This window comes from Parambassis ranga, chromosome 14, assembly GCF_900634625.1.
Source record: "Parambassis ranga chromosome 14, fParRan2.1, whole genome shotgun sequence".
In the NCBI taxonomy this organism is placed as follows: Eukaryota; Metazoa; Chordata; class Actinopteri; family Ambassidae; genus Parambassis; species Parambassis ranga.
In genome coordinates, this window is record NC_041034.1 from 14,000,255 (window position 1) to 14,056,893 (window position 56,639).

The 56,639-nt window shown below is 40.2% G+C and overlaps 5 protein-coding genes across 11 annotated transcripts; 1 reads left to right on the forward strand and 4 right to left on the reverse strand.

Moving 5' to 3' along the window:
- Window positions 1-1,709: 1,709 nt before the first annotated feature.
- Window positions 1,710-14,908, reverse strand: LOC114445817 (moesin-like). 2 transcript variants are annotated; one of them, XM_028421056.1, is made up of 13 exons: window positions 14,582-14,908; window positions 8,347-8,430; window positions 8,100-8,195; window positions 7,705-7,979; window positions 7,544-7,627; window positions 6,835-6,981; window positions 6,646-6,742; window positions 6,398-6,561; window positions 6,054-6,184; window positions 5,802-5,962; window positions 5,601-5,693; window positions 4,128-4,358; window positions 1,710-4,043 (listed from the first exon to the last, which is right to left on the reverse strand). In XM_028421056.1, exons 1-13 carry the CDS (start codon window positions 14,591-14,593, stop codon window positions 3,879-3,881), a joined length of 1,740 nt encoding a protein of 579 aa, XP_028276857.1. In that variant the 5' UTR covers window positions 14,594-14,908; the 3' UTR covers window positions 1,710-3,878. The 2 variants fall into 2 exon arrangements, with proteins under 2 accessions (XP_028276857.1, XP_028276858.1); XM_028421057.1 differs by lacking the exons at window positions 7,705-7,979; window positions 8,100-8,195; window positions 14,582-14,908 and having other exon boundaries at window positions 8,347-8,405.
- A 2,335-nt stretch (window positions 14,909-17,243) lies between these two features.
- zc3h12b (zinc finger CCCH-type containing 12B) lies at window positions 17,244-29,077 on the reverse strand. 2 transcript variants are annotated; one of them, XM_028421249.1, is made up of 6 exons: window positions 28,997-29,077; window positions 24,623-25,410; window positions 24,376-24,515; window positions 24,073-24,307; window positions 23,775-23,881; window positions 17,244-23,688 (listed from the first exon to the last, which is right to left on the reverse strand). In XM_028421249.1, the coding sequence occupies exons 2-6, from the start codon at window positions 25,252-25,254 to the stop codon at window positions 22,265-22,267; spliced, it is 2,538 nt and encodes an 845-aa protein (XP_028277050.1). In that variant the 5' UTR covers window positions 25,255-25,410; window positions 28,997-29,077; the 3' UTR covers window positions 17,244-22,264. The 2 variants fall into 2 exon arrangements, with proteins under 2 accessions (XP_028277050.1, XP_028277051.1); XM_028421250.1 differs by lacking the exon at window positions 28,997-29,077 and adding an exon at window positions 27,375-27,466.
- An 876-nt stretch (window positions 29,078-29,953) lies between these two features.
- On the reverse strand, window positions 29,954-35,063 carry LOC114446689 (APC membrane recruitment protein 1-like). Its single transcript, XM_028422411.1, has 2 exons — window positions 34,582-35,063; window positions 29,954-33,934 (listed from the first exon to the last, which is right to left on the reverse strand). The coding sequence occupies exon 2, from the start codon at window positions 33,822-33,824 to the stop codon at window positions 30,759-30,761; it is 3,066 nt and encodes a 1,021-aa protein (XP_028278212.1). The 5' UTR covers window positions 33,825-33,934; window positions 34,582-35,063; the 3' UTR covers window positions 29,954-30,758.
- A 392-nt stretch (window positions 35,064-35,455) lies between these two features.
- On the reverse strand, window positions 35,456-45,449 carry gab3 (GRB2 associated binding protein 3). 3 transcript variants are annotated; one of them, XM_028421177.1, is made up of 11 exons: window positions 45,251-45,449; window positions 42,979-43,205; window positions 40,506-40,806; window positions 38,398-38,554; window positions 37,856-38,298; window positions 37,689-37,738; window positions 37,106-37,352; window positions 36,884-36,974; window positions 36,483-36,567; window positions 36,151-36,261; window positions 35,456-35,908 (listed from the first exon to the last, which is right to left on the reverse strand). In XM_028421177.1, the coding sequence occupies exons 2-11, from the start codon at window positions 43,141-43,143 to the stop codon at window positions 35,789-35,791; spliced, it is 1,770 nt and encodes a 589-aa protein (XP_028276978.1). In that variant the 5' UTR covers window positions 43,144-43,205; window positions 45,251-45,449; the 3' UTR covers window positions 35,456-35,788. The 3 variants fall into 3 exon arrangements, with proteins under 3 accessions (XP_028276978.1, XP_028276977.1, XP_028276979.1); XM_028421176.1 differs by having other exon boundaries at window positions 45,242-45,449; XM_028421178.1 differs by lacking the exon at window positions 45,251-45,449 and having other exon boundaries at window positions 35,456-35,905; window positions 42,979-45,185.
- Window positions 45,254-56,201, forward strand: aifm1 (apoptosis inducing factor mitochondrion associated 1). Of its 3 annotated transcripts, none has more exons than XM_028421173.1 (22): window positions 45,254-45,379; window positions 48,361-48,492; window positions 49,415-49,545; window positions 49,793-49,913; window positions 50,013-50,036; window positions 50,241-50,402; window positions 51,335-51,406; window positions 51,545-51,616; window positions 51,701-51,802; window positions 52,155-52,276; window positions 52,391-52,521; window positions 52,839-52,929; window positions 53,076-53,160; window positions 53,239-53,315; window positions 53,433-53,541; window positions 53,630-53,737; window positions 53,852-53,940; window positions 54,040-54,180; window positions 54,399-54,541; window positions 55,313-55,437; window positions 55,516-55,703; window positions 55,794-56,201. In XM_028421173.1, exons 2-22 carry the CDS (start codon window positions 48,405-48,407, stop codon window positions 55,863-55,865), a joined length of 2,253 nt encoding a protein of 750 aa, XP_028276974.1. In that variant the 5' UTR covers window positions 45,254-45,379; window positions 48,361-48,404; the 3' UTR covers window positions 55,866-56,201. The 3 variants fall into 3 exon arrangements, with proteins under 3 accessions (XP_028276974.1, XP_028276975.1, XP_028276976.1); XM_028421174.1 differs by having other exon boundaries at window positions 45,286-45,306; XM_028421175.1 differs by lacking the exons at window positions 45,254-45,379; window positions 51,335-51,406; window positions 51,545-51,616; window positions 51,701-51,802 and having other exon boundaries at window positions 48,161-48,492.
- Window positions 56,202-56,639: the final 438 nt, after the last annotated feature.

The window sequence follows — 56,639 nt, forward strand, 5'->3', positions numbered from 1 at the left end:
GCTTCCTTAATAACACCAAGTGACTGAACATGAAATGTACTGTATGCCAACGGCTGCACCACAGAAGGGAGCGTTGTTCTCGAGGAGAATCACGAGGGTCAGCGAGGGAGGGAGCAGGAAAGAGAAAGCCTGGCTGGGATGGAAGTAGACAGCGCAATCACACCCCAGGAGCAAACTGACCTTAACTTAGCAACTCATACTTTAGTATGTGATGATACCAAAATAGGTTCACAAGCCCCAAAACTGACAGACATCTTCAGACATATATAACAACCTGTGCAGGTCTTTAGTGATGGAGGTTACCTCAGTCCCAAAGAGGTCCCCAAGGACGCGGTGTCAGGGCCAGACAGGGATGCTCCTGCTTACACTTGAAGGAGTGAGCTGCTGAATACGATCTGGGAGAGGTTTGCTTCTATGCTGTGATCCAATATAAAATTCCCATTAAACTTCCTGATGAGTAGCAAATTTGCAAAAAATGAAATGAACAGTGGAACACCTCAACTCACTCATGTGTGTCACCAAGACGACGACCTCTTCTAACTCTGCTACACTGAAGCAGCTACTGGAGAAAATCAAACAGGTTAAGAAAGAAGATTAGTGGTTGCTATGACAGCGATTATCACTACATGGCTGCTGCTGTGGACCACTGTCTCTCTCTCTCTCACACACTCTCTCTCTCTGCTGGGAAATCCAGTGATTTAATCACACACAAAGTTTTAGTTTTGATTAAGCTTTATGGTGCGTTGTGTTTGAGTTAGGCTCCACGATGTGGGAATTAAGGCCGCTCACAGTAATCCTGAGTCATTCTGTGTAAAATGCTGAAATATAGTCTGTGAGATATGCTCACACTGGAAAACTTGTTGCAGCTTATCTCAAAGTGGCAGTTCAGACTGAGAACCATTTCAACACCCTTTTTAGGCCACTGATACCACAAATATAGGGGAAGTCAAAGATGAAAAAAAACAACACGCCCTTTGGTGTACTGTTGTTCAATTTCCTATGTTAAAAAAGTAACAGAAAATTCGTACAGCTATCTTGTTTGGAGGAATACGTATATATTTTCTATAAGAAATAATTGATTATTCAGGTACTCTGAGGAGGAGCTGTTGTTACTGCAGAAATGTAAAGAATTATACCGTATTTACTTGGTTTAATGACAACATGTTGCACTCAGGGAGCATATGGCTTGGAAATGTGCACTTTCTTTAAAAAAAATGGAAGAGGCAGGTGCCTTCTACCTCCAGTTTAAACTGAAAATCAAAGAGTTTTCTATTTGCTCACCTGCCAGTCTAAGCCAGGGCTCCAAGTGGGATTTTTTAAAAAATGTATATGACAAGATGTGACATTTCTGAGCAGGAAAAGTCAACTCTCAGTACTCTCTGTTTGCAGAAAAAATCATCCTCAACATGAAGTGAGGGGTCTGAGTGGCTGTCAAAGACATTTGATATCACGTTTTATTGTTTATTAGTGATTATTGTGACTTTTTAAATGAAATGAAATGAAAAAAATGAATCCTTTTCAAATTTTTGCCACATCATGCCACTGAGGCGGACATGACTGAGCAATGACACCGCAACTAACAATGCGCCACCTTGTGAATGCTTATGAGACATACAGTTAATTAAACTGTTTCTATCTGAAATGTGGGTTTTGATCAAATATAAGTATTTGATGTAAAAATAGAAGAAAAGAAAGCACAGACAAAGCACTTGAAATCTATCTTTTATTTATTGGTGAAAGGAAGACTTGAAGCAGCGAGATCCAATGAGTAAATTGGGCAAGGCACTGTCTGTCTTTTTACAGTATTAAATCTATTTCAGTCCTTTGTCACACATCAGCTTGGACAGCCAATACATGATGCTTCTGGTAGAACACACGGTGCAGCATTAACAAAAAAAAAAAGTTACTGTCCAAGGTCTGTAAAAGTATCTGTAACAGCAACATTTCTATATTTCTTTGCACATATAAGCGCAGCAATGGGCAAAAAAATGGATATGAAAATGCACCTCATTCAATAAAAGATATCAACATAAAATAGTCAGAAATATTTATCTCTAAAATACATTTCTATACTTGCAAAAAAGTGTAAATAAATGTTCAAACACTAATTTCTAACAGGCTAATTCCTCAAACTGAAATGTGGAACAATGGCACAATGAAGCACTTCACTTTCCTTTTCAAAAAAAATTTTTTTGGCCAACTTTTCCAAATTTCCACTCATGTTATAATACACCAACTTTTGGCAACACAATACACCATGAACAGAACGTTCTGTAGCGTGTGGTTTTTCATTGGTACTGCTACTGTATGACAGGCGTTGCTGGGGTGTTGCTTGTTCAATCAGCTTCCTCTATGTTAAAAATACTGTCTTCAGAATGCTGTTCCATTTTCAACAACAAAAAAAAAGCTTCTCTTTGACACATATTTCATACAAAAATACCCTTGGAGGTGTCTATTTTTCTTCTTTTTTCTTTCTTTCTTTCTTCCTTTTTTTTTACAACTTACATTTTAAATTGATCACATCTGAAAAAATCCCAATTACAAAACACACAAAAGTAATTAAATACATACAGTATATCAAAATGCATGCAATGGAAGAAAGTGCCCATCTGGGACAATATGTTTTGACTCGTCATTTAAAAGTAAACTGTGATTTTTCCAGTGCATTTCTAATGAAATCATTTTATTTTATGCATTTTGCTTTTTTCGTGTGAATTAATTGGCAGATTTTTTTTATTTAACCAACAATAACAGTGTGATTCCCTACTGGTTATATATCATGTCAAATTTGATCCGCACTGATAAGCACTATTAAACATTAAAGGCAGCGATATGAAACTCTCAGCTACAATAAAATTCAACTTCAAATATGCTCATCAATTATTCCATCTGAGTGCACACTCAATCTAGGAAAAAGTTTCTATAGAACGCAACCAAATTAGATTTTGAGACAAAATTTCCACCTCACTTCATTTCCATTTTGAAACAGCGTTGTGCAGACACCAGATATGCAGCAAAATGCAGCTTGATAAACAGGCAGATTGTAGCTATTTTTATAATTTAGATTGTTGCTAAGTAGATTTTGTCTAAAACGCAGGATTTGTCTAACACATTCATTTCCTTGAGCTGTAGCAGCAACTTTTACTCAAACAAGCTTGAAGAAAATGCAGATGAATGAAAATGATCTCATAGTATCACATTGTAAGTGGGCTGTAAATACTGTATGATTTGTAACAGCTGGCAGAACGTGAATACAGTCAACTGAAAAGCAAAAAAATAATAATACTGCTCTATTGATGCGCCACGCTGACCCTTCATATTGTGTATTTCTTCATGTGGACTGAGTGCAAATGGTTTTTTAAAACTACGGGAATGTATCATAGGAGGAAGAGACTGAAAAATCCAGCTGGCTGTGAAGAACTTTTGCAGGTTTACAGCAGCAGTATGACACAGTATTTAAACTGTGCTGAATTTAAAGTTGGATTCTGAGCCTTTTATTTTGAAATCACGATACGAAAATGTGAAAGAAATATGTAAAGAAATGTAAAAAAAAAAAAAGCTTGCACAATGTGTCGATGTGAAACGAGGCACGAGCCCTTTTACTAAAATGCTACATAAACCTCTTGTGAGGCATGTTCTAATAAAATACAGTATGTCCCTTTTCAACCAGTGACTTGCCTAAAATTCAAAGTTAGGAATGATAAGAAATTTTCCAGATCCATATTTGTACATCGCACTGCTTTGTGTGCAGCCACGTCGTGTTGTGAATTGGATTTATTTGGGTACAGAGAAAACAACTTAAATGAGGCAGGACTGCAGTCCAGGCAGATCGGCCCAGCTGTGTGTGTGTGGGCTTTTAGCATTAGTAAGTACAGACATCACATGCATTCAAACTCATCAATGCGCTGTTTGGTGTTCCCTGAACGGATCTGTCTGAGGGTCTTGTACTTGTCTCGTCCTGCTCGCACGTTCTCTGCGTGGATCATGTCGTTCACCGTTTTCTTGCTCTCGTCCCGAGCGTTGGCCAGCTCAGAGCTTAAAGCCTGGAAATACATCATCACGGCATAAATGTAAATGTATATAAGTGGACGACATCAGCACTTCATGAGGTAAGGACGAGGACTTACAAGTAGATGTTTCTGCAGGCGTTCATTCTTCTCTGCCTCGGTCATTCGCTCCTCTTCGCTGCGGTCCATGTAAGCGGCGGCAGCCGTCAGCTCGGCGCTCGCCTCTGCACTGCTCTCGTCATTCTCATCATGCTCGTTCCCTGCTTCGAGGGGTTCCTGGACATGAGCTGCGATGACTTTGTTTTTAAGCTCTTCTTTGGTCTTCTCCAGGTCTTCCTGCACCGTGGTCGCCTGAGGGAATGGAGAATGAGAGTGAGTGAGTGTTGGAAGTAATGGGACATGGGCATGTTTTCTGATGAATGAGATCTAAAATCTTCCCAACTAGATGTCACTAAACCCCTATTACTGGTTCTTTATTGTTTGTTTAAACAGAGAAGAGAAGCTTTCTATTTTATTTTTCTGTACATAAAATAACTTTGACAGTGAGAGAGATGTACTGAAAGCACAGACAAACTTATACAACATGAACAAACACCACCAAGGAAGCTGTATCCATGATTACTCTCCCGTTTTTTCCTGTTTCAGTTCCTCTCCTTCATACTTAAATAAAGGAAACATGCTCAGGAAACACATTATAAATCTGAATGCTTGTTCTATGAGCTGCTAGGAAAAACACCCAGTTATGAGTAAGACTGGAATGTGAACTGAATGTCTGCCAAGAATGCACAACATGGAAAATATCAATTAGCACAGCGGCCTTTTTATGAGCTAGAATATCATAATGGCTCATAAGATTTAAACAGGATTTCCTTTACACAGACTCTGACGTCACCACTGCAGAGTCACAATGCCCAAAATAAGTGAAGGGGCTGGCTAGGCAAAAAGACCAAAAAAGACATGAGGCAAGCTGGGAGCATTTAACCCTCCCCCCTCCCCCAAAATCACACAACAGAAAGATCCCAGGAATGCCTGTTCTGTCTGCGTCAGGAGAGGCATTCCTGGTGTATGTGATCAGGCACTGTGCTGATCACAGATGACAGGAATGCACAATAAAATGCAGAATTTTACATTTCAGTTTTGATTGTTATTTAACAGGTTATTGATGCTCAGGGGTGCAACAAATATTATTTTTTTCTCTAAATTTATGTGCAGGCAATTTCTTGAGTGTTCATAAATTACACTGAAGAGGTTAACATTCTGTTTCAACTTTCAAAAACCTATTTATGAAACATTTTATCGTCATCACATGACAGCAAATCCTTGCTGAAAATGTGTATCTAATATCATAATATTTCATTTTCAAGATCAAACGTTTTCACAGGCAGAACACTAACTGTAGAAACACAGTGTTCTGCCTGAGCTAATCACTTCTCACCACACGGTGGTGCTACAGTACAAGTCTCACTTATTTGGAATAGCAAAAGAAGAGGGAGGACAGTGGGCTGTATACATATTAAACTTTTCTCATGTAAATAGAACATTATATTGACTATCACCGTAGAAGAAAGGTTACAAAAAAAAATCAGATTGTACCTTCTGTTGCCACTGCAGTGCCTCATCTTCCTTCTTCTTCTTGGCATCTTCCAGCAGGGAAATCTTTGAGGTGAGATCAGCCAGCTCTGTGGCCTAAAACAATATTTATCATATCATTGTCTTTCCTTATATTAATAGCAGAAGCTTCACAATACACACCATACTGCAACTGCACACATGTATGAAGTTCTGATAACTGACCAGGTGTTCTTGGTTCTTCATCTGGTTCTGTGACTGCTGCAGAAGCGCCATCTTGGCATCCTCAGCACCCCTCAGCTCTGTCTCCAGACGCTCAGCCTCCTCGTGAGCTCGCTTCCTCTCCAGCTCGAGCTCCAGAGCCCTCTGCGTCTGCTCCTCCAGCTCTGGATACGTTCACACACACAGAAAGAGAAACACAAGGTAAGTATCATATGAGAAGAAAACGCCAAAAGACACTTCTGACAGGTCATCCACCTTGCTGGGCTTTCTTTGTCTGCTCCTCGATCTGCTTTAGTCTCTCCATTAATTCCTCCTTTTCCTTTTCAATCTTTTCCTTCTCCTTCTCTGCAACTTCTCTTTTCCTCTTTTCATTCTCCAGCAGAGCTCTGATGAAAAGCAAAGAGAAGAAAGTGTGTTAGTTTGTACAGTAACCACAACCAGCTTGTGATCACCTTATTTTAGTTTACCTATAAGTGTATCTAGCTGGTCTAAAAAGTTAACCACAAAAGGAAATAGCATTTCTATAATCGTTGACACAGAAACTGAGCCTATGGTATGTTACTGTAATCAAAAATATTCCAGCAGCATGTGACACTTACCTCTCCATCTTTTTGTGATTCTTCTCCTCCCGAGCCTGAGCCTTCATCTGCTGCACTTCAATGGTGTCGGGCTTGCGGCGGCGCATGTACAGCTCGTGGTTGCCCATGCACAGAGCCAGAATACGCTTGTTGATACGCAGCCTTGGAGCATAGAAAACAAAGTCCTGCAATGATAAAATGTTTTTTATTAGAAGTCAACACAGAAGATGCTTTAAGAAAAAAATGTTTAAGGAATGACGATAACATACGGGTGCTTTCTTGTCAATTGGTTTGATGACAAACTTTTTGTCATTGAAGGAAATGTTCCTTATTTCACTCCAAGGAAATCCAATTTTAGGTGTCATTCTGTGGAAGGAAACAAAAACTCCTCATCAGCTTCCCTTCACTGGACAACAGCTGGCAGCAATGCACAACTACACCGTGAGGGAATCACTTACTTGTCATTCTGTTCGTAAATGTTGAGACCCAAAGCGTCCACACCCAACCACAGCTCTGTTCCTTTCTTATTCTTGATGTTGAAGTAGTTGACTCCATACATCTCCAGATCTTGAGCAATTTTCAAATACTCCATCATGGACTCCTCTCTGTGGACAGATAAGAAGCATCTTTAATTAATGCTGATTGAAGAAACATTGTGAGACGTTTGAGGGTGCTTCAACACGACTACAGAGTACACTTATGGTGCCACTTTGGCTTTGGGTGTGTAGACAATAAGGATTACTTGTGCAAAGTAGCAGATGCAAGTTTGCACCAAATTTTGCTATTTTGTTGTAAAATAGAACAAATCGTTGTGGATATTTATTTAGCTCATCTGTAATGATTCAGCATCGCAAAACACACCATTAACTTTTAAATAGCTGGTCATATTCTGCTGACATACTCTTCTGACATTCACACACATAGCTGCTACACACATGAGTGTGCAGAAATATCTGAACTGAGACGCAGCTCAAGTGTGAAACTGCAGACTGCCGCACCTTGATCACCACATAGTAACTCTATGTGGTGATCAAGGTGCAGACTCATATCTCACAGATGTGTGAAATGCAACAACAAAGCTAACAGCAGCCTACACTGAAACTGAGTGTAAAGCTATACATTATGGTTTGAGGGTTTAGACAAGTCAGCATATGTGTCAGTGGTCACCTCATTAAGCCTTTGTGTTCTTCATGCCACACTTGAATCCTCTCCTCCCACTGTTCCTTGTTGAGTTTGTGCTGATCCAGAACTCTGAAAATGTGAGATGTTCAGGTGTCAGAGGTCATTCAGAGCAGCACTGACTGCTAGAGGATAGAAACCAGTGTTACCTCTGAGGGAGCAGGTGTTCACTGTTCAGATAACCTGGTGTGTGGACTTCCTTGTTGTAGTCAGCGTACTTGGCCTGCACAGCGTAGGAAGCCAGCAGGACTGCTGTCTCCGGAGGGCAGTAGATGTCATCATTTAAGATCCCCTCCTTCACCTGCAGGAAGAACAGCCGCTGCGTGGCATCCTGGATTAACTCCTCCGAAACATCCTCAGGGAAGAATTTGGCACGGAACTTAAACAGCAGCGGGCTTTCCTTCCTCACATCCTGGGCTGTCACCTAAAATAAAACGTGACACGGGTGAAAGGTTGAGGTCATACTTCTGTCACCACAGAAGTAGAGTGGAGCCTTGGAGTGGAGCCGTGGAGTCTTGACAAAGAAGATCCAAAAACAGCTCACCTTCTTGTTGAGCTTCAGCCATGTGGAGAAACCCTTTGTATCCTGGTACTGCAGCCCAAAGTACCAAACCTCTCGCAGGCCGATGGTTTTCACCACCTAAAACATAAAACAAACCCATTAATGGAGGGCCTCTAAGCCTTCTCACTCAACTGTTGCTTATAGTTTTAAACAACAATCAAAATCCAACATTATAACAATAATTTGATTTGATTTGATTAGTGTGAATGGTTAAAAACGTCTCCTATACCTGGTCAAAGAGCTGCTTTCCTGTTGTGTTGGGCTGAATGGCGAACTCCAGTTCAGCATCCATTGTGGTCACTCTTACACTAATCTGTGGAACAGAGCAAAAAAAATATTAAAAAGTGATATTTTACACTAAAAAAAGAGCTACTATCCTTGCTACAATCAGGTTGTTACAAAGTCCTGGTTATGTTCTAACAGCTTTCTGAACATTTCGTGCTGCTAAAGAAAAATGTGAGAAATCAACTTTATACAGATGTTAAAAATCGGATTAAAAGCTGTGATCATGTATTAAGATCAGAGTTGGGATACATATAATGGGATACAAAAGTGAAAATAATAAATAATAATTTTATTGTGAAAAAACTGATTCATGTTTTCTGTTTAACTGTGGATGTTCCTTTTTTTCAAATAAGCCTAATTTCACAATAAACTTTTCTTGCACAAAAAAGCTCCTGAAAGCTTAACTCAACACTAAAATGTCATCATATGGAAACAATCTAAATCCTTATGTGTTGTTAGGCGCTGGTACATTAGCTGATTAAACCCCTGAAGAACAAGGTAACTGCAGTCCAATCCTACATGCCCTCATTTCTTTTGACATACACAGGGTCGATGAAAACGAGTCTTTTGGACTCACACTACACGCCAATATGTGCCACTATAGCTCTGACTCAAAGTAGAACTTATCTACAGGAAGTAACCACATCCTCTGGTGGCTGGGCCTTGTGAGGCTCGGCTGCTAAACACTGAGCTCTCATGAGAGTCTTCTACATCCTGTCATGTATCAAGCAACCTGTCAGCTGCTCGACTATCTGCAGTAGCAGAATTTAACAGTGTGTATAGACTGTGAAAAGTAAGTTTACCTCTGTCTCTGGTAACACACTACTCTGTTACTGCTCCACCAGCGAAGCACTTCGTATTGAAATCATCTGGATTCTTTGTGTTAGTGCAGAATCATATGGCAAATGTTAGAACAGATTTATTTAACCTAAAGGTCTCAGACAGAGGCTGTCCAGTCAAAACACAAATGTACTTAGTAAGCTGACTATGCAGGAATCTCTCATTTTCTCTGTCCTCTTTGAGATGACCAAAACAGCAGCATGCATGTCTATTGGGAAATAACTGTGCAGGCAGAGGCCCACGCCTGCCCTGAACAACAATGGTACGCATTATTTCCCAGTTGTGGGGCTGATTAGAGTTGCGTTCTTTCCCATCCATGTCAGCAGGACCCCATTTACTGCTCAGGACACTTGCCCTTCTGTCACTTCCTGTCATTCCCAGCAGTGAAGAGCTGAAGTGAAACCTTCACTCTGGGACAAACTGAACTCTTTAATAGCCATCTACAGCAGTTGTGAACTCCGATGAACATTTTTGTATATGTGCAGATCAGAGTTGAGTTCGTGACCACCCTGCTGGTGTTGAAGCACTTTCATTTCCTGACTCACAATGGTTAATCTTGCATGAAAAAGGGAACTGCGCTTAGACATTTTCTGCCTGGTTTGGGTGTGTCTCTTATGGCCCAAATTCAAAAACTCTTAGCGCACTATTATTAGCACATGTTCGAAAACACCCAGGTCAGACCCACGTGTCATGTTTCCATGACTATTTCAGTTTTTTTAATCAGTTTTTTAATCAAAGTTACAACCCCAAAAATACAAATGTTTACATTGGAAAACATATATAAGAGCAAGTTACCTACAGGCGTATTAGGCTATAATGTGGAAATAATGATCACTGACCATCATAGGAGCACCTTGTTTTAAGTGTTATTACATTTAGCTAGTGGCTATGTCCACAACAAATTATTGCTTATCTTCGCTGTCAGTAATCTTGTTTAATTCTCCAAACTCATACACAGTAACCCCACCCTGCAAAATCTAAATGATCCCTTTTACCCAAAGGTGAACCATAGGAAACACCCTTGGTTACCTCACCAGGAAGAGGAAGCGATACTACTGAGCATTTCAAAATAAAGCTGAGTCCCGTATTTTTAAATTATTTTTGAGATGGATCTTGAAGAGTAATCCCTCTTCTTCAAACCATATGACAGAGAGTGAAACTCACCGGGAGCACTTGAGTCATCATCCATACTTTCCCACAGTGTTATCAATCTTTCCAATCCAAAGAAGATAACGCTAAGTCCCATCACCGTGTGCATGATCAGTTAAAGTTAAAAACCAAACATCACAGAGCTTCTCAAGAAACTCTACCCATAACCTTTAAAAAATCTGATTCATACCAGAGTCATGCCATCCATAACCCTCACAAGGTCAGCAACCTAAGTCAACAACTCCTTAACAATGCCGCCTCTTGGTTACCATGGAGACCACACCACTGACTTGCAGCTTATCTGTAGGATAAGCCGAGGACGTCAGAGGCAACAACTACGATCTTCTGTTTTTCCTAATTCCGACTGGAAAATGTTATTAAAATATGAACACAGGGTGCAAATATGTGGAGACCCTTAGCCTACCTGTCTGAGTTAGGGGTAACAAGAACAAGAAAAACCAATAATAATGCAATAATGCAATAATAAGTTCATTCCAACTTGGTTTAAACATGAATCCTCTTTTCGTGGTACATGTATCATCAAACTGATGACAGGAAGAGAGATATTTCTGTATCTGTTTTCTGTGACCACTGCTTCTTATTTTGGAATCCTATTTTATCATATTTTGTTGATTATTTTAATACATTTTAATGTATTTTTTTAATAGAACAAGCTTATTTAGGTAAGCTCATTACTGATTACAGACTCCGTTATTCATACTGCCTTTGTCTGCCAAGTGTGCTTTAGAGTTGAAAGTGATACGCGCACAAACACGTAGACAAACCGGATAGATTAGGCAGCAACATTCAGGCATGTCTAACAACACATCGTCTATATGTATACAACAGTGTCTAATTCTGTGTTTCTAGCATAATCCAATCCTATAATCAGACCCTCACTACAGCAGTGACCTGTGGTGTAACAAGTTGTATGACTTCAAGCAGATCTAAACCAGACCAGGTCCACAACGTAGTCAAAAAAATAAACTATCTGTGGCGAGGTTGCCATAATAATCAGCAACAGGTCAAACTGATCTGTGTGGAACAACAGTAACGCGTTGGCAGATGGAAAGCAGGACACAGACCTCCGGTCACTGGCACAAACCACCAGCTCTTCTGTTTAGAGTAATTACACAGACTGCTCCTCACAGTAATGCTCTGCTGCTGTTATTGTTTTATAGTCTGATCAGTCAGCCTGAGCTTTAATAGCATGGTGAGCATTTGTTTACTTCTTGCTTCACGTTATGATATTTTAGCATCGACAGCTGTAGATTCTATCCTATCCTGTACAAGTAATGATCTAATTTTAACTAAAAATAAACCATTGCATTAAATATAAACGCTGCTACTGTACCTGAACCTAAATAAGCCTGTAAAAACAGACCGAGAATAAGTACTTACTTTTAGAAACTTTGATTTTCATGCAGCTTCCAAACAGGAAAAAAAGGCAAAAACCTCAGAGCTTTCTGATTATAGTTTGTCCACTACCTCAACATGCTGTTAATCTGCTGTGCTATGTGCACTACAGACCCATTTAATCCCCTGCTTGCATACCTCCAGCTCTTTTCATTTACCCTGTCTCCATAGACACACTTGTTTAAAGTTTGGTTCTCCTGGCAAGAAAACGACATGACTTTCTACACGCCTGGGCAAACATGGTGAGTCAAGCTCAAGTTTTGTGTGATAGTAATAATATAGTATAAAGATAGTATATATACATTTCTTTGTATTTGTGGATGAAAATGTGTAACGATGTAATGAAACAAGCTGTACCACCACTGAAATAATTCTATTGTTCAAATGCAAGAGAGAGTGAGGGGAATTCCTTAATAAATCAAAGAATAATCTGTCAGAATTACAGCTAACAGCACAATTTATATGTAATAATAATAGTTAGCATTATATTTAATACAGCTGCATCAGGATGAAAAGTAACACGCTGAATGCTGCTTGGCACAGGCATACAGTAATGCTGCACTGCTGTAATGCAATCTGAAGTGGAGCATGGCATCTGAAGACCACGCTGGGGGAAGCAGGGAGGAGAACAGCTAGACTGTGATGTGAAAGTCCATATAAGGCTGCAGGCGAGGAAATTACCAGAAAGGAACTGATGTAAGTGCAGAAACCTTGAGTCACAACATGACTTCCTTGGGAAACTGAAGCACTGCCAGAAGGAGTCCAGCAGGAGCAGGGGTTTCTCAATAATTATTGCTTTTGTGAAACATGTAATGTAATTTCAACACTGGGTAAATAAACTATGTTTGTTTCCACAGACTAGGGCACCAAAACCAGCTAATGGAAAAAGTTTTTTTTCTTTTTTAAACAGTGAATCTGGTACTTCCTGAGCCAAGTGGAAGTAAACTTTCACTAGAGTTTTTTGGACATTTGCTGAATCTGTGTATGCAGCTTCCTTCTTTCATGGGCTGCTGCATCTTTACGTGGCGCCACATGCTCGACCCAAGCAGTGTCACAATGAGAGGTTTGAGTTTAAACCATTTCATCAGAAATACCACCTTTACCAGGTACATCACTGTGAATTTAAATATAAGCTGTAATGCATAGAGAGGACAGGGAGGATGACCTCTGTTGTTCTGCCTGGTTCATATTTTTGGCAGCACAATATAATCCTTTATTTTTATCTGATCCCACATGATCACCTACAAATCTATTCTGTCCACAGCTAGGTTCCACTTTCATTCTTAATACATGCACAATGCAGTTCAGCACTGAGTCTGTGAACTGATTTTTAAACTTCTTTGTAGGTCCTACAACTGCAACTGTGGTGTTGTTAAGATTAACTGCGTCCAAGCTGCACTCTGGCACAAACACTGACACTAAGTGAAGGAGTGCTGATCCAAAGTAAACCCCTGCAGTGAAAACTGTAAATAATCCTAATGCTTATCTGGTAGTCTCAGAAAGGAAAAAAAACAGGACACAGGTTTGATAATAATATGTGTATATATGTCCATAAATAAATATAGAAATAAAAACACATCACTTCTATTACTTGTAAGGTCTTATTAGAGGAATTCCTTTGGGGGAGGAAAAGGGCAGTGTGTAGTCTCTTTAAATAAACATTATAAATGCCAGGATGCGTAACATTTTTTTCCCCGTTGACAGCTGGAAAAAATATCGGGGAAGCTACTGGCAGAAACAATACTACAGGAAGAGAGCAGGTACAAGAGCTGGAGCCGTTTCTCTTCTATTTCTGTTTAATGTAGAAATGTTCCAGGCAGCGTTCAAGAGGTGCACTCACACTATAAACACTCTGCAGGTTAAAATAATATAAATCAGAAGATACATGTACTCTGGAGGCACAGTGTTAAAGATAAAGAGGACGGAAGCTTTGAATGTCTCACTGGTCAGCAGCAGTGATTTTTCTGGGTATATCTGAACACACTGTGCACTTTAAGGATAACACAGAGATAGTGTTTTATCTTCACAGACTAACATTCTGGCCTGTGTGAGGCATTCAGGGGCAGGGAGGGATTGAAAGCACTTTTCCTTTCTGTCTGGCACTGATGAAGCCAGGAGCAGAAATATTGGGGCTGTGCCTTTTCTAATGCTGATTGGATGGTCTTTGTGTGGTCCCTCTTCTTTGTGCTGAGCTCCACCAGCTCCAACAACAACAAAAAAAAATGGCCTCTTTTCTGATCTTGGCAGAAACAGAGCTTTCGAGCCTCCACTCTGGGTATAGGTTTGCCTCCGTTAGCTTCAGATTTGGGCAGCACAGCTGGCCTGGGTGACAGTTCAAATCCCTCCTTGTTAGAGCAGAGACTGAAAAGGAGGCCTTTCAGGAGGACTGGCTCGCTGGCGGCACTGCGGCCACACTTCCGCTCAGACCCGGTTCCATGAATTTCAGAGCATTATGCGCGCGGAGAAGTTTAAAGTAACGCAGTAACGCACAGCTTCCAAAGTGAAAGACTGAATGAACGATTAGATTAAAGGCGCTAATTTTAGTGATCATACGGGCGGGAGCGCGCACGCACACACGCACACACACTTAACGGAAAGTAGCACAATAACGTCGGTGAGTTTGAAAGGATGTTACAGGTTTATAACATCAAGGAAAGCATCAAAAGTTACTTTGAGATGAATAATGAGTAGTAGTCAGCACCAAAGCGGACTCTGCTGGGATGAAAGAAAGATTTTAAAAAGGAAGAAAAAAAGATGAGTAGATTCAGACTTACCGTTTTCGGCATCTTTGTTTCCTTTACGTCAGGGTCGAGTTTAATACAAAGTTATTAAATAAGACAACCAGTCAGCGAAACCAGCAGAAAACTTTTTCCCATCAGAACAACGGCGCCAACCAAACGCCTTCCCGTCTCGAGGACAACAAAACCTCACTTTGAGCCCGAGTACGAAGAGCTATTTCCAAACCTACGCGTGTGGGAGTGTTTTTTTTTCTTTGTTTCGCCCTAAAGTAAAATGGACCTGAGCTTGATTTCCTGCTAACGGTACCCCTGACTGCAAAACCACACCCAGGCCGATGACAGTACAGCAGCCAGCCAGACTGAAAGAGAGAGGGTTCAGACCAGCAGCAGACTCCGCCTGCAGCAGCCGCATCATCATCATCATCATCATCCTCATCATGGCTGCAGCTCACAGCAGTGCCCCTCACTGCTCTCACACACGCAGCGTCATTACACTTCACTTGTAAGGCCTTTCAATAAAATAATAACTGTACTATTACTAATGGTGCAGACATTTAAACTAGCATGACTCTCACAGCTGATTTTGAATTTGTCAGCAAATGAACAATACAAGTAAAAAAACAGAAAGTATTCACTTAGACTTGTGTTGTGAAACTTTTTGGATCTAATGCACACAGCAAACCTGTACTGTACATTAAAGATGCACAATATTATCAAAAATGAACATTAGCTATATATATTAGATTTAAAATGAAATAACAAAATAGAGGTATGGGCGTATGTTGACACTAATTTAACCACAGAAAAAGCTTGTTTTCTCCACAATTAGCTGTAAAAACAGAAGAATAATAACATTAGGAGCAGATCTGACTGGCAAAAACTCAAAATACCATCTGTATACATATCATAATGCAGCTTGAAAAGGTTTTCTGGTTCTGGTCATCTGCAAAGCTTGTTAGTGTGACCGTATTCTTTTTTTCTCAGTGATCAGTGCAGACGGTGGGGGGAAACACAGATGTAACAGAATCACGCTTTCACTTCTCCAATGTAGATTAGGATGAGTGAGAAATGAGCATTTTAGGCAAAGTGAGGCAGCTAACAGAATTAAACAGGCCAGGCTGCAGCTATATAATGATGCAGAAACTATAGCTTTGGGCGCTTGTAGCTGGAATGTATGGCTTTCAATGTGTTTTCATTTATAAGTGACAATTTCCAAAAAGCAGGATACATCTCTGTGGTGTACATATACATGCACAATGTGTGAGAAAAATTACACCAATTTGTGGTTTAAATGTAATATTCAAACAACAGGGACTACATAAGGGAGTCCCCAGTGACTGGCTGGTGCTTTAATATTCCCACAGAGAGCACTTCACAGAGATGTCACAGGGTCTGTATGTTGACTCATTCCTTCTCTCCCAGGGCAGGATGACCTCCCACAGTCTCTCTCTCACACACACACTGCAAGCAAAGACAAGATGGTGTGTAATTCTCCCAAATTAAGGTTGATACCTTAATAAATGTGATGAAATAACACACTAAGGTAATCTGTACACAGGTTGTTTTGTTGTTGTGAACAGATCAGACTGAATTTGCTGTATATGTTTACTGAGACAAGTGCTTTGTCAGTTAGTCTGGGACAGAGATCTCTTTGTCACATTGCATTAGTTATGAACAGGCCGCTCTGTCAGTGTGTAAAAGGAACATGTCAAACATGAATGTTTAAATCCCTGGATACAACATATCTCTGCAGCTATCACAGCACTCGACCAGCAGATGGTGTGCACAAGCCACACTATTTGCAATACTGCACTACACAACCAAAGTGTGTGAGGGCAGTAACAGCAACTTCTGAGCATATAATTCCTGACTGATACATTTTAACAAACACATGAACAGCTCTACATATCAGATAGTATAGCTTGTGTTATAGTCAAGTGTGTTGTTCCATGAAAGACAATGAAACACATGTTGAACAGAGTTTTGCTTTATTTATGGAGAGAAACACAGTTTGTCATTAAGACTTACATTTTGTTTGAGCCAACAGGCCCAAATAGTCTATTTTTGTATATTTTGGTCTATAAAAGCAATACTTTCCAGTCAGTGTGAATTACAATACGGCAGATCATCACAACACAAAAAAATCTATAGAGCTTTATATCTCCATTTTTACATTGCAGGTACAATGGTCTATTTAAACAGGAGAAATCTACACTTCAGAAAAGTGACCACTGCATTTACCAATATTAGAAAACAACCAAGTGTGTGATTTAAAATGTTTGTGTGACTTAACCTGAGTATTACACTGTATGATGTATATGTAGAGAGCCAGGTTTGTGTACCTCTTGTCAGTGCACTTTGTACACCAGCAGCTCCACATGGTAGAACAAACTGCAAAACATGGGGGTTCACAAGTAACAACTGACCACAACTGTCTGAACCAATTACTGTAACAGGTATGTAATGTGTGCACATCAAAAATCACTTTGGTCTTGATCTGAACTTAATATTATATTGACAACATCAGCGTTAACAATTTTAAACTAGCGCTAATCTAGTGCAAACTGGCCATAGATACCAAAAATATTAAATTACAATTGGTAAATAAATCAGTACTCAAAAGAACTCACAATTCAACACACCTCTGCCTCATTAAATCAACTGTCAAACACTCCCAGTTAGTAAATCCCAGTTTAAAAAAAAAAATCTGTATCCTGAAAGAGCAACAAACATCAAACACAAATCTGAATAAAAACTAGCACTGATTTACCAATCGGAATCAGTATGGTACAGGATACTGCTGTCGCCGTCAGTCTATGATAGACTGGAAGTGTCTACATTTTTTTTTTGGGCCTTTAACCATTGTTAGCCACTATGGCATGTTACTGATATATGTTTGGAGTTAGGTTGCTCTTAGCTCACAGGGTGTGGACAACAAAAACACCGTTACTCTGAAACACAGTATTCATTGCATGACAACCCGTGTGTTCAATCATGTGAAATCGTGTCTGACAAAGCCATCCAAAAATAACTTTGGCATTTTTTATTGGGCAAAATATATGCAAAAATATTGAAATTCCCATTAAAATATCGTAAAGCAGACGTGTCAGCTCGGAGGAAATAGATGCACTTAACCAAGGTGCACAGGTTACAACACTAAAATGATCATAATTATTTGAACAACTTAACTGTTACTGTTACATTTACAGATTGCTTTCTATATATAATGTATATATTTATATATACACACACACGTGTGACTATGTACAGAGAGGACATGATGCTTACTGCTGTACACAGGGTATCTGTGCACTTGTAGGTAGCACGTAAACGTCCCTGTAAATTAACTACTGTACCCAGTAAGAATTAGTACATACCAATGGGCTACTCCCAGTGACACACAGTGTCACAAACATTATGGCATTGATTTTTTTCCCCTTTTATTTAAATAAAACTATTATATTCATACTATACATTTCATATTTTGTTACATTCAAGGTATAGATACAATTTGTATCAACAAGCAAAAGTCAATTCTAGACATTTGTGGCTTAGTTGTTTGCGGCACTTAGAAAGGGAGAGAAATGAAGCAACATTCTGGCCTTTAGGTTAATGGCAAGATGCTGATATTAGTCAAACTCTGTTATTGTAATAATGATGCTTTTATTTTTTTGATTGCCCATCAAAAAGAGTGTTTAAATGAGATTTAGATATCTCTAAATTGAAAAACAGTCCCTACATTTCTCCTCTTATATGTGCATCTGGGGAAAACAACCACATTGAACTTTGTTAAACCCACATGAGTGCTTAACAGTGAAGTTCAAGCAGTGTAACACACTGGTTTCCATACTAAAAATGACCTTTCTGGAATAATTCACATACACACACACACACACACACACACACATAAGTCTTGATCTGTGTGTAGTGGAGTGTAGCTCTTTAAACACAATTTTGTTTGGGCAATGGACTATATGTTCAGAATCTCATTATCACTAAGAAACATGTTTTTGAAATTTATAGCTGCACCTTTTATTAGTGACAGCAAATAAGAACTTGAACAAGTTGTTTTTTTTTCTTGAGAATTAAACTTCACTTCAAGAAAAAGGATGGCACGCAAACTTTTAGCCAAATGTCAGAAACAACCTTGACAGCAGCCTTGCAATCTGATTGTTTCACATGAAGAAACATTAGGCAGTTTGTTTCACCTTCTCATGAACAGACAGCCAGCCTAAAGTGGCCTTGTCTTTTTTCATGAAAAAACAAAGTCAGCAAAGCCCAAAGTTCATTTGGGCAAAACACATTCAACAGTATTTTTTTTTTCTTTATGTCTGTTCATATACCACAGTTGTACCTAAACACTATAAAGAAATCTATATTTTTAAAGCACCACCAATGAGACAAAGTCAGGCTCACATAATTAGCCCTGTTAAAGAGTAATACCACTCAGTTTAAAAATTCTTCTACTAATGTCATTTTTAACACTTTTAATAAATATACACGGTTCTGTGATGTTGTCAGAACTTGGTCTGATCGGATAAAACAGAACTTTCACACTTTTGAATTTTAGCTCAACATTATTTCCAAACCCTGTTAACTATCACTTATTTTTAAACAACTCAAAACAAACAAGATACTATGCTGTAAATTTGTAATGTTCAACCATGTGATTTATGGCAGGCCAAGGAGGCACCATTCCTAAATGCTCAAAATTAAGTGGCATTTCCCTTTAAATGCACTATAAGCATGACCCTGCTATAAGGTTGGCTTCATGTGGTGCAACAATGTCCATAACTGGACTGAATAACTAAATTTATTGCTGGTGGAGAAAAAAAATAAACATCCAATAAAAGTTTATGATTAAGAAGAGGGAATACTGGGTCAGCACAGCTCTTACCCCAGGACTGCTGAACTAAAATCAGACCCTGAGTCACGCTGTGTCTGCAGCAATTGCTGTCACTGCCATGAGGTGGTGACAAAAGCTCTGGACTGCTGCTCAAATCTGAGGAATACTGCAAGAGATAAGTTTGGCAAGATGAACTGGGGGTCACCCTGGTTAGTATTCAACAGTAATCTATAGGCCCACCTACGTTAACGGCCATGGTTTAACACTTCTCTGACAATCAGAATGTGAACAGTAAATCTGAATCTGCTCCTTTGTACAGGCTATGGCTACACGGACAGCCTTGTGCTAATATTTCTTCATCTAATTTAAGTTGCACCACATAAATTCATCCTTACGTTCTCAATGTCAAGGTGCGTAAATAAGGATCTAAACATCTTTTTTTTTTTTGCCATCTTTATGTTTTAACTGTACATAACTGTATAACTGTAAAGTACTACATGTTACATGTAGGATTTTCACAAAATATATCACTACTAGATGAGAGCACACTCTTGCCAGTAACCACTGGTTTTTGGCAGGAAAGGTCTTGAAATTAGAAAACTGAAAGCATCCTGAGAGCAATGTGCTGCAAGGCAAAGGCAGCCAAACCTTCCATGATCCTTGGAGACTGGCTGCAGGCATGTGTATTGTACATCTGTATATTAAGCAGTCCGGCCTCCCATAAAAAGCCATACAGGAAATTTCATCTCCAACATGCTTTCAAGCATTCACTTCATTTTTTTAATACACTTATTGAAACCCTCATACTCAAAAAAGATACCATATATTTAACTCACTCAAGCCTAACTGTTACAGCCAGATTTGTTTTCTGACAAATGTAACATCAGGTAAATATTCAGTCTGTTGCAGAATTCCTTGTGCAAACATTTAACTGTGATGGTAAACACCGTTTCCATCTGATACATCTGTGCGCGCGCAGAAAGTCACTACATTTACATGCACATAAATAACCAGAAAGTCAGTTGGAAACCAGTTTAAGGCGAGGATTTAGATGACTTGTTCAGATGCCCTGCATCATTATAATTTCAATACATTTTAACAAGAAGCAATTTTCCAATTTTTTTGTCTAATATAAAAAAAAAACCTGGTGTGTGACGTGATTACAATCTTGTTAAGATTGTGTTGATTGGAGCATTTAGGCAATGGTAGTGTAAGGGAAAGTATTGACTGTCACTATTGACTATAGTGTTTACTTGGATGTACCAATATTACCCTTTGCTAGGTTGCTACCACAGAGATTACCTTCCCATCCTTGGTTTCTGTCATACACAATGACATACGAACCTTTATGGGTCAGGAATCAGCAGGTAATTATCAAACAGATTAAGTGCATGTAATAGTAAAATAAATTATCCTGCACCTGAAGCCAAACTGCTCCACTAACAACTTGTCCATAGGAGCTACTTTTTGAAACAAAGATACTTTGAATGCTTTCACAAAGAGTCAGCACAACAAATTGGACAAATATATAAATAGGAAAACCCTGGATGTAGCATCCAATTAAATGTAAAAGGGAACTATACAGTACACCATAGGAAATATCTAAACACAGATGTTACTTCTTTTATACCAATTCAATTGATCCTGTGAACCAAAATGTAAAGTCGTGTAGAATACTGATACTATATAAATTCTGTCTTTTTGGCATTATTTAGCAGCTTAAAAATGACTTTGAAATAATGGCTTGTGTGAATATGTACATAAATATGTGCACTTGTGTACAAGTCAAATCTCTTTTTTGGCTTGCTTTGTGCACTGTCAAATTCTACCAAAATAGTAGCTTTGTTAAGTGAGGCTGAGAAAATATATCTCTTTAGATACTGAGATAGTGCTTTATATTTGAACATAGGAGGCTTCAATGACAGAGACTTTCACTGAAACCAATCAAACAATGACTGAAATGTGAGGTCATTCAGATATAAGGCCATATAAATGTCAGAGTTCATGCTGTGAGGTATACATGTACCTCCTTCTTACTTATCTTCAAAATAAATGCACAAAAAATACACACAAGAATTATTTACAGCAGAGGCAGACCTAAGCAAGGTTATTTATACTTCCATTGCACCCGAAACACTTTAGATGCCTTTCATAACACATTCACAGGACCTGAACAAGATCTTCATAAAAGCTACATGCCATACAAACGTGGATGTGGTCTTATGGCAAATCTAATAAGGCAAGTATGGGACATTGTGCAGTGTGTTATACTTCCTGTCTTGACAAATGTCTGTCATAACTATGAAACCCATCAGCAGGCAATATTAAATAAATGAAAGTAAACCGTGTAAAAATAATAATAAATAAAGGAACCATTTGTGAAATAATTATTTTTGTTGTTAGGTTAAGACCAAGAAAAAGTAAGACTTCCTAAAAATGTATACATGTTCTGCATGTCAAATGTGTTTATGTAAATTATGGGCTTCCTATATACCATGTAATTAAAATAATAATGTGGAAATTATTTCTATTGTCTTTTTGTGGTGTGTATCTTCTGCCCATCTTTTTTATATATATTCACCATAAATGCTGCTAGGCTGCTCCTACTCAGGTTGTATGAATGTGTTATGAAGCAGATTTCTAAAAATGTGTAACCTTATATCAGCTACACCACACTTCATATAAAAACTTTCTCCATGCTGCTTCATCTTGTTGATGTAAAATCTTGCCAGATTTCATGAGACAAAATGATTAACTCCTGAGGGCAGATGTTGCACATGCAGCAACATATTTCAAGTGCCTGTATTTAGAATCAAAATATGTTTTTTTTTCCCTTATCATATCACGTTTTAATATTCTGTAATAATAAATGCTCAGTGGCATGATCTCAGTTTTGTGACGATGACAGCGGCAAGTTGTTGTGGATCTGTCAGGTGAGGGTTCTTCTCCATTACAGAGTGGACTATATAAGCAGGAAAAATGTTACAAAGGTTTCTATATGTCTGATACTGGTGGTCTGGGATAACATACCGCTCTTGGTGCTCAGTTGCAGATGGGTTCTCCCATGGCGAGTTCCAGATTTGTTCCATTTTGTCTGGCATACTGCGGACCATCACCCGCTCACAACATGGCATCAAGCTGTTACTCAGTGGATATGAATGATAGCCATAGGTCTCGTTACCACAAGGCAGAGGGTCCCAGCTTGCATGCTGCTCACGGCACAGTGGAGGTCGCCTCTGTCTCATTGGGTTGCTATCATATAGTCTTGAATCTGATATGCTGTCCATGCGAGTCATACCTAAGGACCGTGTGGGTTGTGAGGACAAAGGTGGGAGGACATTCTGAGTTAGGGGATAGTCTCCAGGGCAGCTGGACCTGGCTCCCACGGCCGTGTGCTGGATATGTGGTGCTAGATGAGCTCCAGACTGCTTACGAAGGCCTTGCTTGGGTTCCTCTGGTCCGTAACTCTGTACCCTTGTCAGCACTTCATGACGAAATCCATGGGTAAAAGCTTGCATCCTACTCTGAGCGGGAGACGGCTGCTGCCCCTTCAAACTCTCCTCTAAACTACTGTCCACAGAGCTTGGGTACAGGTCCCCATAAGAGGAGAAGGAGTCACTGTTTGAATGGCTGAGGCAGGATTCAGGGCAGTGGCTGGGATTTCTCTGATACACATGCTCGTGCTCCATGCTACAGAAACTGTCAACATTATGCATGCTGCTCATGCTCATATTTGAAAAATCACTGTGCAGTGAATAATATCCATGGTCGCTTACAGAGTCATACTTTGGAAACTGTTCACTGTATGTTATAGAGGCGCCATGACTATTAGTGACTAAAATAGGAGGGTACTGTACACTTGACATGTGCTCCAGAGAACTGTGTGCAAACTGCAAAGAACCTGGCACTGGGCTGCTGGCTGATCGTGTGTTCAAGGCCCCAGCTGCATGGCTCTTGGCAGGCTGCATGGTGGGCACACTGAGAGCAGACACAAGGGAAGGCACTGAATTTGTCTCAGACTTCCTAACAGCGGACAGTGCCTCTGGAGGTTCACAGGCCACTGAACGAATGCTGGGGTCAGACTGTCGTTTTGGTGCCACACGTTTGGCCTCAGAGCTGCTCTCACCCTTTATAGGTGCTGGACCAATATCACATTTAGCTAAAGCCCCCTCACTCATTGTTTTCACCGCAGACAGTTTGGCAAAGGCTCGCAGTTCATCAGCCACAGACCGCTGTGGCTGGTTGACTCGCTCCGGATGATAGTACTTGCACTTGTGTCCATATGTGCACTTTTTCCCTTGTGTAAAGAAAGAGGCAAGTCAAGAAAATTGAACATCAACTTGTACTGACAGACGGACAAACATACAGTCAAGGAGAACTTACCATAGGGGCAAGGCTGCTTTTTGTGCTCTGGAACAACAGGCCGTTTGCGAAGAAAATTTTCTAAGCTTGGCCCATGTCTTCCCAATGGATCATCAGGTGGCATAAACCTAATTACGAAGTCATCCAAAAGAGATTCATTATTAAATGAACTAGTCTTCGATAATAACCAAAAGTGACTAAATGTACTATACCACAGCTAATAATAAAGCGTTTTGAATAAATACCAAGTTTTACTACTAACAGACTGCATTTAACATTGTATTTTGTCTGCTGTAAAAAATGCATTGTGGTTACTTACTTGTCATTGACAAAAGAGTACATTAGTAGACGCTCTTCTATGAACTTTTTCCACTCTGGCTTTTCATTTTGCAAGTCTCTGTAGTTGTCATTTGACACAATAATTCCATCAGAATCATAAGCCAGCTTCACTATGAAGCGATCATCATAGCAAACCACTCTCCTGCCTTGAACTCTCCGAGACGGGGTGAAAACCAGGATCTTTTCTTTCTCTAGCTTGCGCAATATTTCTTGATCTGAAAGAGAATGTTACTATGTTAGTTATGTAAATGCACAACAACTGGCTGAAAAACAGCTTCAGTACCTGTGATCAGGGCATCAGGTCTGGACTGCTCCTTTCTCCAGGCTGGGACAAACACAGTGATGTCTTTGTGTCCTTTCTCCAGAAACCACTCAACAGCAAGCTGGATACCACGGCAAGAGAATACCTCTTTGTTTCCATGGCTATAAAACAAAAACACATTATATGGAAAACTTAAACCTCTTGGAAACAGCATTCAATAGATGAAAATATCTCTATAAGACACAGACCATTTAAATATGGCTCTTACCTCATTGCCACATTCGAGCCATCAATGACGATGGGTCTGAGGTTATCATAAGTATCCACAGATTCCTCTTCTACTGAAACTTCCGGACTATCAGTCTCTTTAACACAGGGAGCCCGTGATATTGATGTGGCCATACTGCTGCATGGTTGGTTTTCAGGTTCTACTTTGTTTCCAAGCCGAACTAACTCAGCAAGTACATCGTTGATTAGTGCAGCAGCCCCCAGCTTGTTGAGTACTGCTTCCACCTGCTCTGCAGAATAGCCCAACTTCAAAGCAAATTCCATCTTGCTCTGGTACTCTCTGTCACTGGCAGGCTTGATCCCTGGTACCACAGTGGCCTCATCCTCACGCAAATCCTGCACAGTGCTACTCTGGGAAAAACTGGGCCGGTCAAGGCATGGAGAGCGGCAGAGCTGTCGGTGGGGTTTTGTGACAGCCAATGGCTCCCTCTTCCTACAGCTACTGTTGTTCACCTGAACCCTCTGGTGTTGCTGCTCTTCTGATTCGCTTTCTGAGCTGCTTCCATCCTCAGACTCATCAGTGGCATGCTGGGCCTCACTTGAGTCAATGTTCTGTTCCCTGCATGGGCGTTTTTCCATTTTGAGCTTCTCCACCATGGACCATGCTGTCATCACGTTCGTCTTGACACCTCAGATTTCCACCCCATGCTTCCTCACCTCCACCAGCCAATCATTCTCAATGTTTGACTTTAGCACTACAGGCTTTTGTAGGGCCAAAGCAATACGGTCTCCCCAAAGTGAGCAGGCAAACTATCAAATTATGTTATTCTGGAAGAGAGAAAAGAAGCAACATTATATGTAACATTAGATAAAACATTTGTATTTTTTTTTTATTTTGTTTATCCAACCATAAAGTGTTATGCATTGGTACTAGATATAGTTCTTACATTCTATTTGCAGAAAGCAGTAGTCTGCTACAATTTTACCTCTTTGTACAACTGCCTGTGTACTCTGTGAATGTTTCTCAGAAAAAGTGCCCCATTTGTTGCAAACCAACAACATCTCCACATAGGTGGGAAACACTGTTATCTGGGGTAAGTGAAAAAATTATTTAGACAAATGCAACATATTAGACACTTGCCCAAACAGCTGACTCTGTTGTGGTGTTTGCGGTTCAAGACTGCAGGCTTTAGTCTGACTGTCACTCCTGTTCTTGGTTAAATGTAATTAGTCACATTTACAAACCAAAGATTTGTAAAAAGTTAAGGCTAACTAACACTTGTTTGTCACAGTTGTTGTTGTTGTTGTTGTGAGAAACATATGGAGGACTTTAAAAGAAAAGAATGTTGCCAGGTACCCCCACTTCACAGGTAGTGTGGTAAAAGGCAGAATTCTCTCAAATTCCCTTCCCTTCCAACGTACTGATCTTAAAATGAAATCAGTCTTTTGGCACAAAATGTGTCAATGTCCTGCAGAACAATGTAAGCCAGACACACATGAGGTTAGTATATGAGTTAACATAACCTGAGACAAAGTGTGGGCTGGACAGTGCATGCCTGCGCCTCCAGCCTTCCGACAGACAATTTGGATTGAACACAATTCCTTAGGGAACAAAGCTGTGTTAAAGCAATGCAGGACTTGTGGAGAGCCTGCAGTATAAACCATACAACTCTGTCAACAGTTCTAATGTTTGTATTTTTACACATGCCTATTGGTGATCAAAATCATCTTTATGGCAATATGCATTAATAAGCAGATACACTAGACTACACTTCTCTCCAGTCTTGCAGAGAGTAGCATTCACCCAGCTTCGAGCTTCAAGAGGCACAGCCCATGATGTGCGTTGCTTAGCAACACAGCCTTGTCATCAGCTAACTCCTTTTTACCAGTCACGACTAACACAAACACAGCTCATCTCCTCTCTTCATGCAGCCAGTAAATGCAGAACACTTACAGATGCACTACAACTCTACATCAAAACTCTTGAGGCAGCATCTTTTGCAATAAAAAAATTATATTATTTAAACCTCTGTCAAAGCTGACTATAGACAACATGAAAATCAATCTGGATTCCAGGATAAAAATCTTGACCAAAGCATTTGTCTGACTTTTAGCACTGACTACTAAATATTAAAATGTTGATGCCAACACCATCCACAGATAATGACAGTTACCTTAAGGTTGATATTTCATTATCAGTGTCCGGTGTCATTATTGGCCCATACTCTCAATACTGATCACAATTTGTATGACAAGCATGGAGAACGAACTCTTAAATACTTAAAACGAGGTGAAAACTATGTTGAGACATGGTTGTGAAACTAGGATCAGTGACAGAAACACAGCACTAAAGCTCACACAACCCACTGCCATTTAAGTCATTTCATGGCCGCATCGATACATTTCTCTTCAGTCCTTTTCCCTCCACCTCCAGATTCACAAGCTTAGTCTCAGCAAGGCCTCCAGACTATCTGCACACGCAAAGCCTCGTGTAGATCGGTTTCATAGCAACAAGTGTAGCAGGCCCATGAAGCCATCTTTTACACTGCTAAACCCTACATAGTATCCAGCATGGAGCAGAAAAAAACTGCATTTATTGCCACATTTTTTAAATAACTAAAGTTACTGTGAGGCAAACCATCAGTATACTTTACAGAGGACGAAATCCATGTTATTGCTAACTTACGTGTTAATTGTGTAGATTTGCTAGATAAACATAAAACAGAGAAAACAGAATCACCACAACCACTTCTAATCCTCTGCCTATGAAAATAAATGAAATCTACCTTTACCTTGCTTATACAACTTCTGGTGAAAAACAGCTTCAAGTGGATGTAGAACAGCAGCATTTTTCATGAATATGCTCCAGCATAAAGCAAAGAAAATCACAATACACGGACCAAAGAAAAATAATTTGATGTTATTACTTCCCTGTTGACACTGATCAGACGATGGCACTATGCTCCTATCATCTGACTCATTAGATCAGTGACATCTCTGCTGCTACAAGTAGAAGACTGAATGCAGACTGATAATCGTTGCTCTAATCTTTTTTTGTTCACTAGTAATCTTACATGCAAACCACAAGGACACTAACAACTGACCCTTTTCAAGTAACAGTTCAATACAGATGACAGCTTTATGTTTGTATCCTGTGCTGAGCTCAAAGCAAAGAACAATAGATTTTGTGTATGTTTGCCCAGTTCATCATCTGATTATTTTTAACTGTCATAGCCACTCAACATGATCACATGCTGCAGAAACTAACTTTAAAAGTTCATGCTCCAAGCAGAAAGGAAGTTGTAATTTGGCAATCATTTTATTCAAAAACACATCTAAGCAAAACTTCATCTGCATTAAACTTCATGTCATTTCTCATCCTCCCTGTGCTTGACCAACTTTCTCTCTACTAATGTGGATTCTTTTTAAGTTCTGCTTAATTTGTTTATACCAAACCCAAATGTGTTCAGAGAAACACACCTCGACTACAATCCGATGACACACCTTTGGAAGGATTGAGGGTATTATGCAGAGCACTTAAACTGAGATGTGAGGATAGAAGTTGTTGTATTTTGCCAGTTTTTGCCTTCACATGAAACAAACTACATAAACACGCAACTAAGGTAAACCTTCAAAATGGATCCAGATGAGGGTGAACCAACTGGACCCTCCTGAACTGCTGAATTAACTTTGGTGGACTGATTTACAGCATTCACCAGAGGTCTCATTGACACGTCAATACAAGAAAACTGAAGTGCTTGGAATCATTAGCAACAGCATCATGAGTTCAGAGGGATGAAAAGGAGGAAGGTTAAACACTGTGACAGTCCAAGACATCCCATACTTACAATATACTTTTTCGAAAAACGTTATAACATGACTACTGAGCACGACGTCACCTTAGAGACTGAATTTGATTAGAGAAAACAGCTTTGGCACGCTTAGGCCTTGAGTTGCGTTTAGCTAAGCTAACAAGCTAATCTAACATTACTTAGCCAAATAGAGTCAACATATTAGCTTTATAAACTAACGGGCCTACCACGGTTTCCTGTGTTAATCAATAGTAAGAAAGCGAATGAACAATGTTTATTCCAAGGTGCCGCTTGTCAACCACCACTGGCTCTATTGGGTTAACGGTAGCAAATCTAGGCATAGCTAACTAATGTACAGCGTAAATAACCAACTCAGTAGCATCACATGCTAACTTAAACGCCTGTGTGCTAACGGGAATTAGCTTCAGCTGCTGAGCGTGTGCTAACATTTCTTGCCGGAATACTACAATAACTTGAGATAAAGTTGACGATCATTTTATATTCTAGACGTAGATGAAACAACAACAACGCGTCACGCATCTCTATATATTCTGTCTACATATATCACTGCTATCAATGACTTCTAACGGTGCTCATCTCACCTTGTTGCTGTCATCCTCCTCGCCTGTAACAGTTATGTTTTGCTGCCATTGGCGCTGTCGCAGTTTGCTCAGGGTTGCCAGATATCGCGAAGGAAACAAGTAGCCTAAACTGTGAAAAGACATCGGGGTCAAAACACCGGCACAAACGTGATTTTTTCACCCACAGCCTTTTAATCGGGCATTTATCAAGTCCTTCCACGACAGTGTGGAAAAACTTGTGAGTAGTACCGAAATATTTATTCATTATTACAAACCGGTATTAATACTAGAGTAAAAAGAACATCATAGAATCATGGATCCTAACTGGGCTGTATTATTATTTCTTGTATAAATGTGATCCATATTTATATTCAAATCAAACCAACAGTTATTTATTTAATCATTTATGTGTAGTCTGCATAGATGTTTTATTGCCTCGTTTACATTTAGTTGTGAACCAAGTGCGCTCCAATACTGTACGAGCGGAACCATCAATGCATCATTACACTCAAAATACTAATTTATTGTAGAATCAATAAAGTATGTATAGACACAACTTGTGGTGCTTTGTCTTCATGTAAAGTTAATGCTTGGCATGAGTGTAGCGCCCCCCCCACCCCAATCCTGATCAGAACACAGAGGAATGAAACAGACAATATGAAAATATTGTCTTGTCATGTTTATTTTTGTGTAAGGCAGTGTTCTACTCTGACGGAACAGTAACAGATTTTCACTGTAACTCAAACAATAACAAAAATGAGAACTCAAAAAGAATATTGTAATAACATTCTGAATACCTAATACAGTGTACAAATAGCTGAGAATATAAATACAAATTCTTTGACATTTGTTCATTATTATGCAATACAAAAACTACATTATCTGACAGACCTCAGATTGACCAAACATTATTTTCACAAAAAAAGATACACTTTATCTGTAACATTTCTAATCCAAACTAAATTGAACTACCTGTTTGCTTATTCCACAAGATTATGTTGATGTATGAATGGAGTGCATCATTTTAGAGAGAAGCTGTTGAGGCATTTACCTGTTTATCATAGCTGCTGGATTAAAAATAAAAATTATGATTAAGCCAAAAAAACAGTAACATTTTAATGCATGTCAAATATATCTTATGAAGGTATTACTTTGACACATTATTTTGTGGATTGAGATATTTTCGGTTATTACATAGACCCGATCCGGCCAGTCAAGAAAGAATCACTGGTAGCATCATGACAATCTAGCCTAAATATTACTGGAGTAAATAGAAGGCTGTAAAGAAGTAGTAAACACAAACATTAGCAGACATTTAAAGCATTAAGTGTTTAGAGGCAACTGGCAAAGAACTGTTTGATGAAAGTTAGGCTGAGATTGCCCTCTAACCAAAGTGTGGTTTCTGTTGGGTCCTGGATACAGAGGCAACATGAGCGTATAAACATTCTACTAAAACTATGTAGCTTAATGAGATGCTGATGAAATGAATGCATGAACATTCCAAAGAAAATAAAACAATTGCTCCCTTGAATAGCTACAATGTGACATTTGTGACTTATACTGTGCAAATCAGATGTTGAGATTTGCACTTGACACACTCTGACATCACAGACTCTCCATTTTAATAAATGCAAACCACTTCCTGTCTATCACAGTGTACAAAAACCTTTCAAAAGAACAAGTTGTGCAAGTAAAAATTAAACAACAATAACACCTTTGGATGAATAAAAAAGGACTCGTTGGCACAAACACATGAGATGTTTACTTTGCGATGGAGAGCCTTTCAGTTAAAGGTCGCCTCAGGGAGATTGCTGCAGGCCACAGGGCACACCACATCCCTGGGTGCTCCTGCATTCTGGGGATTCCCAGTATGGGACATGCCTTCCCTGTCAGCCACAGTTCTCCCTTTACCGCACTGATTATAGGATTGCGAATTAGTGGCAGCATTACAAAACATATCGTCATCAATATCGTCAGATACCTCCTGCATCATTTCAGAGTACACAAAGGTGCTACGAGGTAAACATGAATCTGACTGCAGAGGAAGGACACACTGCCTATTGTACGGCTCTGTGCTCTGTGAGATCAAATCACAGCACACTCTGTCCGACACGCTAGAGTAAAGACATTGGGAATCACTGCTAGGTGAGCTAGAAAACATTTTATGTTGGGTTTGACTAAGACTCTGGACATTCTCAGAGATTTCCCCATCTGCCAGAGGAAGGCTTAAAGCCATTTCTGACCTTGTTCGCCACGATAAGGCCATAATGCTGTTAGTGTCTCTAACCTCTGATGCAGACACGGCTACATTCTGTTTATAATATGGTGACGAATCTCTCTCAGAGTCCTTCTCAGTTTGAGGACATGAAACGATAGCAGCTCTGTTCTCCCGGTATGCGTCGGGCATCTTCAACTCAAGGCTCTCAGTGTCCAGAGACCTACTCCTCCTGTCTAGAGACAATGCATTAGGCATGGACTGACTGACTCTTGTAAGGCCAAGGTGCCGTGGGAGACTAGCAACTGCCCATGTATTACTGATCATGTTCTGTTCATACAGATCCAACATTTGATAATCACATTCAGCAAATGCATCTTTTTGTAAATAGCTTTCTTCAAATTCCTGATAGGGGGAGGAGATGTCCTCTTCCAGTTCCATGTGAATCTGCTCATCGTATTCACCCTCATTATGCATATCCACGACATCAAATGTGACTATGGTAGGTAAGGCCTCCATATTTGGAGTGAAGGCAGAGTTTCTTTCCAAATCATCCACACTGTTGTGCAAGTTACTCAGCATTTGAGTGTGTTTTGTGAAATCCACAAGTGCTTGTGAGAAACACACAGTCTGCCCGTCATCCAAGTCATTGTTACAATCTTCAGACTGAGTATTAATATTTCTGTATGGTAAAGCCACAGGCTTGTTTTCCTCCAGATGTTCCTCTTTGGGTTCACAAAATGTTTCAAAGTCTGGGTCAGAAGTGCTTCCGAATGATAAGCTGCTGTGCCTTTTTTCGCTGTCAGCATTTATGGATTTTGGTCTTTTTTCAGTGGAAGCAAGCAATTTTCCCTTTTCTTCAAACATATCTGCTTCTGTATTATTCATTTTAACTGATGCCTGGGGTTTTGAATTCAAATTAGAGTGTTTATTCATACTGATTTCCTGCCGACCAGCCGCACTTTGTGCCAGCTCAGAGGATTTACTGCATGTACTTGGCATCTCTAGGAAATCACAAACTTTATACAATTCAGGACTTATTTGTAGTCGACTAATTTCAGAAACAAAGGCAGAATCGGCCACATCTGCTTGCTCGCCTAAATAGTTGCACTGTTTGGACAATTGGAGTTTTGATTTGTTTTCATAGTGTGGACTGATGAGACTCTCATCAGGTGCAAAGAGTTCATAAAGGGCATCACCGCTGTAACTGTCCCGGGGTAACCTGCTTGTTCGTATTCTATCGGTTTTCTCTTGCCCATCTTCTGGCCCCGGGGTTGTTGAATCATAGTATCCCTCGTCACTATTTGGAACTGATTCCTGATGCTCACTTTGAGGCGTTAAGACATCAGCTATTGAAGAAGTGTCTATGCCACTAGCCTGCTGCGCACTGCTACTGTTCAACAGGTCCACATTGTGAGAACTTGTAAGCTCAGTGGTTATGTCTGTGTGGTCTGGATTGCAAGAACAGCAGACTTCCTCTGAAGCGTTATTTTCCCAGAAATCATGAAGACATGTTTCATCTAGATTTTCGGGTGAAGCCATTTCCTCACCACCACCCTGGTAAGTAAGATAACAAGAGGCCCTCTTCCCTCCATTTCTGCTCCTTTCTCCAGAAACGGTAGTCTCAGTGATGCTGTCATCTTCTTGATCTGCAATAATGTCCCCGCAGCCAGTGAGAGAATCGAAGCTCTTCAGTGATGCAACTTCTCCAAAGATGAGGTTAAGCTGATCTGTTGAGCCAGTAGGTGTTTCAGAATTTAATATAGGCTCAGACATCATCTGTAGTTTAACAAGGCAAGGCTCGCTGTGACCTCCAGAAATCTCTTCATGTTCACTAGAAACCACAGCCATGAGATTTATTTCCTCCGACGTATCATCACACACCTGATCGGCAAGCTCAGACTTTGGGTTTTCTTTCTCCACATGCCTTTCTAATGCGTCTCCATCACTACATTCACGGCCAGTGGAAATATCACATATAACATCTGCAACATCAGGCACATTAGGTTCAGATTCCAGGCACTCTGTGACATACTGGTTGGTGTTGTCGTGGACAACAGGCACCTCTTTCATGTAGTGAGGAGAGGACATTGCTATCATTTCTGTTTTATCTAATCCAACATTTCTATGATTTCTGTGATGCCTAAAACTGTAAAACAGACCCCTCAGACCCTTTTTCTGCCGACCAAGAGTCAGTGATTTCTGTTCTGCAGTCGGGGGACTACATTCATTGTGACAGCTACTGTGGCGATCTCCTACAGCATCCCTCTGGCTGCGATATTCAAAATCTCCAGCTGGGGTGTACCCACTTCTCAGATGGTCATCATGACTAACCTTGCTTAGCCCATCATGAGTTCTGCTTTTGGTGATTCCTTTTTTAGTAGACCACTTGTTTGGATTTTTACTCCTTCCTCCAAAAAAACTTGGTAAAATGCAGATGCTTTTACGTACTCCAAAAAAGGTCAAAGCAGTCCTCCTGAATTTTCCAGATTTTTGAGATTTTACTGTTGCATTTGTGGCATCAGGCTGAAGCTCTTCAGTGATATCATCGGGACCACATTGAGAAAGCTGTTCACAGGGTGGAGGTAAATCCTTTGTGTCTCTTGGTGGCTCGTCTACCTTGCGAGAGGCCATGGTTACCACATTTACAGAAAAAAATACCTGACAGAAGGCATAATAACTGAAGTTTAACAATCAGCTGATGGGATGACAGCTCTGGTTTACTTCTCCATCTGAAACGAGCCCTGTATTGAGACAGTTGAGATCACAATATCAGTTAAATTATTCAAATTATTTAACACTGAGGTAAATACATTTAAGACTTTTACACGCATCAGGTGGCATTTCTAATTTTCAAAACACTTAGCAGTATCATCCTGTGACTAGCAGTGATTTCACAAATGGAAGGTGAACACTATCCTAGATTGTGCTGCCATTGTTTATTGTTATGAAAAATCCTCAATGTTTTGTATAGGATCTAAACCAGGTACCTGTTGTGTAGTCGTCAAATGAAGTGAAGTTCTTTACATCATCATCATTTAAGCTACACGAGCATCGACTGTTGTTTTCAGTGTCTGTGTTGTGCGGTAAATGTGCAGTCATGTTATAAAATCTTGCATGCATGCAAGGTAGTGATAAACAGGATAAAGTAAAAACCAAACCAGTTACTACGCAAATTACTTGATGGCTGGATATTATTGTCTGACAGTCAGGGCTGGTGATAAAGCAACAGGCTGGAGATATGGGTCAAAATCACGGCAAGCAACAGTGTTAACAAAGAAAATAGGCGTCTGCTAATAGACTTGTACAAAGACCACAGTTACCATCTAAAATGCAACTTTAGCTCAGCACCACGACGAAGCTAACTGGGTCGTAAAGTAAACAAACTTACCGACTAAAGGCAAATTACTGTTAGTTGTTGATTTCTTGTCCAGGAGACGAAGTTATCGTCCAATGCATGGTTTCTGGAGACGCTAACTTGGCTTTAACTTTAGGTAACAGCAGCTGCGTTGTGTTCGATTCGTGCTCGGGAGCAGCTTCACCCAGATACGGTTTCATTTGTTTCCAGCTACCGTCAGCTAGCTGGGAAGCTTGCTTGCTAACAACGTTAACAACACACACACACCAGTGTGTCCCCTGCAGTTAGTGGCTGTAATGAGAGTCTGACAGTTGCTAGCGGAGGGCAACGTAAAACCACACGGCAGCAACAATATGTTGAAAAAACACGCAAGCCAGACGAACCGGGATTACATTATTGTGTCTAGTTTGGCCGAGCATGATGAATTCACTCTGAGTGTTAACAATAAAAGCAGCATTTAAATGCTGGATGATGATGACTTCCTCTCCCGACTTCTTTTCAGGTGATTTTCCCAAATCTCCCTTTCTGTCCGCTCGGCGCATGTTAGTGACGCAACATGTGTGTAACGTAGGGCGTAATCACAGGCTGTGATAACGTGAACACGTTTATATACACATCTCACTCCAGAGTGTCATGATTGGTGTGGAAATTTATAGGCTATGGTTACAATACAACTCACTATATATTACACCATAACACAGTATTTTTCAGCTATAGGAAGTGGCTCAGTTGTTGCTTTTGCTGTCAGGTACTGTGTGGTTTTCTTTGTAAGTGCTGCAAACATCAAGATACTTGTGTAAACACTAGAAGAACGCTGCAAAGGGTTGTTGAGTCATTTATGAAACTCAGACCTGGAAGACATCTCTGGATGAATCATTTCGGTTCATGATACACAAGGAAAGAGAAATATAAGAAAAAACATTTTATCATTAAAAAACTCAGTAACAAGTATTATATACAAATGTACATTTTGTTTTACAATGAAGCAATATAATGGCCTTGCTGAGACTTTATGCTACAGTAGGATCACCGTGGACAGTGCATGATCAGACAGTTTAAACAGTTCACCTCTACAGAGAGTTAACTTTTTAGTTTTAACAGTGCAATTTGGTGTTTCCTCAATGCAAGAGAGTATCTAACTGCCTAATCATTTTTTGTACTGTTAGTTTTATACTATTCTGTGCTTTTAAAGTGCTTTGAAATTATTTCCGGTCCTCTTCATGTGCACCCGCCTTGGTCTTCATGTTTTTGACTGCCGGACGTCTGTCCACTCCATTTTGGTGTTTTGAAGTGCCTGAGTCTTCTTTTCATCCACCTGCACGTAATCCACTCTGTGCTCATCAGACAGAAATGGCTTCTGCTGGACATTAGGAGGAAGCGATAGGAGAGGAGAAATGTAAAGTAATAATGTAATAATGTATATGTAATGCAGTGTTTTGCATACACTGCCTGAATGGAGATTATTTTAAAAATCTTTCTTTGACCATAGCTGAGATCATATTCAGGATGATATTTTTTCATGTCATATCTTCAATGCCATATTGATACCATTCTTGTTTTAATAAAATTAATGAAATTATAATCCATGTATTCAAAGTATACCTTCTGCACAGGTGAGGGGGATGCAGAATTGAAATCCAGTGACAAGTAGTCAAGGTTCAAGCTTCTTGCCCAGGGCTGAACTGCTCCGTCAAAACCGAGAAGCCTTGATTCCTGTCAGAAAAAGAAACACATGAAGTGAAAAAAATGAAACATCAGCAAATCTACAATACATACAAGTCAACTTTAGCAATATATGCTAACACTGTCAGAAGACAACATCAAAGATCTCTATTAGAGCCTAATATGAAACATATAAAAAAGTATTTATTAAAATTGCATTACTGAGTCACAGTCTGTCCACTGCACACGGATTGAAAAAAAACAGGTATTACCATTGCTGAGCAGTGTGTGGCTTCCTCTCTTGAAGTGTCCCCATTGTCAAGTCTTCTTTCCAGAGGTATACAGTTCACTGAAAAACTACCATTACACAACACATGACACAATGGGAAGTCAGATAACCAACACTCCTGCAAGTTCTACAAACAAAAATAATACAAAAATAAAAAATACAAAACAATTTTGTTTTAAATCAATCCCATTGCAAAATATATGTTTACATTCAACAGCTGCCTCTGGACCATGTGTATACACAGAGTAAGACAAAGCTTAACACTCTTAGACAGAAGTTCTTAGGCAAAGATTTAGTGTGACTACGGTCAAAATACAAGGATGTAACTCTTATTTACATACAGGGCAGCACATCAAGGTGTAGATAAGATGTGTTATTTCTCACCATGATTCGGTCATGGCTCTGCTCAAGGGTAGATGAGTGGGGCATTCTGTGATTGTAGAAAGTCCTCTTAAGTCAAGAGGTGGGGGTCGAGCTGTAAACCAAGAAAGGACAAAGTTATAAATCATGTGCAGATGTTTTCCAGGAGTTAGATTGGATGTTGGATGTTGGATTAGATGAGACTATATTATTATTAATCAAGTGAACATTTGGTATGACTCTTACCTCTTCTCAAGCGAGGTTTGAGATGCCGGTGAATTGGTGGTGGCGCAAGATCATCAGCCTGACACATCAGACGGCTGAGAGAGGAGGAGGATTCCACATTGCTTGGCGTACCGAGGAAGCTGAATGCCCTGGGGCTCATGGGAATGTAACCATCGGATTCGACAGTGGTCACAGTTGGTGACGGGGAAGCCATGGGGACATATGACTCATCCTGGTAGCTTTGAACTTGTGTGGTATTTAAACAAGGCTGCAAATGGACAAAGCAACATGAGATCAGCGCAGCTGGAACATTTGTTAATGCCACTGCAGAGTGGTTGCATGTTTATGCCACAGTATTTTGGTGTCATTTTGTTTGTGGAAAAACGTCATACTACCTCTAAAGGTAGGAACAAAAGTCACATTTTTTTACTTGTGGACAGAGTGGACTGCGTGTTTACTTTTTGTGCTAAGCTTACCCATAGCTAGTTTAATTAAGCTTCCTGTTTATTGTACAAACATAGATGTAGCTTTACTATTTGCATGAGAGAAAAAATAAAAATAAAAATGCAAAAAGTTTAAATTGTCTTGCTGACAATCGTCTTACCAGATTAATACTTTGCCTCCTGTTCCTTATGAATCTGTTCTCAGCATCTCCTAAAAAATAGGAAAAATCGTAATTTTTCACTCATCACAAAACTCTAATGCAATTTGCCCCATATGCCCTTGGCTTATGGTTTTTTAGTAGCTCCTCCTCCATCAACCTGTACTTACCTATTCTTAAATGGTCCAGGCTGGACAAAGATGTTCTCCTGGGAAATAATGCGTTGTTTGAGAAATGCCGTGCACTCATTGCCCTCGGCCTGTGAGCTCTCTCGTCACTGAGCTGCTCTGAAAGGTGATTGGGCTTGGGTGGAAGTGGAGGAGGTGTTAGTCTGTCGCCTGTTACTTCCAATGATGCAGAGGAATAAGGTTTGTCAAACTGGAAGACACTCGTGGCACAGGGCAGCAGTGGAGAGGAAGACGATGCCGGCAAAGTTATGGAGCTGCATGGAGCACTGAAGGGAGGGTTAGACAACCCTCCATTGAGGAAGAGGGATGAACTGGGACTAGCGTGAGAGAGGGAGGACACAGAGGGTTCGGCATAAACGTCCTTGACGGCATCATCTAATGACTTCTGCTCCAGAGAGACCTCCGAGTTTGAAAAGCTGTCGTGTCTACGGACATGGAAAAAATGAAAACATTGTATTTGTTAGACAAAAACTATGGCTGGTATCATCTTAACTTGTGTCAAAGGTTGTACAGAATGTACACACCTACTAGTGCTTGCACTCCCTGTTTCACACTGAGAGAGAAAGAGGTAGTCCAGTGGACGACTGGAATCCGATTGGCTTGCTACAGATGCTCGGTCAGAGCTGTCAGGTGACAGCTGAAGGGAGGTGGGGGTGTGAGGAAGGCCTTCTTCTGAGCTCTCTGTGGAGAACAAGAAGTTTTCAGAAAATTTGCCAGACATCTAAAAAGAATGTCATTGTCCCTGTGACTTCCAAAAACATGTCTTTTCTGTCCCTCCTTTCACAACGTTAAAAGACATCTTTTCTGAATTTCTGGCAGATGTCATTTCAGGGTGTCTGTTAGTCTGTCACAACAGGAAAAGACAACTGAATGACATTTGGAAAAGATGTCCAAGGGATGTCTTGAAAAGATGAACAGAACATAATTCAGTAAATCCCTGTACCGTAATCAGAATAACCCATCCTAAATTCTGGGGTTATCTGGACATCCAGAAAACACTTAATGGATTCTTACCCAACACGTACACACAGCGTATAAATTGCCTATACTTATAAAATAAATGAAGCAGGTGAATTTGGGGCACACATTGAGAGTAGACACATGTGAGGCCTGCACTCTCTTTTGTTTAAACATTCTCTCTCTCTTTTTGGCCCACATTCAGAAATTTGTTTCATTCCATTTCACTCAAGGCCTATGAGTCAAGGCCATCCCTTACCGAACCTTGCAAATCCAAAAGTCTTTGCATGTTCTCATGAAACATTTGGTACTCTTAATAGATGTCTAAGCTCTCCTGTGGCTGAAAAAAAAAATCTTTTATACTCCTTTGCAAAAGTTATGAGTTGCTGTCTCACAGAACTCTTGAGTTCTCTCTGCTGCTGTCCTACATTCTATACATAATAAAAATATCTGCGTTTAATATCATTTTACACTGTAACTGATGTTTTTCTCTGTGTTTTTCTGATGCGATTTACATGCATGGCAGCATATCAGCAACTTTGTGCTGTTGCTCTATCTCTCTCATGCAGCTGACAGTGTTCTAACAGACATGTCTTACAGGCTCCTCACTAAACATCCTTTTCACCCTTTGAAGCAACAGTTAGGCGAAAGTCTAGCAGCAGCATCCGGACAATGGGTTAAACAGAAATAGATCAACGTGTTAACATGATATGTGCATGTTACGAGAAAAAAACAGAGGTGTTAATAAAAGTTGAATCTGTTTACATAAGTGTTACCAAAACAACCCCTGTTTATCTGGAGTGAAGTTAATCTGATGCGAGCAACATTAGGCCGCATGTCAAGTAGCACGTAAACATTTTTAACAGCAGGAAACATCTCCAACGCTCTGGATGCACTCAGATTTCTGATGAAATGTGACATCAGGTTTTAGCTTCCAGCCCTATCAAAATCAGGTTCTTCAGAATGGTGAAGTTCTTGTTGCAGCCGCAGCTTTGTGGCAGGCACACTTTGTTGTTGCACTTTCTCACAATGACTTGAGTTTCTCTATCAGATGTTTTTATATTTAGAAAACCTAAAAAGACTCCATGCTACAGTACTTTGCTAAAAATAATGCAAAACTCACATACAGTATGTGAACAGACATTACACTTCATGAGCTGAGTGAACACTTTATACAGTTTGTTGGTTGTAGCTGCACTATAACAGTTGGACCCTTGCCAGTTTTAATATACTCACAGCAACCTGAACACTGATATTTGAAACCAAACCGCCGTGTCTTGCAATGTATTTACTCTACAAAGCACTAAAAACAACGTTTTTGTTTTGACCTCATAATGTTGGCATGTTAGTTCACCACTTCCTATATGTGGACAACTGACACCAACTTAGACCAGTACCATGCACGCTATTACTTACTACTCAAAAAGAGCTGTATTTCATATCTAAATGGTGGTAGCTGTAGTTTTTCAAAGATAAGTGAAACAACCAGTCTTTATGGAAGCCAAGAAAATGGCACAGAAGCTTGTTGTAGAACCCTAAACCGAACAACCTAACCAAACAGCTCAGAAGTGATGGTGTAATAGTCTGACACAAACAGCCCTGGAAGTCTGGGTCATGCAACCTGTTGGACTTGTGTGTGACCTATGTCTTTTGGGATTTGACCTGCTGCATTCACCTGCATCCTCCAGGCTCCCGAACTGGCAGATCCGACTGATGCTACTGATCCAGCTGTTCATCTCCTCCTCGGTTTTGGCCACCAGGTAAAAAATGCGAGATGAGGTCTTCACCACAAAGAGGTGCTTGCCATGGAAGTCCCTCTTTATCCGAAGTTGGCCGTTCAGCATTTCGACCTCACACTCCTTCAGGTCAATGGTGCGGATTGGCTTTTTGGAGTTCTTGCTTTGGTAGTATTCCAGCACATCAGGGTTACCACTCATGCGACCTCTTCGAAGCACAAACCAACGTTTCCTCCATGCCTGCAGGTAAAAGGAACAAACAGTTACTCTTAAGTTAAAACTTGCAAGTTTATTATTCAATTCAAGCACTGTGTTTCATTATTCAAGATGCAGCATCTCCCTTTTTTTCCCCATCACCACAGTTTTATTAGTCATGACCAGTCATGAGAATTTGATCACAGCTCCTGCTAACAAAAGCTAACTTTGCAACTTTAAATTCATTTTTTTGCCGTTTGTTATGGTCAGTAAGCGGAACCTCAACTCCTATTTCCCAGAAGTACAGAGAAGAGGAAGTTGACTGTATTTAGCGGTAAACACAGCGAAAGAAGTATTAATACAGTACTTGGTGACTGTTTTACACTGAAAACTTAATGCTGAAACTGTACAGAAATGTATTTTTATCTCCAAACATGACCTGCCTGATCCCTGCGCTGTGGGGGCCACTACAGTCTTAATTTCAACACTGGGTGTAAAGATGTTGGCTTCAAGTGATTTGTTGGGGCACAGTCTCTCTCAGTTTGTTTTATTTCAAAACATTTTCACATGGGTAATCTTTCTCTGCACAAGTCAATTAGTAATTCATGTGTTTCTACCAGGAAATGGTAAGACTCACCACACTTACTGCCAAAAAACACAGCCAGGTTTAGGAGGAAACCGTGACTAGACAGAGCACAATTTGTACAATTTTCCCCTATAAATATATCAAAAAAATTCACAAGTCCCCTAATTATTATAACTGCAGTGTTTTTTAGTTTATTAAAAACAATAGAATCTCACATATTTTTTCCCTCTACACTCCCTCCTTTCACATTTCTTAGCCTTTCTCATCAGATGCTTATCTGCTCATGTGACCTGACTGTGAAACTGATCACATGATAACAGGTGGTCAGTGGTGGTCACAACTTCAGTTAGGATTTTCTGATTTTCACAGCAGATGTTTTGACTTACATAACACATAGAAGGAAAGGCACTAGTAACATTAACAATGTCTCTACTCTGTTCAAGTGTCCCAGTAAAGCCAGGACCTGGAAAGCTTAGGCTGTTAAATGAAATTCAGTCAATCTCTTTATTATACCTCCTCACTCACTGTGACCAGCCTATACATGTGTGTATTTGAATCAATAAATGAGTATTTTACTTTTATTCTTTACACAGTACTTCATTAGTTTATTAGATCACTTTTGTTTTGACATTTGTTTATACTAAAATCTTGTTCCTCGTGCTGGCTTTCACACTGCAGTAGCCTCTACACTGCAAGCAGGAGTAGAAATTCCCATTTGTAACAGCAGAAAATAGAAATGCAGTGTTGACAGAACTTGTTCCACATGTGCTTCTGTTTCTGAGCAACACAACACAACTATATAAACACCTTTGTGTATCATCACAGGGACATTTTCTCTGGAACAGAAGATAATTAAAATTTGCACACGATCATATGCCCAAACCTGATATTTGAATAAGGCAAAACAGCATATCTATCGCCACAACTGTGTGAAAAAACACACCATCAACAGGATTTGCATAGCATGCTGAAATAAGTTTCTATTTCCCTCCCCAAACCCCATCAACATACCCACACACACCACCGCCCACCCTCTCTTTCCTTGCACTGCTGTTGACAAATGGCCCTCCACCTCCTTCAATAGTACAGAGGAAGTGCAAAACAGCCATCATCAAGCTGGACTATTTCTGCTTAAGTGTCTGACTGCTGCTTAGCACTACTTCCCATGTTTCACAATACGCACACTCATCACACAAATACATGCACACAGAGCGAAGGGAGAGAGGCCAGCCCAACATTATCACATGACCCCTACAACCACAAAACACTGAGGGCTGGATGCTGTCAATTTAAGCAATTACATATACTAGCTGTAAGAATCATAGCCATGTTGATCCGAAGTGCATCTGCAGTTAGGTGGTATTAGCTAATACTGCTATTGAGAGCTTCCACAAGTCAGTACACTATTGTCGTTGTACAAATGAGGAAGGTGTTTATAATTAAGACTAAATAACAACTGAGTTTACTAAAAACTACACATACAAGTCAGTGTGTGTGTGTGTAAATCCTCAATCCACATTGCATACACCCACATTTGCACACACAAACACAGGGCTCAGCAGCACAGCCTGGCATTTCTCCTCCTGGCAGAGGACATAGATAGAGAGTGTCCGATGTGCACTCCTACTCACAAATCTCTTTAGTTTTTTCTCCGGGGGGGATTTAATGAGCCAGCCGGTGCAGACCACATCCCCAGCACTCATCTTGACTGCAGAGCGCGTCGTCCTCACGGCTGCCGCTCCTGCTGCTGCTGTTACTGCTGCTGCTGCTGTGAAACTGAGAGCACTGTGAAGCATATCCTGTGTTCTGGTATTCAGCTCAGCCACTCCAAAAGGAGGAAGTAAAGAAATTGATCACACTGACAGAGAAGGGCAGAGAGAGAGAGAGAGAATCATGGAGCTGCTGTTGGAGTTAACAAAGAAAAAAATGACACAATGATTACACATGAAAAAGGCTTTGCTAATTTAATGACTGAGACTAAAATGCTGTGTGACATTCAGTCACACACAGATCTACGTCATTGATTTTTTTTTATCTATGTCATTCGTTTCTTTTTGCTTTTGAAACATCCACTTATTTGTCAATCCACTGTGAATTCTAAGAAATAAGAAGTGGTTTTAACTGATTAAAACATCAAACTGCCTCTTCCTTTTAGTCATTGTTAATGACTAAAAAACACAGTTAAACCATGTGCTGAACAGGTATTAAACATGAACCACCATGGTTTTGAAGTAGATTCCTACTTTTCGTGGGAAACCTGATGGGAAAAGTTGAAGATTGAGATTTGAAATGTAGGTTATATCTTGTATACATTCCATTTTTTACATTAAAGATATTATGTAACTAAAGCCAAAAGCAACAACAGTACCTTAAGAAGGCATTTAACTGTGTAATTTTATATTTGTATGAGCTAAAAGATCATCAAAGCAGATAATACTGTAAACGCCAAAATGGTTAGACATGCTTCTAAGGTGCTCAGTGACATGGCTGTGAGGACTCAGCATCTGAGATAACTGTGATGTTAACTTTTGTGTACAAAGGCGTGTCTAATTTTAGAAAAAATACTAATAATAGTAGTGCGACATAATATTATATGAATATTGCTGTTAAGTGCTGTAAACAGTGGTAGCATTAGATTTCTCCTAATTTGTTTGTAATATCCGATTTTCTTTTTAAAACAGTAAAATAAACCTCCTAAAATCTATAACCACATGTCCTCAACATTTCATTACATTGTCAGCTGGCTTGTTGTCAGAGGTACAAAATATATCTTCATAATGAAACTGACTTCCTATCGTAAACAATCAATTGCAGTCATATTAACATTTCAGCCGATAAACACACACAATGTGAAGTTTTTTATGTACCCACTAGAGGGCGCCAAATACAACCGTGATGTTATCTATCACCGGGTGAATTTCATATTTATAAATCATGACTCAGTGAAAACCCAGTGATGAGTCCTACTCATTCAGATACATTAGGGACATTTACATTTTACACTGTAGCCTACTGCGTTATTCATAATGTCGTAGGTTTTTTTTTCATGTTTGGATTTATTACAACAAATATTAATCGATCATGTATGTTTATGGTGTTTCATTTCGCCTCAGTTCTGTCAAAAAATGCATGTTATAAACTCTGGAGGGCAGCAGGCATGTTCTATAATAATAATAATAATTAGTATTATTATTATTTTAGTTCAATTACTAGAACAATATAAAAAATATGAAGGAAAAGGTCACCCAGTGGCCACAATTTTTTCTGTAAGTGTAAAGCCCTGTGTAATGCAGCTTTATCTTTATATGAGGACAATAACATTCACTCAGATGGTATGCGTTCAAACAGGAGACAGAGAGAAACTTGGGGTATATAGAAGAAACCCCTGACCAGACCGGTCCACAGACTGAGTTACCATGGTAACAAACTCTGAGATGAGTGATCGTGTATTGTGAAGTGGGCTTGAGTTTTTTCTCTCTTCCTCAGGGTTATCTTACATTCCTTTCTAAAACAGAGAGTGCTGTGCGCAATTACGCACATGGCACGGTACCTGTACGTAGCCTACCCAGTCTGAGATCGGTACATAACAGCAAACAAGGCAAATAACACACCACTTTGGGATCTAGACACTGTTGGACACTGTGGCTGCTTCTGGCAGCGGAAATGGACGAAGAAGAACAGAGTTTACGGCAGTGAATGACCAAAGATTTGTGGCCGAGAGAGCATAAACCGATTCTAGTCGGAGTAGGAGATGTAATACATGTTTCTAATGGTGAATTTCTTATCTTCGTACCTTTTTTATTGTTTATTATTACACTAAATTTCGTTAAATGTTTTTATTCTCCCTGGAATTAAAAAAAACACTTAAACAGCGTCAGCAGTTATCATATTTACGGAAGTCACCGGTTAGGCGACGCCATCTTTCTTCCGAAGGCTCAGTCCTACGCGTGTTGTCACTGGTGAGCACTCTCCCACGCTAAAGCTGGATCCATACTCCGCGAGACAAAGAGCGGAGAACGCACTCCACGGGTGGTAAGAGATACAAAAAAAAGGTCTTTTCCGCACTGAGGTACCATACTCCGCGAGACGCGTGTGTGCAGAACTCCTCATACGGCCCGCCCACTAAACTATAAGGAAAGACTTTACTGAGTTTTTTAACACACCACAAGGACTTGTGCCATGGCAAGAGGGCATTATACAGAGAGGGTGCCTGCAACAGCGTGAGATGTCCGGCGATGAGTTGTGAAAATGCGACATTAAAAGTAACAATAGCAAAGATTCAGTGTTTGTGCCTTTATGACCACATTTGCACATCTACTGTGTTCCAATGTGCCTGCGATACTTCAGACTGTCCGGTGATGAGCTGTGAAGATGCGACATTAAAAGTAACAATAGCAAAGATATACAGACATTGTTAACGAGCCTATTATGCCCGGGTATGTAGGAGTATATAGAATGGTAATAACAGTCACCATCTGGTATGTGTGAACGGCTGTCTGGAGTTATTGGTGACAAATCACCCTGACATGCCTTTCTTTCTTTCTTTCTTTCTTTTATTGCTCATCATGCAAACCAGTATAGTCTTATCTAAATCTGTTGAATCAGTGCTGTTTATACACCTACCTATATACCTGGAGAGGCTCTTGCGCTTCTCCACTTTCATCACGCCCACAATAAATTCCGACCAATCACAGCATGGTTGCCGCACAGCCTTGAAAGACAAAGTTCGGCCCGGGCCCTGTGCACAGGAGTGCGGATCAGCGGGCGGTCAGAGACAAAAAATGACGTCATTTTGTGGGCGTAACGTCTGCAGGGGGGGAAAATGTCTTTGGCTGTGTCCCAATTCAGGGTCTGCATCCTTCGGAGGACGCAGCCTACGCGGTCTCAGGAGGCCGCGTCCTCCTGAGGATCCTCCGGAGGATCCTCCACCGTTGGTAAATGGGACGGTCTGGCCTTCAAAGCACTTCCTGATTGTGGCGCGACGTCATAAATTTTGCCCCGGGAAAAACAAAAGCAGCGACAGCGACACAACACGGACTAGACAACAAACGGGACAACAGTGTGGATTTAGACATTTGGAATATTTTAATATATTTATTTGTTGTTGGAGGAAGAGGAGAGGCGGCTCCAGCGGCAGCAAAACCGGTGACGGCTCATTTTCTTCAGGCTGGGAGAGCGCAGTGGGAGGTGACGGTAAGCTGCTGTTTAACCATATTATTGATCATAATTAATATACCGGTTACTGAGCAAACGCTAGATATATAACCAGTAGATAGACAAATATGATTAAATGTAATTTATATTTGATTCAATTGTAAGACTTGATACAGGGTCTGTTTGTAATTTTAATACTTTAAATAAATAGCTAAATGTGTACGAACCCTGCAAATAACCCTGAAAGCACTGCTTTAATGTGTCATTAAGCATCAGGTCTGTCACTGCACCAGAGAATTACTGCTGGGTGGAGGAGAGTGGGGCTCCCTGCAGGACCAGCTGTCTGTCCTGGAGGAGGTGTACTGACCATCATCACCTTTGGAGGGTGAGGATACATATTTTATAGCTTTTCATATTTTAAGCTGCTTTGGAAGCCGCTCTGTTGAAGTTATTATTTTTATTTTTGCCCTTTTTAAAAACATCTTTAGTAACATGGCAGCCGCCGATCGTCCGCTCTGCAAACCCTGATGGACGATGTGGTGGACAGAGGAGACAGGCACCCCCCTCCCCCAGATGATGTCCCACTCACAGCCAGAGGACTCCAAGGTCTTCACCGTGGCATCATCCAGTCCAGCAGCACCAAGGACTCCTGCTCAGCCAAACATTTATATATATGTTCTTTGTGAATAGTATTTTCTGCTGATCTTTTATAAATAATAAACTGTACATTTTCATAATGCCCACTGGTAAATAGTTAGAAATGTTCAAACTGTGTCTTTGTAAATATTGTACATAACACAACACACACACAATAAATGATTTACTGTGGTCACTGAGAAGTTGTTCAAAAGTTTACTTAAATTATAAATAGGTGATGAAACACATAATGTAACAAGGTTAGAAGAGTTTAAGAACACAGAGACAAGAACGATTTAATATCATCCTTTAATTTAATAAGTAACATTTAAATAACACAGAACATAAAATCACTGCTGTCCAACATCCTCTGTATGAGCTGAGGTCTGTCCGTTCTTTCTCTGCTCTCTCCCCCTCCCTCTCCCTCCCTCTCTCTCTCTATCTCTCTCCCTCCCTCTCCAGCCTCATCTCCTCCGTTATCAGTTGTCAGGTTTTCTTCTGTTTCTCTCTGCTCCTCCTACAACAAAATGACAACAGGCAGAATGACCGTTTGATATAATAACGATAATATTGCTCCTCACGTGAACTATACTTTATACTGTACTATAGTAAACAGTCCAGAAACAACCATTCAATCAAAACGTTTAGTTTACAGCGCCTCGTATCAACAGGACGTCATGTTTGTAAATATAAAACTCATTTTTTTAATGCCACTGTCACTACTAGCATTTTAAAACTCTCGAACTACTGCTCTTTACTTACATTTAAATGTGAATTCGGCACTCCTGCCGGTGCCGCTGCCGCTCGCTTGGTCCGTCATCGTACTATTGGACAAAAAGTAGGCCCGCAAAGCATTGTGGGATATTTAAGGCCACGAAGGATGGTAGCGATGCGTCCTCCAAATTCAGGCAAAAGGAGGACGCATTTGGAGGACGCATTTGAAGGACCCTTCGACTTTTGGCGAATTGGGACAGCCTTCGCGCAGCTTTGTGACGTAAGCGGCCTTAAAATGCGCACTCCGAAGGATGCAGACCCTGAAATGAGACACAGCCTTTGTCTCGCGGAGTATGGATCCAGCTTAAAGAGTCTATGATATTACCCATGATTCCTCTCGGTTGTATGACCTGTCTCTGGCCTTGGCGTGAAACGCGGTGCTGCTAGTTGTCAGCTTGCTGACTGAAGGAATTAGTTAACGGAAACTAGTCAGTGTTTCTGCCCGGCAGGTCAGCTAGTTCCCCGAGAGCCGTTCGAGCAGAGCAGCGCCACAATGCTGAAATGTAGGGCTGTGTGGAGAAAGCTTGCACCTCTTGCTAGAAGCTCATCTACTGTCTGCCGGCACAATGTGAGAAGAGCAGGTGAGTAACTAGTTACACTAACTTGTCTTCATGTTAGCTGTCTTCAGTCCTAACATGCAGTGTTTGTTGCGTTGATATTAATGTGAAGTCATTGACTCAGACATAGCACAGCACTCGTTAGCTTAGCTGACCTGTTCTATTACCCGACCTTCATATGATATGAAAGCTAACTGGGCTAATTGGCAAACGTTACGTTGGCTGCAGGTAGTGCTTCAATGACAGTTCAGTACAACTAGCCAACTTCAACTATTTCAGTTCATTAGTTGCTGCTGCTACAGGAAGCGTGTCAGAAATACCAGTGAAACACAGTCACATGTGTTTAGACATGGTTCAAATTACTGTTGAACCATGTTTTTAAATGACTTTGATTAAGATCACAGGGGTCTTTCAGCCCATTCTCACCCAGGAAGGATCGATTTCAAAGTCCTTTTGAACAGTATGCCTATATAGTGCTTGAATATGCAATAATGAATTTAAATTATACTCTGCATATTAGTGAATCTACTATTCCTCAAGTATATTCTGCATAGTGTAAACCTAAAAATCACTTTTTAAGCAATCATTCTCCTTTCATCTGTCACATTTATTGACTCAGTGTCATAAATACATTAAAGAATAGTGAGTTTATTAGACTAGGCAGCCCTTGTGATTGTTTTTTTTATGCATTAACTGCACACTTTTTACATACATAACGTTGGTGAAACCTGTGGTGTTATCACAGTTTTTTGCCTCAATGTGTGTGGTGAGATGCTATTGGCAGATCAGTGTGTATATGTAATATTTATGGCATCTGTAGATGCTAAAGTCTTAACATACAGAAAAAAATGTTTTGTTGTGTGTAAGCATGAAAAGATAAATGTTAAAAAATAATTTAGCTTCAGTCAGTTTATTTATTTAATTATATATCTGTCTTTGTTTGCAGGTTTGAACAATGGCAGAACACCAACATGTGTACCTGCGGCTCAGATGTCCACTGGGCCAGCAGGGGGTGGTAATGAAAACCTCAAATATACCCTCATGGTTGGAGCAGCCTTAATTGGTGGCATGGTTTATGTAAGTAAACAAAGAATGTCACACAGGGCAGAGAAACAGAAGTGAAGAAGAAGCAAAAATATTGCACATGCAGTTTTTATTAGTCAACTTGATGCATAATGCAGCAAATGTAATATCACCGCTCTTTGTCATTAGTCAGGTGACATCTGTTTACTGATATGTATAGGTAAAGATGATGGTTAACACTGCAAGTAGTGAAGAAGTACGCTGTTCCTGACTTGATGTCATACATTTTTTGCTTTTACAGGCTATCAGAACTGTGAAGCAAGACCAACACAGATATGAGGAACGTATTGCAGAAATTCAGTCTAGAGCAGAGAGACAAGCCGCAAAAGAACCAGCCAAACCCATCGAACCAGAGCCTCCTGGTAAGCAACTTTAGCATCTGATTTGATTAATAATATGACTTACTTTGTTGTTAAGCTACTTCCACTAATATACCTTTTTGATTTGTTTTTGTGTTTTAGCTGAAGAAACCACTGAGGCAGAGGGTAAGTGATTTGTGTTGTGTGGGATAATGGCAAGCAAATTGCCACCCTTTCCACTATATGCTGCTAAATCTTACATACTGCTCCTTTAAAACTGTACTTGAATTAGTGGTGGATGGAGGGTGGATCCAATGACTATTATTAAAAAAAAACTACTTGAATATGAGTCTCAGGCTAATAATTTAATATTGTCCATTTTTCTTTCAGCCATCCCTGAGCCAGAACCTGAGGCAGCACCTTCACCAGAGGAGCCGAGCCCTCCGGCCGTTGAAGCTGAGGTAGAACTCCCGCCACCTGATGCTGAAGTAGTAGCCTCTGAAGCAGAAGTAGTAGCAGCAGCAGCCAGTGAAACAACTGAACCACCTCCAGGTTGGCTGCATACTTTTCTTCATGCATGTTTAACATGTTACCTCCTGTATACACCATGTCTGTCATCTACATGCCATGTCTGCAAGTGTGCAGAAATAGAAGAGTACAGGTTTTGGAATAAGTGCTCTAAATTTAGGCTTTAGTGTGTCAGATATGGTGACACCTGCTGGTAAAGTCGCATCACTACAGTAAAAAAATAAAACTAGCAAAAACACCTGTTCATGTGTTTAAAATACACTTTTATGGCAGTGGCATGTTTTATACTGGAGGTCAACTGGATACTTTAAACCTTTACTGTGTGTCTGTGAGAGAAGGGTCTATATTCAGAGCATGAGATGTTTACTGCATGACTTCATCCCATTATTTTTCATTCAGCTCTTTGTACGTAGTGTGGCATGTTTCGTTCTCTGTGTGTCCAGATTTGGAAGATGGTGCTTTTTAACTTAACCCTTTACAGTCTCACTGCAGCCTTTGGGAACTCACTAACAAACTTCTGTTATGAACTGTGGATTTTTCCATTTTTTGTTGGGTGCATTGTTTGGCACTGTTACAAATATGTTGGCTCATTTGCTGTCATATTTGTCTGTCACCTTCTGTGCCTGTCATATATAACACTGTTATAATGTATTTTTACTGTTTAATGCAATGTGGTAATATTGCTACAGAATTGGCAGCTGCCCTTTAATGTGGAAGCTTTTAATGTAAACAACAGATGATTCGTGCTATTTCTGTCTAATGTGCTGAAAATATATTCTGTTGTAATCCATGTGTCTCTGTAGACTTGAACCACAAATTGGGCAGCTTCCAGTTGTTACTGTGTTAGTTGGAATGCACCACATATCTTGATGGAGACCTGCATGGATCTTGACTTTCTCCTCCCTTCATAACATACAGAGTTTCCTTTAAACACATATTATGAATTGCTTGTATAGCGGATGAACCTGTGGTAGAGGTACCACCAGAAGAGGCAACAACACAGCCTGCTGCGCCTGTAGTTGAGCAGGGTAAGATTTAAGATTAAAGGATCCTTTCATTTTAATTATTGCCATTTGCACCCCTGCTTTTCCATCTGAGTAAGTAGATAAACACTAGCAGGAGTGTGCATTTGAGGCTATCATGTAACTTTGCCACTATACTATCAGAACCACCAGCTACCTCTGAGCCATCCCCAGCAGAGATCATAGAATCCCCCCCAGCACCAGTGGTAGAGAGTGGTAAGCACTCACTCAAACCTGTGCATGGAACCAGTGATGTATAATTACCACATCTGAGGGCTCAATTTGTCTCATTTTGACTAGTTTCTGAGCCAGTTACACTAACAGAACCTCCAGCAGCAGCAGCACCAGAAACCCCTGCAGCAGAGACACCTGAGCCGCAGCCAGACGTTTTGGCAGAGAGTGGTAAGACTTCATCCAGCTTTGGTTGGAGCAGGAAAGCGGGAGACACAACACTTTTTAACTTTATGATAATGATAATGTTAAACACCTTTTCTCTTATAACATTTTTTCACATTACAGCTTTTCCTCCTACCCCTACATGTCTTTTTCACGTTGCTTGGGTTCTGTTGTAAAGGTTAATCACACCTATATGAAAATGTTTGATTTTTTTTTTTTATTCATCCAGGTTCACTCATGCCTTCAAGGTGTATTTGTTTGTATCATGTGCACTTAATGACAGCCTGCATTGACTGTGTCTCTCCTGTTTGTGTCTTTCTCCGTCTCTCATTGTGTCTGCTGTCGCACTCTCATGCAGCCGCTGACACCGTGCCTGCCTCTCTAAAGGTGCCCTCACATGCTCCTTACCTCCTCATTGGTGGCGGTACTGCATCATTTGCTGCTGCCCGGTCTATTCGAGCCAGAGATCCCGGGGCCAGGGTCAGTCCAGCCTCTCAGTTCACACATCATCTGCCTAGCTGGGCCTTAGTGTAATTATTGTTTGGTGATATTACAATTATTACCAGCATTACTTCTTTCAATTTTTATTGTCAGGTGCTTATTGTGACTGATGAGCCAGACTTTCCATACATGAGACCACCTCTTTCCAAAGAGCTGTGGTTCTCTGATGATCCCAGTGTGACAGAAACACTGCGATTTAAACAATGGAATGGAAAAGAAAGAAGGTAAGTTTAAATGTAATTTTAGCTTATTGAAACCTTTTACCTTGAATTCCTCATGTTTTTCTTAGACTTCCTGACACCTCCAAAAAGGTATTTTCTTCTGTCCAGCTAGGCACCTCTGCCAAATATTACTGTAAAAAAGTTGATATTTTTGCAGAAACGCTTTCTGTGCTGCAGGTGTTTTCTTCACAAAGCTTTTATAAACCTAGTTTTGTCAAACTACCTGCATAAATAAGGTGTTCTATATCAAGTGCTCTATTAACAATCTGTAAAAATTGAAGGTTTCTCTTTAATGTAAACATTTTGTATTTATTTTCTAGTATCTACTTCCAGCCGCCTTCATTCTACATTAAGGCAGAAGAACTGGAAAGTGCAGAAAATGGCGGCGTGGCTGTTCTTACTGGGAAAAAGGTTGGCTTTATTTATTTTTCAGCCCCAACAGCAATGTTAATCATTACAAAGGAGATGAATTGCATTGCTTGACACATGAAAATTGTGAACCTAAGTATTGCTGACTATCTACTACTCTGATAACTGATACATGTTTAATCTATCAGGTTGTCCACATGGATGTCAGAGGAAACAAAGTGAAGCTGGATGATGAAACTGAGATTTCATATGACAAGTGTTTGATTGCTACAGGTAAACTGTTTTGGTTGCTTGTTTGTTACCTCATGTGGTATAAACTTGGTTGTAGCTAATGTAAACTTTTGTCCTCAGGTGGTGTACCCAGAAATTTGCAGGTCATTGAAAGATCAGGAGAAGAGGTGATGAAGAAGACAACTTTGTTCCGCAAGGTTAGTGCATAGCCACAAGGGGGCAGTAGCACACAGAATGTATATTCCTTAAGCTATTACATATTGTACCATTTCACAATCCTTTTTTAAATGTAAAACATATGATTTCTGCCACAGATTGAGGACTTCAAATCATTGGAGAAGGTCTCCAGAAATGTCAAGTCCATCACAATCATTGGAGGTGGCTTCTTGGGCAGCGAACTGGCCTGTGCTCTTGGCAGGAGATGTAAGACTGCTCGAGAAGTGCGAAAAGTAACAGAATGAATTATTATACTGGTATAATACTAACAGAAGAAAACTTGCTACTTTTTTAGCAACTGAGTCTGACCTGGAGGTGATCCAGATGTTCCCTGAGAGGGGTAACATGGGTAAAGTACTGCCAGAGTATCTCAGCAACTGGACAACAGAAAAAGTCAAGACAGGTTCATATCCAGCTTCATTTATTACAGCTCATTGGATAGCCAATGGAAATTTGTTACTTTGTTTTGTGAAATTTGTTTCTCTTCATTTATACATAATGATGTCTGTTTTTCTAGAGGGTGTGAAAATCATCTCGGAAGCATTGGTGAAATCTGTGACCTGTAAAGATGATCAATTAGAAATCCAGCTGAAGGATGGCCGATTGGTAGGTGAAGATTTCTGTAGGACTGCAAGAAAATCAAATCAGGACATACTGATCATTCTGTATATGTAATGTGTGTAATGTGTATTCTTCTTGTTGTAGGTAAAAACTGATCACATTGTTGCAGCTGTTGGCCTGGAGCCCAATGTGGACCTTGCTAAATCAGCAGGTCTGGAGGTGGACTCTGACTTTGGTGGCTATCGGGTTAATGCAGAGCTTCAAGCTAGGTCCAATATTTGGGTGGTAAGTTACTTCTTACAAACATACTTTGGAAATGTCATAGAGCTACTTTTGATAATTTCTGCTTGAACTCACATCACCCTCCTCAGACCATATAAAGTCATTGTTAAGATGGAATTATTGATAATAAGTAGTATGGTGAAGTTTTTTTTTAGTTGGCTAGTTTTCAAGTAAAAAAAAAAAATCTATACTTTGTAATTCATACTACATATACTCAACAGGCAGGAGATGCTGCCTGTTTCTATGACATCAGACTGGGCCGCAGACGAGTGGAGCACCACGATCACGCTGTAGTGAGTGGCAGACTAGCAGGGGAGAACATGACAGGAGCCAGCAAACCCTACTGGCATCAGTCTATGTTCTGGTGGGTAGTAATTTCTTCATCCTACTATACTTCGGGGGTTTTTGTTGCTGAAAGCCATGAAGCCAGATTGGAACTTAAATGAAAGAAAATATTTGGGAAAGCTAGAGTCGGCCTGATTTGTTGATCGCACAGATTTGAATAAGTGAGCAGCAGGGTAGCATGTACGATCTCTGCAAATGACTCAGATGTAATCCTTTTAGTCGTCAGATGAACGTGCATGATTGGTTTGAAGTCCATTAAAACTAAAATATTAAAAGGGCCTTTAGAGGACATTAATTTGGGGGTTACCAGCAGAGGGCTGCATTACTCAGAGTAAGTAAAACATTACTCATAAGATCACAGGAAGGATCCCTGAGATATTGAGATCCAGAAATTGAACTGCAGTGTATTGGAATGTAGCTGTCACTACACAGATGAATGTTAGGACTGCATGTTGCCAGCAGCTGGTGAAACGTGATACACTGCTGACAAAGTGGTTTCACTTTACTCCAAAAAAATGAACAGGCCCATTTGTCAAATTACACCTAATCATTACTCGGCAGCAGTGGTGTTCGTTCATTGCAGCTTGCCATGTGCTTTTTTGTAATAATACTGTTGTATAGCCCCTTTAGAACAGTCAGATGTTTCAATTCTGCTTGACCAAAAGCTAATTACATTGTTTAATATAAATGTTGGCCCTGTAATAGAAGTATGTCTGGTATACTTCCTTTCTAATAACTAAATGAATGAAGATCAAATGTGAGATCTATCATCTCTTGTGTCTTTTTACAGGAGCGACCTGGGTCCTGATGTTGGCTATGAGGCCATCGGAATCGTTGACAGCAGCCTACCAACAGTAGGAGTGTTTGCCAAAGCCAGTGCCAAGGACACACCTAAAGCTGCCACAGAGCAGTCAGGTAGATAAAAAAAAATCCTAATGTTGCAAAGACAGTCTGGATAAGAGGTCACACTGAGCATCTGTGAATTTGTTGCAGGGACTGGCATCCGCTCAGAAAGTGAAACGGAGGATACAGCCACAAGCCCTGTGGCCTCAACCACACCGCCTCCCGTTGTGGCGCATAAAGATGAGTATGGCAAAGGAGTTATCTTCTACCTGAGAGATAAAGTGGTGGTGGGGATTATCCTGTGGAACGTATTCAACAGAATGCCCATTGCAAGGAAGGTATGTGCTATCATTATTATTATTATTATCATCAAAAGCAATAAAATAGATATTAGGATAGAGTCAAATGTTTGTATGTGTTGGTTTTAGATCATCAAGGATGGAGAGGAACATGCAGATCTGAATGAAGTGGCCAAGCTGTTCAACATTCACGAGGATTAATACGCTGATATTTGTGGGAAGGAGCTAGCTCCACTAGAAAACTTGAACTTTGGCAGTAACTGCCTCACAACTGGTCATGCATACCAAACAGGAGGATCAATGTAAAATAAATCATGTCGCTACATATTTTCATATTTGGAATTTGTATCCGCTGCTTTGTTTTGCTGCTTTTTTTTCTGTCAGAATTCACAATCTCATCGTCCTGCCACCTCCAAACTTGTGTGATTGTCTGTCTGTTCCACCCGGCTGAAAGTGTTTGTGCACGGATTATTGTTTCTCTCTGTGTGATCAGAGCAGCTTGTCCTGAGAAGAGCTGCAATAAAAGTTATTTTTAAATTGGAGTGAACCCATTATTTTCTAGATAATGGCTCTGACAGGTTGACCTCCATGGTGAGCTGTGATTTTGTTGGTTGTTAAAGACTCTGTGGTTAAGCTCAGCTGTCCTGACACATTTTAATCAATATGTATTATCTGACAAATTTCCTGTGGTCATACATGTGCACTGCTACTATTGTAACTGAGGTGATGCTGAAGGCCTAACCTCAGCTAAAAGCTCCTACTGTTAGTTTAAATGGTTGCATGTATAAAAGGCCCCTGATAAGTATACTTTACAATGTGTGGAATGCTCTTATTGAGTAAATCCAATGCGCAATCCAACAAAATAACATTAAAATGAAGCTTGGCCTACTTATCTTTATCCAGAGGTAAAAATGCACGAGCATGCAGAATTTCTTTTTACTCAGGGCTTCTTGTTATTAGGAATGACTTCATGTT

Coding starts and splice junctions, on each gene's coding strand:
- LOC114445817 (XM_028421056.1), bottom strand. Junction 7,980..8,099: donor GGCTGAAGCTCAACAAGAAG/GTGAGCTGTTTT, acceptor GTTTTATTTTAG/GTGACAGCCCAGGATGTGAG. Junction 7,628..7,704: donor GAACACCTGCTCCCTCAGAG/GTAACACTGGTT, acceptor TCACATTTTCAG/AGTTCTGGATCAGCACAAAC.
- zc3h12b (XM_028421249.1), bottom strand. CDS start 25,254: ATGACAGCATGGTCCATGGTGGAGAAGCTCAAAATGGAAAAACGCCCA. Junction 24,308..24,375: donor ACCTGATGCCCTGATCACAG/GTACTGAAGCTG, acceptor ATTCTCTTTCAG/ATCAAGAAATATTGCGCAAG. Junction 23,882..24,072: donor TACTCTTTTGTCAATGACAA/GTAAGTAACCAC, acceptor CTTCGTAATTAG/GTTTATGCCACCTGATGATC.
- LOC114446689 (XM_028422411.1), bottom strand. CDS start 33,824: ATGGCCTCTCGCAAGGTAGACGAGCCACCAAGAGACACAAAGGATTTA.
- gab3 (XM_028421177.1), bottom strand. CDS start 43,143: ATGCTTCACAGTGCTCTCAGTTTCACAGCAGCAGCAGCAGTAACAGCA. Junction 38,555..40,505: donor CGGGAGCCTGGAGGATGCAG/GTGAATGCAGCA, acceptor TGTTCTCCACAG/AGAGCTCAGAAGAAGGCCTT. Junction 37,739..37,855: donor CCTGGACCATTTAAGAATAG/GTAAGTACAGGT, acceptor CCTATTTTTTAG/GAGATGCTGAGAACAGATTC.
- aifm1 (XM_028421173.1), top strand. CDS start 48,405: ATGCTGAAATGTAGGGCTGTGTGGAGAAAGCTTGCACCTCTTGCTAGA. Junction 50,403..51,334: donor AACAACTGAACCACCTCCAG/GTTGGCTGCATA, acceptor TTGCTTGTATAG/CGGATGAACCTGTGGTAGAG. Junction 53,161..53,238: donor CAAGTGTTTGATTGCTACAG/GTAAACTGTTTT, acceptor TTTTGTCCTCAG/GTGGTGTACCCAGAAATTTG.